Below are 72,089 nucleotides of genomic sequence, written 5' to 3' on the forward strand. Positions count from 1 at the left end.
ACTGATCAGTGCTATTAATACAGTGAAGCACTATCCGGCTTGAACATGACCATATGATCACTGTCCACATGCAGTGTGCCGATTGAAGCAGCAATATTGTATAATTTTTAATGTTAATGATAAAATTGTCTTTCCATAGCAGTCTCACCCATTTGCATATCTACCTTCTGACCATCGTTATCGAGGGGAACCCCCATCAGAAACCTTGAACTGTATAGAAAGAACACCATCATTATAAGGCACCTCTGCCAAACTTTGCATACAACATTATCTGTATTAGAGCTGTGGGATGCCACCCTCTAACAGAATTTTTTTAATCATATTCAATACTTCACATAATTAAAACATTTACTTGTAACCATTAAAATTAGGACCAGACTAGCATTGGTTTCATTTGAAACATTATTTTCGGTTTCTGTTCTCTTATTTGTTTTTTTGTTTTGTTTTGTTTTCCATTTTCCCTTTTTCTCTTTGTTTTTGTTTGGGTGGTAGTTTGCCTGAAACATTCTCTATATATACCAATAAGACTATGCAATCTGTGGATTGTTGAACATTTTCTTTGTTAGCTTCTGGGACATTTTTATTGGTAAGGGTTTTTTTGTTGCTAAAATTTGTTTGTTGCTATTTGTGACATTTTTTATTAAGTAAATTTTGCCTTTATTACATACCTCACCCTCAGTTGGACATACATCAGTTCTAGAGGTGCAATTTTGCAACCCCCTCCTTTTATCTATTATATTGAATGGAGGACACTGGGGTTCCTTCGTCTGCATCTCTGCTGCCTACCTTACACCTATATGAAGTGAGCGTGAGGTTTTTTCTTGTATATGGATTTCAGTTATTTACAATTTTAACTCTGTAGGGTGTAAATTTATAGATTTACTATTTAAGGCAAATTAACTACAGGAATTTGTGATACAGGATATTATCTGCCAATTCATTTAAAATTCAATAATTGTTCACTTGCATTTCAGTGTGAGAAAGTGAACTTAGGACCTGATTCAGCACGGATCACATTTGCAATCACATCTGCGTAATTGCACACAATGCAGCTGCAGAAATATGCTAATGCCTGCCACAGCTCAGCCAGCATAGAGACGCCCACTACTGCTTTCTCACATACGTAATACCTTGCAGTTCTGCATATACATTGGTAACATCAAAGCAAATCGGCCCCTCATGCACAATTATAGCAGCTCTGACCAGTCACAGAAATTGCCTCAAAAAGTCTCATTGTATGCAGCGAGTTCTCGAGCTGTGTAGGCAATCGTAGTGGCTAATTTATGCACACCCATGCAACAGAGTTCAAATGGACAGGCACGCCTGTGTTTCTGCAACCACTCCCCCATCATCACCCCCAAATGCTCACAGCCTGTCACTCACTCTGCAATGGATTCCTATCTGCGTGTGTGATCACAGTGCAATTGTTGGGCTCACGCATTACGGTGCATATGCATGCACAATGACTAACAATCGCTCGATCTGCATAGGTAGTTGCAATTGCGATCATTGATGAATCCTTTATTATTGTCACTCATAATTACATGATACCAGGAATTGTATCTAATAGAAGTGACAGTAGTGCAATATATACTCTCCTCTTTTTAATTTGTTTTGAGGAGTGTACTGCATGGACTATAGCTCATATTGTTATCAGGGAATATAATGCATAGTAGCATCATAAGTTTAACATACCCTCTCCTCTAATGTGTTAATATTAAGGAGTACAAGGCATGGATTAATCTTTACAAACAATTTGATAACACATGGTACCAAAAGTGAATATTAAGTTTATTTAACGAAACATTATGCAGTCAGTACTACATATGTATAGTTATATGTCCAGATTATTCCCTCATCTTAGCTGTGTGTAATAATTACCCTATGATGAGAATATTTTATTACACAAGAATGAAGACACACAAGCAATATATTTTTTTGTTAACAAGCAAGATACAGTCATAATTCTAAGCACATTAGGTAGGTTGTTATTGACACTTTGCACTTTGTGTATAATTTCTCTTTTTGTATACTTTGCCTTTTATTTTCAACTTAACCGAATAACAGTAAAGTTTTAATGTAAATCGCACCCTTACCCTGTAAATATTGTAAATTTAATATGTGTGAGTGCCCAATATAAGAATACCCTTTGGGTTTTTTTTTTTACTACTTTTAATTTGCACCAGTAGCAATATTGTTTTTTGACATTTTGGTCCACATGTAGATTAGAATTAGGGATGTGCACTGAACCCCGTGTTTTAGTTTCGGTTTAGGATCTGTATCATCTTCAAGGTTTTGGATCTGGATTTAGTTTTACAAAACCGCCCTTGTGTGTTTTCGTTTCGGATTTGGATTAGAGATGAGCGGGTTCAGGTCTCAGAGATCCAAACCTACCCGCATTTTGGGCATCCGGGGCGATCCGAGCACAACTCAGGTCTCCCTGCCTGCCCCGGATCCCTGACCCAAGGTAAAACCTTGCAACCCCTCTGTCGAGTCGCGAGTTTTTGTTCTGAGCGGGCTTAATGCTGATTGGCTGAGAGAGCCGTCTATCACGGCTCCCAGCCAATTGGTGTTAAGCCCATTGAAAACAGCACAAAAGAGGAAAAGAAGATTGCACCCGCCATCCCCCGCTGCGTGACACTGCTGGCACCCCCCGCTGCCGACACTGCCGGCACCCCCAATGGCAGCATCCCCCACTTCTGACACCACCGCTGCTGACACTCCTGCACTGCTGCCCAATGTACAGAGGACACCATCAGTGCCCCCGACACTGCCAACACTCCCACACTGAGGACACCACCAGGACCCCTGCACTGCCAACACAGTCAGAAAACTTGCACTGAGGACACCGCTGGCACCCCCGCTCTGCCGACACCACCGGCACCCTGCATTGAGAACAAACCTGCAATGAGGACACCGATGGCACCCCCGCTCTGCCGACACCGACGGTACCATTCACTGAGAACACTGTCAGCACTGCCATCCTTGTACTGAGGACACTGCCAGCAACCCCCGCACTGCCGATACAGTCAGCAAACCTGCAATGAGGACACTGTAATCACCCCCGTACTGCCGACACAGCCAGCAAACCTGCACTAAAGACACTGCTGGCACCCCTGCACTGCCGACACAGCCAGCAAACCTGCACTAAATATACCACTGGCACCCCCGCACTGTCAACACAGCCAGCAAACTTGCACTAAAGATACCACTGGCACCCCCGCACTGCCAACACAGCCAGAAAACCTGCACTAAAGATACCACTAGCACCCCACACTGCCAACACAGCCAGCAAACCTGCACTAAATATACCACTGGCACCCCCGCACTGCCAACTCAGCCAGCCAACTTGCACTAAAGATACCACTGGCACCCCCGCACTGCTGACACAGCCAGAAAACCTGCACTAAAGATACCACTGGCACCCCCGCACTGCCAACACAGCCAGCAAACTTGCACTAAAGATACCACTGGCACCCCCGCACTGCTGACACAGCCAGAAAACCTGCACTAAAGATACCACTGGCACCCCCACACTGCCGACACAGCCAGAAAACCTGCACTAAAGACACTGCTGGCACCCCCACACTGCCGACACAGCCAGCAAACCTGCACTAAGATACCGCTGATGCCCCTGCACTGCCGACACAGCCAGAAAACCTGCACTAAAGACACCGATGGCACCCCCACACTGCTGACATCACCGGTACCTATCACAGAGGACACTGCCATCACCACAGCACTGCCATTCCATGTACTGAGGACACCGTCAGCAACCCCGCTCTGCCGACACTGCTATCACAGAAAGTGCACCATTGGTGTATCCAACCCACACTGTATAACACACTGTATCAATGTTGGAAATTAGAAACGGAACTGCCAAATGTTAGTGCCACCCACTGTGCCACTTAGCTTAGTCAGCCAGCTAGCTGGATGCAACCTTTTGGCCTTACCTAGATGAAGCAAATAATATGAGGTGGTCAAAATTGATTGGAAATTACTGGGAATAACTGTTATTGAGGTTAATTATACTATAAGAACAAAAACAGGCCAATTTTATGTAATTTTAGCTGTTTTTATGATTTTTTAAGAAAAAATCCAGATCCAAAACCAAAACACTTGGGTCGGCGCACATCTCTCTTTTGGATCTGTAGTTTTTCTAAAAAAACACATAAAAACAGCTAAAATTACATCATTTGGGCCTGTTTTTGTTCCTACAGCAGTGGCATATCTATAATGGGTGCAGGGCCCTTCACCCGTATTGTTTCAAACTTTCCTCTCCAAGGTCCCGCACTGGGTGTCAGCACTGTACAAAAACCCATAAAAATGGCCACCGTGGCCATTTTTCCAGTGTTTTGCGCATAAACAGCAGACTCCAGGCACACTCTAGTGCCCAGAGTCTACTAATGCTCTGGTGGCCGGCCAGCCATGCCAGTCGGCTGCCAGCCACCGGGAAGAAAGAGGGGGCACTGGATGGGGAATGGACACGGGCACCCTCCTCTCTAAACACACACCTGTCCAACAGTATTATAAACCTCAATAACATTTATTTGCAGTAATTTCCAGTGTATGGTGACCACATCACAGCTCACAATATTGATTTCATCTAGTTTAGGCCAAAAGATTGCATTGAGATAGCTGGGTTACTAAGCTAAGTGACAGCAGTGGGCGGCACTAACATGTGGCAGATCAGCTTCCAACATGGCACAGAGTGGCACTGCAATGGCAAACAGGATGGCAGTTTAATAAACAATTGGTTATTTATACATATACATTTTTGCGCCTGATTTTGATATTTAGCTATATCAGTGTTCTAGTTTAATAAACTATAAAATTAAAAATGTCAGGCAGCAATGCCCCAAAAAGCACATAATACAAAGAACAGAGGTGCAAGATGGAATTTTCATTGGTCCCTTCCACCCACCTTTATGTTGTATATAGTAAAAAGGACATGCACAGTTTAACAAATCAATAACTTCAGCGACAGGGACTGCCAATTTTGGCTGAAGTGACTGGTTTGTTTGGGCCCCCACAAAACAAGCCACCAATGGGCAACTGACATTGTTGCCAATGATCTCTCTGTGCACAAACTGGCTTTACAGAGGCAAGATGATGTCGCCATCATCATCCGATTCCTCAACCTCATCAGTGTATACATCATCTTCACACAATATTAATTTGTCCTCGCTGGAATCCACCATTACAGCCTTTGTAATTTTGGATGTAATTGACATTAAATGTCTTACTCATTAAATTTGTAGTTCATTTTGATGAACATCAATTTTTCCACATTTTGCGGAAGTAGCCTCCTATCCTGATATCTGACAAGGTTCATGGCTGTGCTGAGTACACATTGGAGTGTGGGCAGCTCAAGTATAGCAAAGACAATTTGTGCAAGGACCTCTAAATTGCCTTTTTTTTCCTGCCAGTAGTGATATGGACCTTCTGACATACCTATTTGGACACTGGACCTAATTCAGCAAGCAACGCAAAGGAGAGAACGCATGCACCCATCCGCTGCAAGAATATGTTAATCAATGCATATGCACGGAGACAGCAGCACAAGGTGAAGATGCCCAGCCCTATATTAAGCCACCCATCTCCCTTTACTCAAAGCTTGATGAGTACACAAGATAGTGTAAACATTGGTAACATCAAGAACCATTGACCACATTTGCATAATAGTGGTTGACCAGACCATGCACAGAATATTGGCAACTTCTTGTGTGCACAGAGTCTCATCATTGCATCCATCATCACACTGGCTTAATTACGGATGCCCCTAAAATGGCATCCCAACGCACAGGCACGCCTGCATTCGCCCGACCACGCCCCATCAAACCCCACAAACAGCACTTCCTGCCAATCAATATCGGAAGGGGTCTGCGTGCATGCTGCATGTAGTCTTCATATGCTTACCCGACCGCACTGTCTAGTTTGCGCACGTGCAGTGTGATGCATACACAAGCGCAGTACAAAAACATCAGCCAAGTGTGTGTGTTCTCTCCTTTGCATTGCTTACTGAATCAAGCCACTATCATTAAAATAGTCCTCAACCATTTTTTGAATGGTGAACATATCAGATGGAGTCGCGTTAGAGGTCTCATTAATTGTAGGCAATTCTTTTAGAACTGACCATATGTCAAAATTTGGTTGAGTTGACTCATCTGCATCACCACTGAGTCTTTTTTGGGAAAGTTTAGTCATTGCTGCATCATGTGCTGCTTGAGCTGACAATTTCCTTACCAACTGCTCTTGACATCTTTTCACATCCGTGTCTGCTGGGAAAAAGTCACGGTATGACGTAAACCTAGGATCCAGCATGGTCCTTAAAATGTATTGATCTGGTTGTAAGATCCTGACAATCCTTGTATTCTCGCAAAGTGAATAAAGGACTTAGGGGGTCATTCAGACCCGGTCATTAGCGCTGACGAGCTCGGACCGGGTCGATGGCCCCCCACAGAGCATGCGCACAACGGCGCCAGCGTGCGCATGCATGAGACCCGCTATGACCGACAGCACCGGTCGTAGCGGGTCTCGATCCAAAGGGGGTGAGCTGTCGATGTTGATTGACAGCTCGCCCCATTTGGAAGCGGGCCGGGAGGGTGGCAGCCCAAATGGGGACATTCCCATGGGAACGCCTACCATTTGGGGGTGGCCCCACTGACATCACTAGTGATGTCAGTGGAGAGCTTCCAGCTCAGACCTAGCCGAAAGCTATCCGGGGCTTACGATAAGGGAGACCCTACCCTAGGGTCTCGCCATAAGCCCCGATGGTCGCGACGGTCTTAACCCACAGCCTTACCACCGCAAAGGAGGACGTCTTGAAAATTGAAGAGGTCCTCTCCTCATTCAGACCGACCACACACTCTGTACGACCGGCTCTGAATGAGGTCCTTAATCTACAAGTCTAACATACTTAGCAGAATCACTTTGGTTCAGATCTTCAAGCTGCTTTTCCAAAAGTCTAATTAGGGGAATTTTATGACTCAAGCTGGCAGTGTCTGAACTCATTTCATAGGTGACTACTTGAAAGGGTTTCAGCACTTTGGACAACATGGAAACTATTTACCACTGAGCTTGAGTAAGGTACATTCCCCCTACTTTTTACTCATAGTTTGTTGTGTAGCTTTGCATGGATTTTTGCTGTTCCTCCATCAACTGAAGCATATAATTGGTGGAGTTCCACTTCGTAACTATCCCCTCTTCAGCTGGTGACAGGTCAAATTCAACATTTATTGCAGGGACTTCAAAATTCTACATGCACCAGAAATTTTGCAGGCCACAGAGAGCATCTCCTGCTGGGCCCTGTCTTTTTTTTTTACATTTTGCACCACCAAGTTGATTGTGTGAGCAAAACCTGGGATGTGTTGGAATTCTCCCTGCTGTAATGCTCTCACAATATGGGTGGTATTGTCAGAAATCACAAATCCCAAGGAGAGTCCAAGCGAGGTAAGCCATTTTTCAATTACTTCCCTGAGTTTTCCTGAGAGATTGTCTGCAGTATGCCTTAGTGAAACCGATGATACAGAGTAGCCTGCCTCTGAATTAGCTGCTTTTTCTTAGATTATGCTGTTGCTGCTGCTGTTGGTGCCACTGAATGCAATAATATACCCACTCAGTGGACTGTTACAGTTATGTAATATTGCATCTGCCCTGTTTCACTTATCCACATATCTGTGGATAAGTGGACAGTGGGTACAAAGGCATTTAGAAGGACACCAATTAAGTTTTTTTTAATATCCCTGTACAGGCTGGGAATTGCTTTTCTAGTGAAGTGGAGCCTAGATGGGACTTGGTAGCAGGGACACGAGACCTCAATTAACTGTCTAAAACTCACTGCACTAATGGTGGATATCGGATGCACATCTAATACCAGCATAGATGTTATGGTGTTAGTGATCCACTGTGCAACTGGCTGACTGCTGTTATACTTGCTCCCCTTTATAAAGGATTGTTGAACAGTCAATTGTTTTTTGAACTAATACTTGTAGTCTTCCTGGGATGAAGATCCACTCTCAGCAGCAGCAGGCACAGCACTCAAGGATTCTTCTGAGGAATCCAGGATAGGGGAGGACTGAGTTAGCCTAATCAAATTGGATGCAGGACTAGTTATGATCATGATTGAGAATATTGTTGATGAAGTTGTTGGTGGTAAAGATGCCAGGTGCCTTGATCTAGCAGAGAGAACGGAGCTAGCTGATGCTGCACTGCTTGTTGTTACTTTTTTATCCAAAGTTTCTGAATTTTGCAAACACTTTTGATGGATGCGCTGTAGATGACGTAGCAAGGATGAGGTTCCTGGATGTTAAGGTCCCTACCTCTACTTACTCTGGCATGACAATGGGTACAGATGGCTTGACAATTGTTTTCCAGATTTGGGTAGAAATTATTCCACACAAAAGAATTTAATTTTTTTGATTTATGCCTAGTCATGACAATGGTCTTTTCCTTATCACTGTTTCCACTGGGACCTGATTAACACACAAACAAAATCCTCATTAACAACATCCTCATCATCATTAACGTCAGTTACACAAATATCCTCCTCATCCTTGCGCAATTCCACAGAAGCATCCTCAATTTCTATTTTAGCATGTTAATTCATGTTGCTCATTCCCACATTTGCAGTGGACACACAAGTGGTGAAAGGAGGCTCCTCTTTGATTACAGTTTTTGAAAGGTCAAGCTCACACATGACACCCGCCAACACACTTAGACTCTCCTCAGGGATTTGTAACATTTCTGAGCACACAGTTGGTTCCTGTGCCTTAACGATTTCCATTTTTTAAATGTCTACAGGGAGAAGGGCTTACATCATCATAAGAGGCAGAACCACCAGTCATAAGTAAAGGCCAAGGCCTTAGCCTTTCCTTGCACTTCATGTAGTGAAAGACATACTGCCAATTTTATGTTTTTCTGTAGCTAACTTTCCCTTTTGTTGTTTTTTTTCTTTACCACTGTAAAATAATGGTTCTTTGATTTTAGATGCCGTGACTTAAGCCCTGTATGCCCTAGGACATCGGCTTTATTAGATGACATAGATGGACTAGTATCATCATGACTGGTGGCACTGGCAGCAGCTCCATCACTAGTATGTGGTTCTTGCTCTCTTCTCAACTGATTGTTCTCCATATCAACAAACATGAACGAAGCACACACATAAAGTTATACCAACTTTAAATATTACATTGTGGTATCAGTGACCTACAGTGTCACATTATTTTATGAATAATACACTGCTTTTTCAAATGTGTCACAATATTTTTATGAATACACTGCGCTACCACTTACAGTGTCACAATTTCTTTATGAATACACCACTCCCACTTACAGTATCACAGTATTTTTTATGAATAATACACTACGCTACCACTTACAATGTCACAATATTTTATATGAATACTCTGCACTACCATGTACAGTGTCACAATAATTTTTATGAATGATACACTGAATTTCTACTTAGTGTCACAATATTTTCATGAATAATACACTGCGCTACCACTTTCAGTGTCACAAATTTTTTTATGAATACACTGTGCTACCACTTACAGTGTCACAATATTTAATATGAATACACTGCGCTATCCCTTAGAGTGCCACAATATTTTTTATGAATAAAACACTGCACTACCACTTACAGTGTCACAATATTTTTTATGAATACACTGCACTACCATGTACAGTGTCACAATACGTGTTGAATATTACACTGCGTTTCCACTTACAGTGTCACAATAATTTTTATGAATACACTTCGCTATACATTACAGTGTCACAATATGTGTTGAATATTACACTGCATTTCAACTTACAGTGTCACAATATTTTTTGTGAATAAAACACTGTGCTACCACTTACAGTGTCACAATATTTTTTATGAATACACTGCGGTAACACTAAAAGTTTCACAATACATGTATGAATATTACACTGCGCTATGACTTATAGTGTCACAATATGTGTATGAATATTACACTGTGGTCTGACCTGCAGTGACATAGTAAAAAATAAATATATAATACAGCACAAAAAAACAACAAACTATATTATTAACTTTTATTTTTTTTACACTGGGCACCCTTGGATGGTTAGAGCACCCCTGGATGGACACAGCAGCCCCTGCCCCTGGATGCACACAGCAACCCCTGGATGGAAACAATAGCCCCTGCCCTTGATGGACACAGCATCCTCTGGATAGACACAGCTGCCACTGCCCCTGGATGGACACAGCAACCCCTGGATGGACACAGCAGCCCCTGACCTGTATGGACACAGGAGCCCTTGGATGGACACAGCAGCCACTGCACCAGGATGGGCACAGCAGCCCCTGTATGGACACAACAGCCCTGGACAGACAACACCCCTGGACAGACACATCACATCTGTTCACTTCACTCTCCACAGCCAGAATGAAATGGCACAGATGACCGGGTACCTTTAAAGTATTCAAAACTCATGAGAATCCGACAGCATGATGATGATGTATTGCCTCATTTTGGGATCCGAGTCAAGAGGGAAAACCTGAGCCAGACTTGGATAATGGCCCGGATCATGAAGTTTGGGTGGGTAGAGTTCTCAGAGAACCGCACCCGCTCATCTCTAATTAGAATGTACTGTAAGTGCATTTGTGGGTAAAAATATTAGTAATTTCATAATGCATATTAGTACTGAAAAGCCTATATATGAAGACTTTGAGTATCTTAGTCTTGCAGCCTCTTACACCTGGAGGTGCCTAATAAGGGATACGTTGAGAACCAAAAGATCTTTTTCAGTGTAGCATGCCTCTGCAGATGTCACATGAGACTTGGGCACATCCTCAGAAAGGTTTTTTAGGAGGTGTATCTTTTTGTAGTTAATGTAGGATGCAGATCACCAAACTAACAATTATAAATATGCAAAATTATGTATTAATAGTGAGCTATGCTTATTATACGAATACATATTTAGGAAGATGGAAAGAGTTCTGCTTTATTTCTCATGGCTTCAGAAAATAATATTTATTTTTGTAATGCTTTAGTCAAAGAAAATTCAGCATGGTGATTTATGTAAAACCATCTGTTATATTTAATATAAATTGAATTTGTTTAAAAGGGCCTTTATATTTATCCAGTTGCATAGATATAAGCAAATCTGGCATGAAATTGAGTTACTATGTGTGAAATTATATTATTAAGTGCATACAAGTTATTTGTTAGAGAATAATATTAAAGAAAGGTGTTAAGAAATACTAAAATTTAACCTGTAAGACAGCGTAACTGTCAGCAGTATATTATATTCGCATAATTTACAGTTCTATTATGTATCAGGTCATATAGATCAATTCCTCTATTACCTTTAGAGCAATATGTCAATTTGAGTGAATATATTAAAATCTGAGCAGAGATGTTTCACAGTTGTGACATAAACAATAGGTGAAGGGCCTTAAGGACTGACAAAATAAAGGAAGTACTGTAAGTGTAATGGTTTATTGTATTCAATGTTTCTATTACATGTCTTGAGCTGTACATTCCACTCAGTCAGTAAAAGGATAGTCATGATTTTGAAAAATATGAATGTTCTAGGGAATGGAGAAAGGTTGGAGACAGGTGGCCAGACTCAAATTGAGCAATTGTTTCTAAAGAGCATAGTTTCAGGTTTTCACCTTTCTCAAAATAATTGTGAAAATGGATAAGCTGTTTATGCCACTCTTAATTATATAATCAATGATCATAATTTTTTGTTACTCCCCTGGCAGTTTATGGCTTCAATCAAGATCAGTAAAACAAAGGGGATAATTTTACTGAGTGTAGATTTGGTGGAAAGTTAAAATAGACAACACAGCACTGACAATTTTAATCTCCAATTCACCAAATAAAATGCAAATCACCAGTGATGTTCAGTAGATAATAAAAACTGCTGTCATTCTAGTGGGTGACCTAAACACAGATTTTGGGCCCCAACATCTTGGGATGCATGAGTCAATGCTAAATAGCTTTGGTCCCATTCTGGTAACACTGAAAAAAAATTACCTCTTGATTAGACAGTGGCAGGTGGGGAGTTTAACTGGGGCGGTACACCTGTAAAACCGTAATGCAGGTGTCCTAAGGCAAGCTCAGGGAGGACAGAAACTTCCCGTGGAGCAGAAGGGCAATTTTGGCCCCCAAGATGTCTGGGACTATTACTTATTTGCATGTCCTACTCACAAAGTGGAGGTGAATTTGTATTTGTTTCTATATTTTTTATTACACAATGACAGACAAGATAGCTGTGAATTCAACTATCTCACCTGTCACAACTACATCTTTTTTGTTTTTTCAGTGAGGTCATCTTTTGCAGTGTGTCACATCCAAAAATGTTGTTTTTGATGTGATGATTTAGTGGTTTATTGGTGATAAATTTTTCAATTTTAAAGTCACCAAAATTTGTGTGTTTAAGAATGTGACAAATCAAACTCCATTGAATTATTATTATTATTATTATTATTATTATTATTATTATTATTATTATTATTATTATTATTATTATTATTATTATTATCCTTTATTTATATGGTGCCACAAGGGTTCTGCAGAGCCTCAAAAGTACATTAACAAATAAGCAAACTCGTAAAACAGTGACTTACAGTACAAGACAATACAGAATAAGAGCATTGTTTGTAAACATTGCTGCAGCAATCATAACACTCAAAAAAACAGTTGGGCATCAGATACCAAGTGTTAAGTTCCCTTGTGAAGAGTTTTGAGTAGATGATCGTATGAGTGAGGGAAGGAAAAGCATATAAGAGGGCCCTGCTCGTGAGAGCTTACATTCTATTCACACCATACTGCCTCCACTAACATTTTTCCCACCTGTATACAGTACCTAGTCAGCCATGTTAGCAACTTGCACTCACACTGCTGTCAATCTTTACTACACAACCCTCTTTCAGGGATATATTTACAAAATGTTGATTTGAATTTATTTTGATCAATTCTACATCTATCTAAACTAAATTGATCTAAATCATTGTTGTGTTTCTGGGGCTAAATCACACATTTACTAACACTTAAAAAAATAATACAAAATTGTATGTTAGTAAATGTGTGATTTAACCTTTTAAACACAACATCAATTTAGATTGATTTCAAATGTATTAAATTTGACCTTTAGTAAATATACCCCCTGGTCTTAATACCTCATGGATTTCTGCAGTGATATACTGACAACATGCTTTGCTAGTTCTGCTCCTTATTATTTCACTACCCTTCTACAGCATAGACAATATGAGGGGCATTTCAAGAAGTTGCATTAAAATAACACTTGTTGCTGCTAAACAATGGAAGCTTCCAAATTTATAAACAGTATCAAAATATGCAGAAAACCATTATCTGATTAGTATAGATGAATATTTAAGCACATGAGTTTTCATATAATCTAACTATATTTTATATTGTAATATTTATCCATATATGACAATACACAAAATGCCTATACTTATTATCACAGTTAGAAATTCTGTGACACTTAACAACAGATGAATAAAGTGAATATACCTCATACTACAATCAAAAGATCTGGGATTTAGTGATAGTCTGGCTAATATAATTATCTAAATTTATTTCTAAACATGTACTGTATACATTCTGAATCACCTCCCACAGACACAAACACACAAATGCCTCTTTTACAAATGGATGTTACTGTAGCTTGCACTGGTCTAACTATGGAGTTCCTCAATATTACATTAAATTTACACCACAATTCAAATTATTTTTTTCTAAGTTTGCAGGTGGCTTGAGGCTACGTTAAATATTGCTTCATTAACAATGTGTATATTGTATGTGTCCCTAACCATTACTAATTCATCAATTTACTTAAGCAGAATCTGTCTAGATATGAAAATAAAAAATATGCATTCCAATGTGAGCTTGTTCTCTTCTTTACTTCATGATTGTTTACTGTTTCATCTGAACTTCTGTCTATCTCCTTTTGCAAGCTGGTTACAGTAACTACTGTCCAAACTATTCCCAGCAGCATCCATTTCAATGTATTGCCTTCATATAAAGTGGAGATGTGTATTTAGGGAGAATTTTTTTTATCTCATTAGAGCTTTAAATTACTCTTGTACATGACCTTGCACCTTATGACTTTAGTTGTATTCCTATTCACACTTAATGCTGTCTTTTTATGCTCTTATTTTCCCGTGTTCATTTGCATTGTTTATGTATCTTGTTTTCCTATTGTGCTGTGAAGTTTGCATTTACCTACTTTAATTTTTTTGGTTTTGACCTTGATTTTCATCTGCTAGTTTTGGCTGCTGTATTTGATCTGGTCTAACTGGCTTCTCTTGGTCTTTTTTGATTGTTATTTACCCATATTATTTAGTGACTACATGTCTTAAGTAACAGAGTAAACAAAAAGAGAAAAGTAGAGTATTTTGTTCCGATGCACTTATATTAAGTTCACATTGAGCATTTATCACATAGTTAAAAGTTATTAATCTATATTATATTGATTAAAATAATATCATGCAGGGTTACCAATAAAGCCAAATATTAAAAATATAGTCAAATAGTTGAAGTAAATATGTGCATAAAGAAAGAGTAAGAAAGTGTATTTAAAATTAATGATTATTGCCACTGGTTAAATGTATGTATTTCTCTTAGGGACTGGATATATAATTTATTGTATTTTCTGTATATATCCTCACAATCTCATATATTTGTTATATCTGGGTTTAACAATCTATATTTATTGCCCTATATTAACAATATCCATTATTGATGAGGTATTCTTCAGCTACTGTGGTATAACAAAATGTATGATAGTATCGTAATTTATCAGATCACGATAAACAAGCAAAGAATTTGTTACATCAGCAACACATTGTATCTTTCTGCTTAGTAGCAGTTTATTGATATTCTCTGTGTATTTTGGGCTAACTAACTTCATATGATTGCCACTTTTATTAAAAGGCATATATCCCTTCACATGTGCTTATGTCCAAACATATAACATCTTGGTTTAGGTATATAGATGATATCCTGATTATTTGGGAAGGAGATACGAACAGGTTACAGTAGTTCACTGGACTACTCAATAACAACACCATGAATCTCAACATGACTACTGAGATGATTCAGAAAATGGTCACATTTTTGGACTTAAGGATAGAAGTGACTGATGATGGAAGGATAATTATGGACATGTTCCAAAAGAATACAGCCACCAACAGTATCCTTCATGCTAAAAGTGGTCACTATCTAGCAACAATCAGAGGAGTACCAAAAGGAGAATTTCTGAGAACTCGCCATGTGCTGAGCTGCAGTAAGTGCCCCCCTCCACAGTGCTGTAAATAGGGTTTTTTGTCTTCTTTTTTTCTAAGGGGTTGTGGCTTCTGTGATTAGGCCATGCCTCCTTCTTTTGGGCCCGGGCCACCTCTCTATGGCCCTGCATCTGCCAAATCTTAGTGTTCTCTCACAATCTAATATATATAAATTTTTTATTTTCTTCTTTAACTCCCAATGAAATGGTTTTAAAAGGCATTTACTTGACTATAATACTAGAAAGAAAGCTCCCATTAACCCTCTTAATAAATAAAAAATACTTGTGCAGATAAAAAAAATATTCCCTGCAAATATTAAAATCATAGCTGTGTCTATTAGTAGCAATATGGAAAAATTATTTGCAGACACTACAGTAGTAGGTGGCAGCAGTATGCAATGGAGGTTAGTCCACATGGCAGATGACTTAAACAGGAAATTGGTTTATTAACCAGATAGAAACTGGAATATATATTGCACAGTTTACTGCAGGTACAGTTTGTAAGGAGTTCCCAGCTGCAGCCAAGAGCTTTATGGTTATGCTGGGCTTTGTGGTGTTCCAGGTATGTATGTACACTGTAAAGCTTATACATAGTGGCAGCAGCGGGGTTTATATATATAAACCTAGCAGTGGTGATATATAGTAGTGTGGATGGAGTCACTGTGGATTTTCCCACACAGAGAAATACTCAATAGCATGTCTGTTTATACAGGATGCTGAGGAAGGAAGACCATGTGGTAAGTCATGCATGCACAGAAGGTACTGTACATGTCAGTGGTCATGAATCTGTGGAGAGCTGATTGGTACTAGTGCCTTGCAACTATCAGACAGTAAACAGAGGCAGTGCAGAGGGTGCCCCTAATATGCCCTCTCCCCTTGCTACAGGTCACACATGCACACAGGAGCCCCAACATACGGTGAAAGGAGCCGGAGTGGGGTGGAGGAATTCCTCAAGTTGTACTCTGACTACATAAGACTCTGATTCATGGCTTTAGTTCTGAGTTCCTGGCTGCCAGTAATATGCTATTGCAAGTCCTGGAGTTCACCCTACTTTCTAGAGTATATTCCTTGTCTTGCTGGCCTTCACAGGTCACTAGTGCAAGGGTCAGCCAGTGGACTTGGTCTGTTCACTGTAGATCAGTTCAGTATCCATGCATATCATAAGTCTGTGGTTCCTACACCATCACTAGTGTACCTATACTCCTGTTATACCCATGCTCAAGAGTTACATTAAGCCTCCCCATTTCATCTGCACCTCTGTTCAGTCTAAGGGTCCCGAGCCAGAATATTATTAGTATTACATTTTATTTATAGGGCGTAACAAGAGGTCTGCACTGACGTACATACAGGAAATGGTACACAGAACATTACATTACAGTACAGTAACCAACTTATAAACAGAGCACAAGTAACAATTAGCAACACAATTATCCATGCACAATACAGCTGGGAAGGTGAAGGCTGTCATAGAAGTGCTAGAGAAAAAGGCTGTGAGACAGTGGGGAGGAGGACCCTGCTCCTAGGAACTTACAATCTAGGGGAGAGTGAAAATGGACAGATGACATGAGGCATGAGTGTGTAGAGGGGGACCTGAGTGCAGAAAGTAGGCAAGGTAAAGATGGCTGAGGCAGGAGGGACAGAAACTTGGTGACAGTTATGTGGTGGAAGGGTATGCTTTGATGAACAGGTGAGTTTTCAGTGCATGTTTTAAGCTGTGCAAGGTCAGGGAGAGCCTAATCGAGTGAGTTAGCTCATTCCAGAGAAGGGGGGCTGCACAAGCAAAATCTTGCATACGAGCATGAGATGAAGTAACCAGGGTGGAGGAGAGGTAACAGTCATTGGAGGACCGGAGTGAGTGGGAGGGAGTATGTAAGGAGATGAGGTATGAGATGTAGGGAGCAGTAGGGTTAGAGAGGGCCTTGTATTTAAAGGTTGAGGCATTTGAATCGGATTCTGTAGGGGAATGTGACCCAGTGCTGGTTTTGGCAGAGGTTATCAGCAGTAGTGGAACAGTGGGAGAGGAAGATAAGTCTAGCTCCAGCATTGAGAACAGACTGGAGGGGAGCAAAATGGCAATGTCAATGTGGGAGGCCAGTAAGGAGAAGGTTGCAGTAGTCAAGCCAAGAAATTATTAGTGAATGAATAATCAGTTTGGTAGCATTCTGGGAGAGGAAATGCCTAATACGAGCTGTAACTGACAGGATTGAGCCAGATATTGAATGTGGGATGTTAAGGAGATGGTGGAGTCAAGGGTGATACCCAAGTAGTGAAGTTGGGGGACAGGGGAGATGATTGTTTTGTCAATAGTGATAGCAAGATTGGTTGAAGTAGAGAATCAATTAGGGGGAAAGATGATGAGTTCGGTTTTGTCCATGTTGAGCTTCAGAGAGCACTCAGACATCCAGGAAGAGATGTTGGAGAGGCAACTGGTTACCTGAGAGAGGACAGAAGGGGAGAGTTCAGTAGAGGAGAGGTATAGTTGTGTGTCATTGGCATAGAGGTGGTTTTGGAGGCCAAAGGAGTTGATGAGTTCTACTAGTTTTGAAGTATACAGGGAGAAGAGCAGTGGGCCCAGGACAGAACCAACAGGAAGGGTGGAAGGGGGGAAGGTGGATCCAGAGGCAGACACAGAAAAGGACCGGTTCGTGAGGTAAGAAGTGAACCAGGCATGAATTGTGTTAGAGATGCCAAAGTTCTGAAGGGTGCAAAGGAGGACAGTATGATCCACTGTGTCGAAGGCTGCAGAGAGGTCCAGGAGGATGAGCAGAGAGAAGTGGCACCTGGATTTGGCTGCAAGCAGGTCATTGGTGACTTTGGCCAGGGCAATTTCAATGGAGTGACGTTGGCGAAAGCCAGATTGGAGAGGATCAAGGATGGAGTTGTCAGAGAGATAGCTGGTGATGCAGCTGTAGACAAGCCGCTCAAGTAGTTTGGAGGCAAAAGGGAGAAGAGAGATGGGGCAGTAATTGGCAGGTGAGGAAGGGTCGTGGTTGGTTTTTTTAAGAATAGATGTGACAAGAGCATGTTTTAATGATGAGGGAAAGATGCCAGTGGAGAGAGATAAGTTGAAGAGGTGAGCAAAGTGGGAGCAGGTGGTGGGAGGTAGCGTAAAAGGCAAGAAGGGAGGGGGTCAAGGGGGCAGGTGGAATGGGAGAGGACAAGATTAAGGAGTGGACCTCATCAGCCATGGTTGGGCTGAAGGAGCACAAGATGGGGTGGCTGGGTGGTGCAGATGGTGGGGGAGGTGGTGTTGCAGCAGGGAGATTGGAGGATATACTGTGATGAATTGCCAAAAATTTTGGAAGAGAAGAAGGAGGCAAAGTCAAATGCAGTGAGGGAGGATGGAAGGGGTGGAGGTGGGGAGTGGAGGAGAGTGTTGAAAGTACCAAAGAGGTGGTGGGGATTAGAGGACTGAGAGGAGATGAGTTACTGAAAGAAGGATTGCTTGGTGAGGTAAAGGGCCGAGCTGTAGGAGGAGAGGACAAATTTGAAGTGAAGGATGTCCACCAGAGAGCAAGATTTCCTCCAGAGGAACTCCACTGTGCGCGAGCATTTTTGGAGAAACTGGGTCAGTTTGGAGTGCAAGGGCTAGGGTTTGGACTATAGAGGGGGACAGAGGAGGAGGGGGCAATGGAGTCAAGTGCAGAAGTGAGGGTGATGTTGTAGAAGGAGGCCATTTGGTTGGGCAGGCCATGGTCGATAGAGGAGAAAGGAGAGTATCAAGTGAGGAAGACAGGACAGCAGGGTCGAGAGTCTCAAGATTGCATCTGGTGATGGTGGCATTGGGTTAGGGGAGGAGTGGAGGACTTGAGAGAGTGAAGAAGAGTAGATGGTGGTCAGAGAGGGGGAAGGGAGAGTTGGAGAAATCAGAGAGAGCACACAGATGGGTGAAGATGAGGTCAAGGGAGTGGCTGAGACAGTGGGTAGCAGCGGAGGTCAATTGAGAGAGTCCAAAGGAGGAGGAAAGGGCAAGAAGATTGGTGGATGCAGGATTTGTGATGTCAATAAGGATGTTAAAGTCACCAAGGATTATAGAGGGGAGGTGAGCAGAGAGGAAGTGGGAAAGCCAGACGGCAAATGTTTCAAGGAATTGCATGGGAAATAAAGATGTTGTGGATAGAGAAAATTTTAAAGAGTGGGACATAAAGATGTCGTGGATAGTGGGCAGTTTATTGCAGATGGATATGGTATTCCAGAGGGCACAGGAAAATGGGAGGGAGGGGACGGGGGATATGTGGATGAAATTGTCTGGGTTATGTGTGAGGGGGTGTGGACTAGAACTAAGGGGAATGTATAAGCCAGTGGAGATGGCTGGTATGGGGCAGGGGGTGTAGAAGAGTAGTGTGTGAAAAGTAGTAAATAATACACTGGTAAGAATTACATTTAGACAGGGCAATCATGTGTATCTAAAGCAAATGACATTGTTTAGGATGTGCAGATGTTTCTCAGAGACAGAAATTTCAATGCAAGAAGCTGCAGCTGAGGAGAAAGGTTTTGCAGTGTCCAAACCAGGGAGATCAGTGTAGAGAGTGCTGGTTATGCAGACTGCATGAGTTAATTTTGATGATTTTGTTGACTCACTATATAGCATGAGTGTAGTCCATGTGTGTTTTTGCTGGCTTGTAGTTTGTTTTCCATTTGGTTTAACGTTGGTATAATGCTAATTTTGATTTTAAATGCTCAATACACTTGAGAAATAAACACTTCAGAAACTAAACACCCTTGCAGCCTAAACGGCCTAGCAGCCTACTCTGAACTGAAAATATAAGGCTACAAACATGTGTGCATCCTGATCTACCCCCAGCCCTAGCAAAAGCAAACAGCTCTCCTCCCTCAGCAGAAGGTGCTAATTAAATCTATGCATAGTGAGGTCAGTATATCACTCTAATTACATTTAATTTATAAAACATAGTACAATTTTAAAACAACTTACAGAAGCTAATACTAATTTACCTATGCAATGTAATTGCTGCTATGCTATAAAAACATAGGTCAGTTGCATCTGATGGAAGAAGTCAGTGATTTAACCTGTGGGATGAAAGATGGTAGTGTCATTTATCAGCTAACAAGAATGCTGGTATCAGTTGCATCTGATGGAAAAAGTCAGTGATCAATTTACCTGTGGGATGAAAGATGGCAGTGTCACTTCTCAGCTAACAACTACAGGATACTCTGACTGTGACAGTCCAGACTGTGAGATATGCGTGAAAGGTAAGCAAACACATTGCAGTTATCATCCTGGGGGAAAGCACCATTTGAATTAGTGCATACAGACACATGTGGACCAATGGAACTAGAATACATGAGTGGGAACTGATACTTCATTACACTAATCGATGATGCTTCGAGGATGACACATTTACTTTATGAGGAACAAAAAGTGTAGTTACAGGCAAGATCATAGAGTACAAGAATCTCAGAGAATCAGATGAGCCTGAGAATAAAAGTAGTTAGATCTGATAACGCTGGATAATATGAAAGTAAAGATCTAGCCATGATTTCATGAGACCATTTCAGCTCAAAGCAAGCACTACATCGTAACATCTCAAAACTTTTGATGCTAGATATGCCTGCAGATAGAAGTGTGTCAGAGACTGGGACCATTGACTCAAGTGATCAACCATTGAACAACAGCTCTATGAGAAAAAATAAAGTAAAACCTCCTAGAATATATAGTGAGGTGTTTGCAAACTTTGCCTGCTGTGAACCTCCAACCTTCCAAAAAGCAAAATGAAGTAGAGACTTACAAGAATGGAAGTCGGTTATAGATAAAGAGCTAACAAGTTAAAACAACAATGACACATGGTAACTTATTAGAGTGCTATATGGACTTTGATGTATGCAAGTGTTGGCACACAACAAGATATATCCCAGACTGTTTGTCATGTAAACCAAATTGCAAACAATCCAGGAAAAGAGAAACTAAAGTACAACAGGCAATCCTACAGTGCATACCAATTTGCTATGGCAGGCACAGCCATCAGCTGAGCAAGTAAAAAACAGCCAACAGTTGCCTTATCTACTACTTGTCATGCTCCAGATTATAAAAATCACTTTCTTACCACTACTTTTGCCTGTCTAGGATAGTACAGGGTCTTATCGCGTTGCTCATCGCTCCTAGCTGGTGCTGAGGTCTGGGTGTGCTGCTCCTGCCCTGTCTTCTCATTGACCTGTTACTGGCTCTCCTCAGCCTCTTGCTCACTTCGTGTCTTCCCAGCAAGATCACACACAAGCTGCATGCCTGAGTTCCCTCCTAAACAACAGGATGGGTGCAGCCATGTTGGACTTCACTCAGAGCACTGTTTCCAGACGAGCTGATCACAGCATCCAATCCCTGGGGATCCTCCCCTATAAACTCCATTTCCAGACAGGCCTCTGTTGCCAGTACAACATTGCTTCTAGCTGAAGTTACAGCTCAGTGCTAAGTTCCCGGGTACTCTGTATCTGAATGGTCAAAGTCCATTAAATCCAGTTCCTATATCTGGTAAACAAGTCTCCTATACCATCTTTCACACCAGTCTAGTTTCTACAACTGAGTCTTGTTTCTACAGTCACCATCAGTTCCAGCCAATACCTCCAACCATCGGTCTCATGCAATGCTTCCAATATTGGACTCATAAAAATTAAGTTGTTCAATTCATCAACATCAGACTCATATTAATTAAGTTCCTCAATTCATCAACATAGGTTCCAACTGATCAAATTAATCAATTCATCAACATCGGACTATTATCCATTAAGTACTTCAATTCATCAATATCGGTCCCAACTGATCAAGTTCATCAATCCTGGGAAGGAATACGTTGTTCGGACAATGTATTGATGCCAGTTGCAGTTTTAAATAGCAGACAGTCCATTCCCACTGGAGCAGATTATCATGTGAGCACTTCTGAGCTGCTTAGGTGCATCAGGTAATTGCAATGGAATCTCCCAGCACAGGCCTGAATACAGCAATGAAAGAGTGTCTGAGCTTGTCAGAAATGCTAAGACCCAGATTTGTGACATGTACATTGTCATACCATAAGTGACTCAGGGCCTGATTCAGACCCGGTCGCAAGCACTGAGTGCTCACAACTGGGTCGATGGTGGCCCAGAGCACATGCGCACAACAGAGCCGGCTCCGTCATGCGCATGCGCAAGACCCGGATAGCGATGGGCAATCTGTTGCTCCGGGTCTCGCACCAAAGGGAGCACCAAAGAGTGACAGCACGCCCCCATTGGTGGGTGGGCTGGGGGGATGGCTGCCCAGATGGAGGCGTTCCCATGAGAATGCATACCATTTGGGGACAGCCCCACTGACATCACAAGTGATGTCAGTGGGAGAGCTTTCGGCTCTGTTTGAGCCAAAAGCTCTCTGGGGCTTGCGGCCACAAGACCCTACCACAAGGGTCTCGTCGCAAGCCCAATGGTCGCGATGGTCATGACCATCGCGACCATCATCCTGGCTGCTCGCATTAGCTGTGGGTGGCAACCCACAGCAATGCGAGCGGCCAGGAGGCCGCTCCATAAAAAGAAAAAAAGACGCCCTGATTCAGAGTGAGCGCTCTGTCAGAGCATCTGGCTATGAATCAGGGCCTCTGTCTTCTATGTCAAAGCTCCTTATCTTCAGTGTCCACGATAGACAGTTGTTGGCACTGGGTTGCTGCAGCAATTACAGTTCTTCTTTGGTTCTACACAACACACTGACCCTCTGTGAATTGGAGTCTGATGATCACATATTCATGTCTTTAGTGACTTGAACCAACTTTTGTGCAGCTAAAGTGCCTTGTGGCTACAGAGTTCATGTACCAACAATATTTGCAGTGACTTTCCCCTACATTCAATACTGACTCATTTCATCTATCATGCTTGTGTGATGTGTTACCACTTAATTCACTCTCTATACTGTACACTCTGATACCTTATGTTCCAACTTGTCGCACAAAATATTTGTGCTTCAGCTTTTCAGGTTTTTCAGTATTTGACAGCAGAACAGAATCCTCAGTATTAGTCTCTACAGGTATGTGCTCTTGAAATTGATGTAGCTTGCCCTGTAAAGTCTCTGTTGATAGCTGGTAGCACAAGACTCCAAATCCACTACTAGGAAATCTATGCAAACTCCGCAATTTCTACTTGGGCGCCTACTGAAGTCAGTTGCTAAGATAAATACAGCTTTGTGCCATATAAAGTACATCTCAAATTTATCCATCTCATTAGACCTTTTTCATCGTAAGACATATGTAAAGCCACTCACATATCATGTGTGGTTGTCATCCCATGAATAATGGAATATACATGCTGTTCTACAGCTGTCTATTGTCCCCATGGCTCTATCCACATCATCTGGGTTTCGATTATAGGTTACTTTCCACAGCTTCTCCATTTTAATTGCATCTACATGGCATATTTTCATGTGGCATAATTCTCAGAAATCACTAATTTGGCAAAGCTCATACTGGCCCCTGCACTGTACATGTTCACCAGTACGAATAAGGAATGTTCTGTAGTCACTCAGATCCTCTTAATTTGTGTTGATGCAGCTGTATTATTGGTATAGTCAATCTTCACACACTGGTGTCTGGGTCCATAACCTATTGGCAAACACTAAGGGTGCTAGGTGGCAGCATTGTGCAATGGAGGTTTGTCCACATGGCAGATGGCTTAACCAGGGAATTAGTTTATTAACCAAGTAAAACAGGAATAGGTAACATAGGCTTAAAAGAAGGCACAGTTTGTAAAGATTTCCTAGGTGCAACCAGGATTTTTAGGGTTATTCTCAGCATTGTGGTGCTCCAGGTATGTACAGTATGCACACTGTGGTGGCAGCGGGGTTTATATATATAGCGGGTAAAATAATTATTGAACACATAAACATTTTTCTCAGTAAATATATTTGTAATGGGGCTATTGTAATGACATCTTCACCAAATGTCAGCAACAACCCATGCAATCCACACATGCAAAGAAATCAAACCACAAATGTCCATAATTAAGTTATGTATAATAATGTGAAATGACACAGGGAAAAAGTATTTAACACAATTACTGAAATTTATTGAATACTACATACAAAAGCCTTTGTTGGTAATGACAGCTTCAAGACACCTCCTGTATGGAGAAACTATTCATATGCATTGCTCAGGTGTGATTTTGGCCCATTCATCCATAAAAAACAGTCACATCTTGAAGGGTCCATGAGTCTCTTCTATGAACTCTGATCTTCAGTTCTTTCCATAGATTTTCAATTGGATTCAAGTCAGGTGTTTGGCTGGGCCATTCTAGCAGCTTTATTTTTTTTCACTGAAACCAAGTGAGAGTCCCTGGCTTTGGGTTCAGGATCATTGTCTTGCTCAAATGTCCACCCTCATTTCATCTTCAGCATCCTGGTAGATGGCAGCAAATTATTAGCAAGAATGTCTCAGTACATTTTTCCATTCATCTTTCCTTCCTTATATGAAGGGGGTGTAGTCGGCATCCCAGCGTGCGGGATGCCGATGGTCCTAATACCGGTGCCAAAAACACAGGCAGTATCCCAACCATCGGCATCCCAAAGGTAAGGGTTAGGCACTAAGGGGAGGGTTAGGGTTAGGCAATGGGGAGGGAGAGTTAGGGTGCGGGGAGGGGGAGGGAGGGTTTAGGCACTAGGGGGGAGGTTAGGCACCGAGAAGGGTGGGTTAGAGTTAGGGTAGGGTTTAGGGTAGGGGTAGGAAAAATACTCACCATTCACTCCTATGGCTGTCCGGATTCTGGCTGACGGGATGCCGCTATTGGTATTCTGTCTAGCGGCATCCCGACAGCTGGGATATCATATCCAACCCATATGAAGTATGTCAGTACCGTATATTGAAAAACAGCTGACACCATGATGTTCCCACCGCTAAACTTCAATGTTTTTATAATATTTTTGGGGTGATGTGTACTGCCATTTCTCCTCCATACATGGTGTGTATTATGGCATCCAAAGAGTTCAAATTTGGTCTCATGTGACCAGACTATATTCTCCCAGTATTTCACAGGCTTGTCCAAATATTGTGCAGCAAACTTTAAATGAGCTTCAACATGCTTTTTCTTCAGCAATGGAATTAATTTGCACTGACAAAGGGCATGATTGCTTTCTAATAACTGATAGATTTTAGCTGGTGTCCCAGCTTTCTATGCCTTTTTGCACCTCCCTTTCTTCATGTGTTCATTACTTTTTTTTCCCTGTCTCATTTCACAGTATTATACATTACTGACGTTGACATATGGTGAAAATTTCATTACAATAGCCCCACTACAAATATATTTACTGAGGAGTAGTGTTGATTTTTTCAATACTTATTTTACCTGCTGTGTATATATATATATAGATATATATATATATATATATATATATAAATATATATATATACCCCGCAGAGGTGATATAGTGTGGATGGGGTCACTGTGGTTTCTCCCACACAGGGAGATACTGAAGGTATGTCTGTATTTACAGGATGCCAAGGAAAGAAGACCACACGGGAAGCTGCACATGTACCAAAAGCACATATTTGAGGTCATGCCTCCATGGATAGCCCCTGGATCCTAGTGCTCAGTTGCTATTTTACAAAAATTAGAGGCAGCATGGAAACCACATCTAATTTAAATAAAATACATATCTAATATACCATATTGTGCAGTATGCTAGCATGTTAGACATTTATTTTAATAACAATTTCTTTTGAAAATGTTATTTTTATTTTGATTTGTTTACATATTTTCCAGGTAAAAACTCCAATTAAATACAGAATCTTAATTAAATAATTTAAACAAGTTAAACCAAATCTTGCATGAAATTGGGTTGCACATTGTAAAATAATTTCAGCATGAAGAAAGACTAATATTAGACAAAGGCATTACATGATGTTGCTAATGAACATAAGAAGGTGTGCTGCCTGACTGAAGTATATCTGCAAGATGACAGCTGGAGAGGTTGACAGGAGGTTATTACGTACACCTAATTTACCAGAACAGTTAATAAGGCAATGGAGAGATCACATCACTTTGCAGTCTGTGGTTTAGTAAGTTTATAATTTTATTCATTAAATTATATCATTAGAACCTCTGGTTAAGCTGCCAGGCCACATGTTGAGAAAAAAAAAATCATATCATTGGATTTAAGCTTGGGATTGCAGATTCACTACAGGTTCTAGCTATGACCTTAAGTTATACCAAACAATAGATATTTAAATAGCAAATTTTTAAGCATCTCAAGTTTCATTCCTCAAATTAAATGTAACTATAGTTCTGTCCTCAAGGTCTATTATTTCTAAATTATTCAGTTATTCTATTATTTACTCTAGTTTAAGCAACTAAACAATCAATGTTTTAAATGGAACATGCGATAGACAGAAATGCAACTGGAAAAAGTAAAAAAATGAGAAATATGTTTATTATGCAAACACAGTGGAAACAAAAACAAATACAGATGCTGGTTTTAAAATAAACAAACAATATTTTTACAATTATTTCAAAAATTACCGTTTTTCCTACAGCTGTTGTATGAAGTAATTCTCAACCCTCAAATTCAGTACAAGAAAAAACAAATATTTACAACAGTGCCTAAAATCAAGGTGAATTTAATAAAACATAGTTAAATACATCAATACATACTATATCTAAATACCATCTGGTGTTCTGTAAATTTAAAACACAATTCAATATAAAATCAACTGAATTTAGTCTTTATCCCCCCCATCAAGCCACTCAATTCCAGGTATAACCTTCTGATGAAGCTGCTGGCAATAATGAAAAGCAGGAAATGCATTAAGGTTGTTACTGATATATGCTTACCAGCTAGTTAAATTTACAGGACTGTGGAGGTCTTGAAAAAGGTCCTGAAGACCGAAACGCGTTGACAACTACTAAGGTGTGAGTAGCTAAAATATTTGGATCCCCTTTTTTTCTTGGACTATTCATCTATTTTTATTCTTGAACATTTATTGTATTATTTAAAACCGTGTTTTTTATGCACTACTTTTTATGTGTTCTTTGGTGCTGCCATTTGTCCTTGTTTGGGACAATATATCTTTGTATTATTAAAACTATTTTGGATGAAATAATACGTTTGCTCTTCAATACATTATGGAGTTATATTATTGAGGATCCATACTACAGGATCAAAAACTGTTGGATAAAGATACCTTTACAGGAGTTCTACCGTATCACCACACATGAGTCAGGGTATGAACCCACACTTTTCATATAAAGATACCTATATATGATTTAACATAAACAATATAGTGTGAGTTTGGGTATGCCATTCAACTGTTTCTTTCCAATTTATTATTGTTACCGTATGTAAACATCTTATCAAAGCATCTGACTAGAAGGATAGAACAAAGATACCTTTTTGTGCCTTCACTTATAATTGGGAGAAGTGAGTTTGGTATACTATCCTTTTATAGAAGATTCCCTGAAAAAAAGATACATTTCATCATATATAACCTCCACATACAAAGTGAGAGGGGTATACCACAACATTTCATCTTATAACAGACACTTTATTTCAAATGATAATCTTCTGTCTGGTGTCCTCAAACATTACTACACATTGGTTTTTCTATTATTTTATGTCTTTCCTTATGTTTCCTAACTCTCCACCTCTCTACAAATCTTCAAATGGGCTCTCAAGACTCACTACTTCAAAGACTTCCAGCTCTCATCCTACCCTGCTGATTAGATGCTTCTTCCTCACTGTCTACCCTATCTGTGTCACCCATGTCTGCCCCCCCCCTATAGAATGTAAGCTCTCATAAGCAGGGCCCCATTCCCTCATGTGCTTTTCCTTCCCTCACTCATACAATCACCTACTCAAACTCTCCACAAGGGCACTTAACACTTGCTAGCTAAAACCCTGCTGCTTTTTTGAGTGTTATGATCACTGCAGCAATGTTTATAAACCATGTTCTTATTCTGTAATTTCTTCTACTGTAAGTCGCTGTTTTACTAGTTTGCTCATTTGTTAATGTACTTTGTGAGGCGCTGCAGAACCCTTGTGGCACCATATAAATAAAGGATAATAATAATAATGTTACAACCAAGCGACTGACGATTCAGAGCTGCATTTTAGAAGATAACAGACTTTAGTGAACTCCACTTATCACAAGCCAACACCGGCTATACTCAAGGGAAGTATTACTGTCATATATTATTTCTTTAGCACCGTAGGTTTTGCCTATTCCAATCCAGTGTTTTATGCTATTGTTTAGAATTGTGGTGATATTTTTGTAGGAATATTGATAGAACAAGTGGCAGCTTGTTGATGCACCCTAAGAGTTATCTCCTCCCTTTCTCACTTTTCGCATTAGTCTTTATCCCCCCAATTAAGCCACTCAATTCCAGGTGTAACCATCTGATGAAGCCACTGGCAATAATGAAAAGCAGGAAACGTATTAAGGTTGTTACTGATACACGCTATATCAACTGATTAAATTTACATGATTGTGGATTTTACTCCCCAAGAGCCAAGTTCTTTATTATTGTTTGCTTAAAAAAGGCATTTTAATGGAGGTGTGGAAATAACAGCAAGACCCAACCACAGGGACGAACATTACACAAATGCCCAGTGTATACTGGAAGATTGTTGCAGGACAGATTAGTGAACCGTGATTAATTATATTTACATGCTAACGCTAATAATAATTCTGTCTGCTCTCCTACAAGATCAGGAAGTGGTTAAAACTTGCTATACCCCTGCATGAAAAGTCAAATCTGACAGCAAAACTCAACTTTATAAGAGTTTAGAACATCTGAGTAACTATAATTTTTAGTATATAGGCAAGAATATGAGTAGTTGTTTTTATTATATATATATATATATATATATATATATGCACTGCATTAGTCTACATTAAACTTGACAAATTCTTGAATTATTTCAATATTTTAAATCCAACATTGCCCAAATTTTCATTACATTAATTTTGGAGTGAGAACATGTATGATTTGTTTTATATTTAAATGGTGTGGCTACATACCTCAGGCTCTACAGATTGTTCAGTGCCATGGATTAAAGCAAATTGTTTATATAGAATTTTGTGCTCACCCTTTCTCTTGCACCCCATTTTTCCATTTGTATGCCAATTCTTGTCACCTTACTCCCCAGATGCTCATAAATCGATATGCTTGAGTGAGGTTCTGTATCTTTAAGCCAATGAGCTAGGACAACTAAACCCAACATTGGCCCTCATTCAGAGCTGTACGCTCTGAGCAGAGCGCACGCTCTGAATGAGGGCCGTCCTCCATAACTATGGAGCGACCTCCTGGACGCTCGTATAGCTGTGGGTCACCACCCTACGCTATACGAGCGTGCAGTTTGATGGCCGCGATGGTCGTGACCATCGCGACCATCGAAACTGCGAGCCAGAGCCTGCGGTTGAGGTTTTCAACCGCAAGGCCCGGAGTGATTTTGGCTCTAACAGAGCCAAAATCACTCCCACTGACATCACTAGTGATGTCAGTGGGCCGGCTTCTGACGGGAGGCGTTCCCTTGGGAATGCCCCCGTCAGGGAGGCATGCCCCCAGCACGCCCACCAAAGAGGGAGTACTGTCAATCAACATCGACAGCACGCCCCCTTTGATCAGACACAACGAGCAAAGGAAAGTCCTTCACTCGTCGCGTCAGGCGCATGCGCACAACGGAGCTCCCTCCATCGTGCGCATGCTCAGTGCAGACCAACGACCCACTTGCGAGCGGACAGCCGCTCGCGAGTGGGTCTGAATCAGGCCCATAGTTTGTTTATAAAGTATGTGTTACGCTAGTGGCAAGTGAAGCAGAGCAATTGTTATTTTTCTGGCCAGATGGGGAGACTTAGCTGCAGTTGGCCAGCTTCACAAATTACTGCAATTCCCTGAATTTAAATGAAACACAGGTTGGAGTATATATATATTAGGGGTGTGCACCGGCCACTTTTCGTGTTTTGTGTTTTGGTTTTGGATCTGGATCTTTCTTTATGTTTTGGATCTGGATTGGTTTTGCCAAAACCACCCTTCCGTGTTTTGGGTTCTGGGTTTTGTGTTTTGGATCTGTATTTTTTTTTAAAAAAGCATAAAAACAGCTAAAATCACAGAATGTGTTGGTTTTTCTGCTCCTATGCTATTATTACCCTCAATAACCTTAATTTCCAGTCTATTCTGAACACCTCACAGCTCACAATAGTGTTTTTATGTCCAAAAGGTTTCACCGAGGTAGCTGGATGACTATGCTAAGCGACACGAGTGGGCGGCACAAAACGTGACCCATCTGGGAGTGATACTGCAGTGGCAGACAGAATGGCAGTTTGAAAAACTAGGCCCCAAACTGTACATAATGCAAAGAAAAAACAGAGGTGCAAGATGGAATTGTCCTTGGGCCCTCCCACCCACTCTTATGTTGTATAAACAGGACATGCACACTTTAACAAAGCAATCATTTCAGCGCCAGGGTCTGCCACACAACTGTGGCTGAAATTATTGGTTCATTTGGGCCCCCACAAAACAAGCTGGCAATTAATCTGTCCCTGCACAAACTGGCTCTATGGAGGCAAGATGTCATTCTCATCCTCCTCATCCACCGATTCCTCTCCCTCTTCAGTGTTGTGTACATCCTCATCCTCACAGAGTATTAACTCGTCCCCACTGGAATCCACCACCACAGGTCCCTCTGTACGTTATGGAGGCTGGTCTCCCTGGAAGAGTTGATAATTCATTTTGATGAACATCATCTTCTCCACATTTTGTGGAAGCAACCTCCTATGCCTTTCGCTGACAAGGTTCCCGGCTGCACTAAACACTCTTTCGGAGTACACACTGGAGGGGGGCAACTCAGGTAAAATAGAGCCAGTTTGTACAGGGGCCTCCAAATTGCCTCTTTTTCCTGCCAGTACAGGTATGGACTGTCTGACATGCCTACTTGGATGCTGTCACCGATGTAATCCTCCACCATTCTGTCAATGGTGACAGTATCATATGTAGTGACAGTAGACATGTCAGAAATTGTTGCCAGGTCCTTCAGTCCAGACCAGATGTACAAACTTGGTCCTGCCTGCCCTGCATCACCACCAGCGGGTTGCTTAGGATAGCTAAGTTTTTTCATGGCAGCCCCAGTTGCGGGAGAAAATGAAGAAGGAGCTGTTGACGTGTCACGTTCCGCTTCAGCTGACAGTGTGTTCACCAGCAGGTCTTTGCACCTCTGCAGGCTTGTGTCGGCCGGAAAGAGAGACACCACATAGGCTTTAAACCTAGGATCGAGCACGGTGGCCAAAATGTAGTGGTCTGATTTCAACAGATTGACCACCCTGGAATCCTGGCAAAGCGAATGAAGGGCTTCATCCACAAGTCCCACATGCCAAGCGGAATCGCTCCATCTTAGCTCTTCCTTCACTTTCTCTAGCTGTTTCTGCAAAAGCCTGATGAGGGGAATGACCTGACTCAAGCTGGCAGTGTCTGAACTGACTTCACGTGTGGCAAGTTCGAAGGGCTGGAGAACCTTACACAACACGGAAATCATTCTCCACTGCGCTTAAGTCAGGTGCATACCCCCTTCTTTGCCTATGTCATAGGTGGATGTATAGGCTTGAATGGCCTTTTGCTGCTCCTCCATCCTCAGAAGCATATAGAGGGTTGAGTTCCACCAAATCACAACCTCTTGCTTCAGGTGATGGCGGGGCAGGTTCAAGAGTGTTTGCTGGTGCTCCAGTCTTTGGAACGCAGTCGCTGAATGGCAAAAGTGGCCTGAAATTTTTCGGGCCACCCAAAGCGTCTCCTGCACGCCCCTGTCGCTTTTCTGAAAATTCTGCACCACCAAGTTTATTGTGTGAGCAAAACATGGGACGTGCTGGAATTTGCCCAGATGTAATACCCGCACAATATTGGTGGCATTGTCAGATATCACAAATCCCCAGGAGAGTCTAAGTGGGGTAAGCCACTGGGTGATGATTTCCCTCAGTTTCTCTAAGTGGTTGTCGGTGGTGTGCCTCTTACTGAAACCAGTGATACACAGCGTAGCCTGCCTTGGAACAAGCTGGTATTTCTGAGATGCTGCTACTGGTAATGCTGCTGCTGTTGCTGCTTAAGGTGATACATCTACCCAGTGGGCTGTCACAGTCATATAGTCCTTAGTCTGCCCTGTTCCATTTGTCCACATGTTCGTGGTTAAGTGGACATTGGGTACAACAGCATTTTTCAGGACACTGAGGACACTTTTTCTGACGTTTCTGTACAGTCTCGGTATCGCCTGCCTAGTGAAGTGGAATCTAGACGGGAATTGGAACCGGGGACACACTACCTCCATCAATTGTCTAAATCCCACTGCACTAATGGCAGATACTGGATGCACGTCTAACACCAACATAGCAGTCAAGGCCTCAGTTATATGTTTTGCTTCAGGATGACTGCTGTCATACTACATCCTCCTCGCTAAGGACTGTTGGAGGGTCAATTGTTTAGTAAAAGTAGTGGTGTTCCTACTTCCTCTCTGGGATGATGAATGACTCCCAGCAGCAGCAACAGCAGCAGCAGCAGCAGTAGGCGTAGCAATGCAGGATCCTGCGGAGGAATCCCGGATAGGAGAGTCAGTCATGCCAGTGACATGGCCTGCAGGACTACTTCCGATCCTGACTAAGGAGGAAATTAACGTGGAGGGAGTTGACGGTGTGGTTTGCAGGCTCTTGGATACAACAAGACAACGGGATTTAGGTGTCCCTGGACTGCTTACGGTCTTAGCCAAAGTTTCTGAACTTGACAGTAACTTATTATGAATGCGCTGCAGGTGCCGTATAAGGGAGGATGTTCCTAGGTGGTTAACGTCCCTACCCCTACTTATTCCACCTTTACATATGGTACATATGGCAAGACAGTTGTTGTCCGGATTTGGATAGAAATATTGCCAGACCAAAGAGGTGGAATGTTTGGTCTCCTGCCCAGGCATGACCGTGATGGGCTTTTTCATCCCACGGACAACAACTGTCTCCCCTGGAGCCTGATTTAAACAAACCACATCACCAACAGAATCCTCCTCGCCAACTTCCTCCTCAGCCCCAGCTACACCAGTATCCTCATCCTGTTGTACATCAACAGTGACATCTTCAATTTGCATATCAGCAAGTGGACTGTGGGTGCTTCTTTCAGCACTTGCAGGGGGCGTGCAAATGGTGGAAAGAGCCACCTCTTCCCGTCCAGTGCTGGGAAGGTCAGGCATCGCAACCGCCACCACACTTGGACACTTCTTGGGGATTTGTGATATCTTCTTAGAACCCACAGTTCTTTGCTGGCTTTTGCAAACTTTAGCTTAACTCGTTTGATTTTTTTAGCGGGAGGAGGGCTTCCATCGTCACGTGAAGCTGAACCACTAGTCATGAACATACTAGTCATACTAGTATGACACACACTAGTCATAGGGAAAGAACTTAGCCGTTCCTTGCTACTCCGTGTCATAAATGGCATATTGGCAAGTTTACGTTTCTCTTCAGATGATTTAAATGTTTTTTTTAAGGTCATTTTCCTGAACTTTGTCATTTGGGATTGTTTGTGGCTTCTACTATGACATTGGGCATCGGCCTTGGCAGACGATGTTGATGGCATGTTATCGTCTATGTCATGACTAGTGGCAGCAGCTTCAGCACTAGGAGGAAGTGGTTCTTGATCTTTCTCTATTTTATTTTTATCAGAGAAAGTTTGGTCCTCCATTTGTTATATCGATTTGATATATACGTGCGGCTAAGGCGCACACAAACACAGAAAATATATTTTTTAATTTTTGCTGGAGAGATTGCACTTTGTGGGTTACACCACCCTTTAAGAAATGAGCCAGCCGGCTCTTTACTTATGGGACACAGGCGCACGCTTGGCGCTGCTCCTTTGTTGATGCACGTTCGGCTACTGCGCACACAATTCACAAACACAGAAAATATTTTTTTATTTGGTTTGGAGTGTACTTTGGGGGTTACAGCACTCTTTAATGGTCAAGCCAGCCGGCCCTTTACTTATGACACAGACGCACGCTTGGCACTACTTTGTTGATGCACGTGCGGCTACTGCGCACACAATTCACAAACACAGAAAATATTTTTTAATTTTGTTTGGAGTGTACTTTGGGGGTTACAGCACCCTTTAACGGTCAAGCCAGCCGGCCCTTTACTTATGACACAGGCGCACGCTTGGCACTACTTTGTTGATGCATGTGCGGCTACTGCGCACACAATTCACAAACAGAAAACATTTTTTAATTTTGTTTGGAGTGTACTTTGGGGGTTACAGCACCCTTTAATGGTCAAGCCAGCCGGCCCTTTACTTATGACACAGGCGCACGCTTGGCACTTCTTTGTTGTTGCACGTGCGGCTACTGCGCACACAATTCACAAACACAGAAAATATTTTTTTATTTGGTTTGGAGTGTACTTTGGGGGTTACAGCACCCTTTAACGGTCAAGCCAGCTGGCCCTTTACTTATGACACAGGCGCACGCTTGGCACTACTTTGTTGATGCACGTGCGGCTACTGCGCACACAATTCACAAACACAGAAAATATTTTTTTATTTGGTTTGGAGTCTACTTTGGGGGTTACAGCACCCTTTAACGGTCAAGCCAGCCGGCCCTTTACTTATGACACAGGCGCACACTTGGCACTACTTTGTTGATGCACGTGCGGCTACTGTGAACACAATTCACAAACACAGAAAATATTTTTTTATTTGGTTTGAAGTTTACTTTGGCGGTTACTGCACCATTTAACAGTCAAGCCAGCTGGCCCTTTAACTATGACACAGGCGCACGCTTGGCACTACTTTGTTGATGCACATGCGGCTACTGCACACACAATTCACAAACACAGAAAAAATATATATTTTTTTGCACTTGGGGGGAGCACCCCTGACGGACAGAGCACCCCCTGGACAACACTACAGCACCCCTTTAGGACTGGGAAACTGCACAGGACTTTGGAGTGGACACAGCCCCTATGGACAACTGACTGCACAACACTGTCCAGCCAGCCCCTATGGACTTTGAAGTAGTGGACACAGCCCCTATTGACAACAGCAGCACAGCACAACACAGCCAGCCCCTATGGACTTTGAAGTAGTGGACACAGCCCCTATGGACAACAACAGCACAGCTCAGCACAGCACAGCACAACACTACTCTGCACTACACTACACTACACAGCCCAGCCAGCCCTAACTCCCACCCACCCTTTTCACTGTCCACAGCCGAGTGAGAATATGGCGCTGACGCGGGTACCTTATATAGGATCCAAAACCCGTGAGACCCGGAAGGCGGGATGATGACGTTTTGCCTCGATTTCAGATCCGAGTCAGGCTGGAAAAGTTGAGCCTGACTTGGATCGGCCTCGGATCGGGGGGGCTCGGGGGGGTTCGGATTTCAGAAATCCGAACCCGCTCGCCCCTAATATATATATATAAATATATATATATATAAATATATATATACAGTGTATATATATATATATATATATTCCATAGACAAAAAGACTTACAGTTTCACATGTCCCATTAATGCTGTTTAGACATGATCTGAAAATTCACAAAATCAATTGATTTTATGCCAATCAAACTTCAAAAAGCAATGAAATTATAGCCATTAAGTCTGAAGCCTTAATGGACGTGTTCCTTGCGCAATACAGATATGATATGCCATCACACCCTGTGGTTAATGGCAGAATCAGCACTCTCAGCACACAATTCTGATAATTAGCAGCTCCACCATTTTGTGAGTGACAGCAATCTCATTCTGTGAGAGTGCTGAATCTGCCGTTAACCACAGGGTGTGATGGTATACCATATCTTTGTTGCGCAAGGAATATGTCCATTAAGGCACCAGCCTTAATGATTGTAATTTCATTGCTTTTTGAAGTTTGAGTGGCAGAAAATCAATAAAAAACAATGATAAATGCTTGTGATCCACTCTACACCTGGCAGCTGATAACCTGCGTGATATTCACCAATCACAAACAAATAGGTACATAAATAAAAGTTGTTTAACAGCGCTCTGGTTAAGGTGCATATGCAATATGTCTAATTTGTCCCATATGAGTGCAAAAAGACGATTCATTAGTCTTATGTTTCAATAGTCACTTTTTTGCAGTTCAATTGTCGCATATGTTCCAATCACGATTCTTCTGCAAAGTTTAAAAATCCTGGTCTCTCCAGTTGGTTCTCACACCATTACCCCTCAATGTCAATAGGCTGTAAAAGACAAAAGTGGGGAAAACATATAGTGTAAAACCATTAACATTTATTTCAAACAAAGTATAATTAAAAAATGGTCACGTACCATCAGGGAGCTTTTCATGAAAGGCACAGTTTTAAGCCTATAGGGGTGTTTTATGCTTCCTCTATTAAGCGATACCGCTCCAGAGTTAAGGATCTGAATGGCAGCAACCCAGGATACAATACCAACACGTTTCAACCAGTATATGGTCTTTTTCAAAGTGTGCAGGCTGGTGAAGCTAACAAGGTCTTAATAGTGAAAATTCCATGTTTTCTACCACTGTATATGCACTTCTATGTCCCGGTATTTATACCTCTTAAAATAATGTCTCCCCATCTGTGTACTTACTAGGAGTGGGGATCATTGTTGCGTGATGCATTCCATTCCATTTTAAAGAATATTTTAATTTGCAGGTGAACTATAGGTCCCAGAATGCCTCCCTGCATGCTGGTACTTGGAAAACCACAAGTACCAGCATGCTGGGCATTAAGGCCCACTTCCACCTGTAGTCCACCTGTAAAAAAAATATTAAAATAACACAAAACACTTTAATATTGTAATATTTTATATTATAGGTCTTCACCTAGGGGACGGTGGCCTTTAAGCTCTTTTACATGGCCGCCACCACCCCAGGGTTTAGGCCTCTGTGCCTGGCGGGCGACAACCCACCAGAGCTTCGGCAACTTCACCTGGCAGGCGCCAACCCGCCAGGGCATCGGCGTCATCGTCTGGCGGATGCCAACCCTCCAGGGCTTTGGCTAATTTGCCTGGCAGATGCCAACCCACCAGGACTTTGGTGCCTGTGCCTAGTGACCGGTAGCGTGTGTTAGGTCTTTTTTGTGGCTGCCTCCCACTAGGACTTCTAGTGTCTTCGCCTGGTGGGTGCAAACCCGTCAGGGCTTCGATGGCTTTGCCTAGTGGGCGGTAGCCCGTGTTAGCTCTTTTTTGTGGTTGCCTCCCACTAGGACTTCTGGTGTCTTCGCCTGGCAGGCACCAACTCGCCAGGGCTTCAGCGTCTTCACCTGGTGGGCACCAACCCACCAGGCCTTTGATGTCTTCACCTAGTTGGTGGCAGCCTGTTTTAGCTCTTTTTCATGGCTGCCTCCCACTAGGACTTCCGGCTTTTTCACCTGGTGGATGCCAACCTACCGGGGCTTTGGCATGTTCGCCTCATGGGCACCAACCTGCCAGGGTTTTGGTGTCTTCATCTAGTGGAAGGCAGCCTGTGTCAGCTCTTTTACTTTGCTGCCGCCCACTAGGACTTCTGCATCTTCACCTGGCGGACACCAGCCCGATAGGGCTTCGGTGTCTTCGACCTGGCGGGCACCAACCCCCCAGGGCTTTGACGTCTTCAACTAGTGGGTGGCAGTCTGTGTGAGCTCTTTTTTGAGGCTGCCTCCCACTAGGACTTCCAACGTCTTTGCCTGGTGGGCGCCAACCCGCCAGGTCTTCGGTGTCTTCGCCTAGTTGGCGGCTGCCTGTGTTAGCTCTTTTTCATGGCTCCCTCCCACTAAAACTTCTGGTGTCTTTGCCTGGCAGGCGCCAACCCACCAGGGCTTCGGCTTCTTCACCTAGTGGGCACCAGCCTGTGTCAGCTCTTTTTCATGGCTGCCGCCAATTATGACTTATGGCGTCTTCAACCTGGCAGGCGCATACTCGACAGGGCTTCGGCGTCTTCGCCTGGTGGGTGCCCACCCACCAGGGCTTCTGGCATCTTCACCTGGGGGGTGGCTGCCACCTCCCCAGTGCTTCTGTGGTCCTCTTCAGGTGCCGCCACCTCCAATGATGTCACGAGTCATGATTGGCTCTCGGCAGCCATCTTTCAAAATTAAACATTGCCGCTGCAAGCCAATCACTGATCACGACATCATCGGCACCAGGCAGCTGCAGGACTGGCATCTGTTCGGGTGTCAGTGGCGGGCCTTGATCTGAGAGGATCCAGACCTTGCCAGCCATTGTGCCATGTACATGAGTTGCGCCCATTTCAAAAATGATTGCCGCAAGCCGTGATTGGCTCATAGCGGCCATCTTTGAATTTCAACAATGGCACTGAGATGCCATTTTTTAAATAGGCGCCGCTGCCGTATTCAGAATAGCTGATGGGAACTGAATCCTCTCGGATCCAGGCCGCCTGCCAATGCCCGCTCCACCACTGGAACCCTCCGCTGCCGCTGGGTATTGCTGACACCTAAGATGATGACCGCACTGCCGACACCCGCAACCCACCACTGACACCGCCGCTGCTGATATCCCCACCACCGCTGATGTCCCCACCGCCGCATCCGTGTCACCACAGCTGCTATTGTTTTTTTTCCAGTGCCACTATTGCTCACAAACGACGCCCATCTTGCTTCACCCAAGTGAAGCCACTATGACTAGACCTGCTGGAGGCTCCTACTGAGGCTGCGGAACAAGTTGAAAAGTCCTATCTCTACAATGGTGCATTCTTGAGGTAATAGTTTAAAAACTGTAACTTTCTAATTTACCTGAACCATAAAAGCACTTACCCTGGCACAATAGTTACCTAATAAAACAAACCCCAAGTCTAAATTCCACCTCTACCCTGAGTTATTTCTTCCCAAACATCCCCCATAAACTATAGCAGAAAAGGGTTCCTAATTAAGAATGTCAGAAAAAACTGACAGTTGGAGATTTAGATTACTCCCAAATCTTAATTTTTTAAGTTTTTGCCCTGAAATTTGGCATGCAGCACCAAGTGACAGTTCTACCCACCGCTACCAAATTTCAACTCGGTACCTCCTACAGCTTTGAGATGTAGCCCCTTAAACACCCTGCCCCCCCCTTCTCTATGGAGAAATCCATTTTTTTAGATGCAGCCTTAATATAAGGGCACGACTGTATATATATATATATATATATATATATAACAAATAGTGGTAAATAGTGCTTAATTAAGTAATCAGCATAAATGCAGAATAGTGTTATTTCAGATAATTAGTGAAGTGAATTACTTCTATATAGAATACTCCCTGGGTCTTCCAGCAGCTGCCACAAAACAGGTCCTATATTTCAAATACAGTAGGAAGTGTTTCTGCTGTAAAAATAAAGGCAAGAGATGCCTCCTAGTGCATTCAATTTAGTACATTCTTCCTAGTAAGAGAAATATATGGAGAACACATGTACCATAAAAATAAACCAAAGGTCTTCCTTGGATATATAGTGCTTATGTTACATAAATATCAGGAACACATCTCAGCTCCACTGGCTTCACATAATTTTCCAGACACAATCCATATAGTGAAAAGGATAATTGAAAAAATATATAGTGTAGTATATTTTATAACATTAATGTATTAAAACTAGGGGTGAGCGGGTTCGGTTTTACTCGGTTTTACTCGGTTCTTTTCGCCACTTTACCGCAATTTCGGCTCGATTTCATTCGCTATCCAAAACACATGTTCGGCGATAGCCAATAAAAAGATCCGAGTAAAACCGAGTAAAACCGAACCCGCTCACCCCTAATTAAAACAAAACAAATTAGGTGTAAATTAAAATATTGCACAGAACATGTTTAGTGCAAACAAAGCATATATGAGCCAAAGGAACATCAGCAGGATAAATGGGTCCCCAAAACAGGAGAACAGCTTCAACACATTTAGTCCATCTATTTCAGCCAGGACTTCATCAGTAGAATATTGTAGCTTTCTACAGAGGCACTATATATACCACTTTCAATTCAGCACTTGGTTATGCAAATGGAAACAAATCAATTTTTTTTATTGCAATCTTCCCAATAACCAATTAAGCGTACCAGAAAGGGCGGTCTTACACCACTGCAAGTGTATACATCATATAACGAAAGGAACAAGGCAATCAAGGCAATCACCGACCGCTGACCTGGACGTCTCCAAGCTGCTCTCCGGGAACTTACTTCCGACCACAATCTCAAATGCCAAACCATGCCCCTACCGGTTTTGTCACTCAAACTTCATCAGGAGCCCTGGCTGGATTCGGGGTTTTTGGGGAAGATGCCGATCCATATCATCTTTGGGATTGTTGCCTTATTCCACTATATAGGAGGAATTCTAAGTGACTATTACGTAAACATTTGTTTGAAACAGAACATTTCTCTTGTCTAAAGGACATTTGGTATTCACTTTATTGAAGCGCACTGATTGTCTTCTTTTGATATATATATATATATATATATATATATATATATTATAAGGGCACAGGGTGAACCTAAAAAACTGCAATTCTCCCATAGAGAATTCCAGAGGGGGGCTTGGTGTTTAAGGGGATACACCTCAAAAGCAATTGGGGCACCATTTTTGAAATTCAAAGATGGTCAGTGTGAGCCAGTCATGGCTTGTGGCATCATTGCCCCTTCCCCCCGGCTAGCTTATATAAAGCCAGCACGAGGCACCATCCAGTCAGTCTGTCGGCCAGGTAGCTGGAGAGAAAACCAGCTAAAGCATGAAGATGCCGCTGAAGCCCTGGTTGGGTGGCAGCTATGCAAAAGAGCTTAAAGGCCACTGCCCTCCAGGTGAAGATGCTGTGGAAGTCCTGAGGGAAGTGGCAGCCATGTAAAAGAGCTTAACCCCAAAGGTGAAGGTTTGGAAAAATAAAATATTAAAACAAACTGTCTTTGTTTATTTTAATATTTCTTTTGCAGGGGGGCTATAGGTACTAGCGGGCCCTTAATGTCCTGCCTGCTGGTACCTGTGGTTCTCCAAGTAAAAGTTTGCAGGGATGCCTGCTGGGACCTGTAGTACTACTGCAAAATACAATTTTCATATGCACCACACTACACAATCAACCTGGCAACCAATGCCCAGTGGTGCTAAGGATAGCCCCAGGCTATCAGCCTGGGCCTGGGGTGCCCTGGAGAGTGGGGACCCATTTATTGGGGGGTGGATCTGGTACATACAGGGAACCTTATGCATTTTTTCCCGTGTATTTCCAGAACCAGGACTGGTTCAGAGATCAGTGCTGGTTGTGCTGAATACGGGGGACCCTTAAGTCATTTGTCCCCCATATTTTGCCAACCAGGTCTGTTTCTGAAAATCCTGGTGCTGGTTTTGCTCAATACGGGGGATCTCTACATCATTTATCCCATGTATTTAGCACAACCAGTACTTGGTCTCCAAAGCCCAGTGCTGGTTGTCCCTTGGGGGGTTGGGCCATGCCATTTTTTTTTTTACACAGTGTTTTTTTTAAACACAGAAGCATTGATCCCATCTGTGCTTTTGTGTTTATTTATACACAGATGCAGGTATCATGGATCTTTCAGATCTGAGCCTGCGTCTGTCTGCTGCTACTTCCCCCGGGTCCTTCTGCCTGCACCACCGCTGCCACTAATGCCCCCAGGTCCTGGCTGCAGCTAACACCTGCTGCCCCCCCATGTTCAAGCTGTAGCTTATGGCTGCTTCCTTCCCCCGAGCCTACCACCTGCACTGACCTGCCATCTTGGTGCACCCAAGTGAAGCCACAGTAAGTACACCTGATGGATGCTCCTACTGAGGCTGTGCATCAAGTTGAAACCTCCTATCTCTATAATGGCAGATTTGTAAGGTAATAGTTTAAAAACTGTAACTTTCTCAATTACCTAAACCCCAAAAGTACCTACTGTTGAACAATAGCTACCTAATAAATCAAACCCCAAATCTAAATTTGCCCCCTACCCTGAGTTATGCCTTCCCACAAATCCCCCATAGAGAACAGCAAAAAAGTGGTCCTAGTTGAGTGTCAGAAAAAACTGACAGTTGGAAATTTAGAATACTCCCAAGTCCTCATGTTTTATGTTTTTGCCCTGAAGTTTGGCATGCAGCTCCGAGCGACAGTTCTACCAGCCCATGCCACTCTGTACCCCATCAACATCACTGTGTTTTCCAAAACAATGCCACTCTGTGTCCCCTGCATCCACACCACTGTTTTCCACATATTTGCATCACTTTGGCTTTTTCCCATCAGTGCTGCTTATTCTTCATTCCCTCTTCATGCCTATATGTCCCCATCTACACCGCTCTGTCTCTTGACCCATCCACTCCATTCTTATCCCAGCTGTGAAGCTCTATCTTCTGCTCAGACCTCAGTTGCATAGACTGCATGTGTGTATTCCAATGAGCACACAATTCTGTGAATTAGCAGCTTCACCATTTTGTGAGTGACAGCAATCTCACTCTGCGAGAGTGCTGAATCTGCAGGTAACCACAGGGTTTGGTGGCATACTATATCTGTTTTGCACAAGGAACACATACATTAAGGTGTCAGCCTTAATGATCATAATTTCATTGCTCTTTTTTAGTTTGAGCCGCACAAATTCAGTAGGTTTTGTGAAATTTCAGAGCATGTCTAAGAAGCCTTAATGGGACATGTGAAACTGTAAGTTTTTTTGTCTATGGAATATATATATATATATATATATATACACATTACATTGTCTACATAGTCTACACTCCATTTGTGAACTAATTTCAAATGTCTTATCCTCACATTTATTAGTCATCAGCATCAGATATGGAAATTGTTAATATACTGTACAGCTTTTCAAAAGCTATGCATAAGACATTGTTGTTTTTACATCATAATGTAGGCCCTTTTCAACATTTGAGCAATCACTGCATTTTCCTCTTGTGAATATAAGTATGCTATAGTACTGTACATGTGATTATACTAATACTTTAAATAGACAGTACAGTATCAACTGTACTTTAGCACTTTGATCTTTTTGGTGGTTGGTATTAGAGAAAATTGCAGTGTTACATTGCATAACTTATTTGTCCCATAATTAAAAAATACCCATCTTAGTACTGGCTTGGGAGGAGAGAGTTAATGATCTGTGAGGGACATCACTAGTCCTTAATTATTGCCAGATGCTCCCATTGATTGAGCCCTTCATTAGTTTGGTTAGAATTAGCAGGTCTGTGCCCAAGATTTATTCATTAAGGTCAGCATAGCATTCATGCACTTCATTGCTCATTGCTTTGATAGTGGAATAGCAAGGGAATTTGGTTAGTTTTGTTTTTCTCAGATTATTTAGATAAACTTTTATTTAATAACTGTACAAATGCTGAAAGTGCTATTATGTAATTTTTAAGTAAAAAGTAAGTAGAATATATTTAATTTAGAAACATGATTTGATGAGATTGAATCATTAAGGTTTAATTGTTTAATACATTTGTAAAGTACTAGAAGTTCAGCTTACATTTTAATCAAACTGTAAATTCAATTAAATAATATTTTTAGAAGGTATTGCCCAAGGTTTTTTATTCACTTTTTCAAGTTGAAACTAACACTGGGGAGATAAGGGTTGAAACAGGAAATAAATAAATAATTAAAAAAGAAACCTGTATGTGCTTATAACATTTTATCTTTCAAGTAAGGGCATTACCTTGGGATGTCATGATAGCTTCACATGTGATCCGTAAGAAATAATTCTCAAGAAATAACAGTACTTTCACTGATCGAAAATACAGTGAAGGTGGGTATACACAATTTCTCTGCCGACCCGCCGTCACGTGGACAGGTAGGATATGTACTTACCGATAGGCCAATTGACGTGTCGGCACTGACATCACAACTGGCTGCTCAGCTGAGATGTTAATCATGGGTGGTACCTGCAGCAAGTGAACGGGATGTTGGCTGACTACCCATACACTTGCTGCAGGGACCACTCATGATTACCATGAGCACCCAGTTGTGATGTCAATCAGCCGACGATTAGCCGATCGCGGCACAAATGTGCCCATGAATCGCAATATGCGCCACACTAATCTATGGCGTGTTCCTGATCGCGGAAGTGCATCTCCATTCAATCCTATGGAGATGCATTTGCGCGTCCCCGATCTCAGGAATGCATTTCCATAGGATTGAATGAAGACGCTATTTCATGTTCCCGATAGCAGGAGGGCATCTCACGCCATGCATAGCGTGATTCACTGCGCTATGAGCAACAATGAAGCTGGGCAGATCTGTACATCATGGACAAAGATAAAACAAACTTAAAAAGTATATCAGCATCTGTGGAAAAGTGACTCGCGCTAACGAAATATAATTCCATTTCTTATCTACTCACTCTAGCGGCAGCAGACTGAAACACTATTTTGCAAATATTAAGACTGTCTGTTTTTATTACAATTAAATATCTAAAAGCCCATATGAATATGTTCCCGTATGAAGTGCACATGGATGTTGCAAAGCAAAGTACTGGGTGAAGCCCAATTCTTGCCAGTTCTGAGGATCTATAACAATCAAGTCTATATCGTTCATATTCTTCCGTGTGTATGCAATGAATGACCAACGATGCGTGCTCCCACTGGACGATAACTATATCTTTGGTCATCCATACATGCAGGCCAACTTGGATGATATAGTCAAGAATTGACTGTACAGAGATGTGGCAGGATGGCTTCATTGAAATATATATTTTAGTGTGTACACCCAATATCATTTCCTGAACTATGGGGAAATCATTCAGCGATATCGTTGGTTATGCAGATTGTCCCATTTGTACCCAGCATTACTTGTAGGATTAAAAAATGCCTACTGCCTTCCACCAATTAAGACTTATTCTCTTTTCGATCATTTATAGAACTCATCATGCAAAATGGAATACTGGGCCTGATTCAGACTCGCTCGCTAGCAAGCGGCTGCTTGTTGCAGACGATGTTCGATAATGTGCACATGCGTGTAGTTAGCAGTACGCGTGCGCAAATTAGTATGAACGATCGGAATCTGCTCGCTCACCCTGCCATGACAGCATAGTTGGAATGAGTAACAGGACAGGCCATTTGTGGGTGGTAACAGGGGCAGGGCAGTAGTAATGGGATAGTGGAGTTGCGGACGCAGGTGTGCCAGAGTGTTTCAATGCCATTTTAGAAGCGTGTATAATTAACAGGCAGCATCATAGTACACATCACCTGGTTGTTTTTTACACTGAACTGCTCGCAGTGCTTGTGGTAGGGTACAGTCAACTGCAAGCGCTGCAATTTGATCCAATGGTTCCCGATATTCTGATGGTTGTATATACTTCCTGGAGATGACGTACGCTAGTGGGCAGCTAAAGACAGGCTGGTGGGCATCTAAAAACTCAAAGTGATCCCTAGCCAAGACATAGTGGGCGTGCCTTATGCCTTGCCATGCAAGCGGCTGCCTTGACTTCACTTAGCTGAATTTCCATACACTGAGAGTGAGTGGCTGCATCTAGCGAGTGGGTCTGAATCAGGCCCACAGTTTTGTGCCTGTACTGCTTTTAGCAGCAGCTATCAGAAGGTCAGGTAATCAGATTTGCAACCAAGGTGATAAGTGTGTTATGTAAAACAAATGCACTTACAACCTTGTACCTTTATAAATGTTTTTTAATGTCTATATTTATGTATTTTCTAATGTCTATGTTTCCTACGTATGTCACATTACTATTAGAGATGTGCGCCGACCCCTGTGTTTTGGTTTTGGATCTGGACCTCCCCTGGTTTTGGATCTGGATTGGTTTTGCCAAAGCCGCACCTCCGTGTTTTGTTTTTGTGTTTTGGTTTTGGATCTGGATTTTTTCTTAAAAAATAAAAAAAACAGCTAAAATCACATTAAATGGGCCTTTTTTTGTTCCTACAGTATTAATAACCTCAATAACATTTATTTCCACTCATTTCCAGTCAATATTGACCATCTCACAGCTCACAAGGGGACCAGGAAGTGTGCTTTTCAAAAATAAATAAACAAAAGACTTAAATAATGCTTTGCAAATCTTCTATAAACTGGCATTTCCCAACCTGTAGAGGGACATAAAAAAAACATAGTTAGCTCAAACTGCCGTTGTTCCCACTGTCCACTTAACCATATGAAATATATTGTGAACAAGCGGAACTGAGCAGCAAATGCAACATTTCTGACCTAAGGTTTAAGTATTATGTTTTGCGGCTGCACCATACCTGCTTGCTGGCATTTTTTTTTCATCCCAGAAGGGGACCAGGAAGCCTGCTTTCCAAAAATAAATTTTCTGTTCTATAATGGAATTTTTCCAACTTGTAAAGGGACATTAAAAAAACAGAGTTAGTTAGTGGCCTTCAAATTGCCATTGTTCCCCTTGTCCACTTATTCTTGGACTAGAGCAACCATGGCAACTGAATTAGTGTCATAACTTGAGGAGGCTGCAAACTGGGTATCATGTTATATGAGTTGGCCATATGGGGTATGTTGCTGTTAAGGGATCAGGCTGGTTATATCAGTGGACACATTAATTATAGTTTTTGTTATTCTGGGTTTCCATCTCCTGAAGGGTGTTTACCAACAGACAGAGACTATCTACCTATCAGCTCAGGCATAGACAGTTCCTGAGGAACAGAGCTCTGTTCTCTGGATGGAAGCCAAAGGTGGGAGCCCCTGTTCCAAGTCCAACATTTGAAGCTCTTATTCTTTTCACATCATTTATCATAGAAGAAAAAAAATGTCATTGGGGACATCTATCTCCTCTTTCTGTACCCTGCTTACCATTTTTGGACAGTAAGTCCAGCATGGATGGTTTTGAAGAAGAAGGCCAAGCAACAGATGGGGATGGTCATTATCAAGACCTGGTCCCCCAAGTGGGTATCGTATTGGTTGGCATGCAGGCAGTGGAATAACAAAGGCCTTCATGTTGTCTGTGCTTACTATTCTGTATTTCAGTTTGCCATTCAGGTAGGAATAAACTAGTGGGCTACAGAACACAGTGACAGAATCACTGGATGTCTTAGTGCATTCAGGCCAAATACGATCCATGAAATCCCAGACAGATTCCAGACAGTTGAATACTTTGCTTGTAATAATATTTGGCTATCTATAACACCCACCTTTGCCAGGAATTACCAGACACTTTGAAGGCTTTGAAGGCTGTAACTTTGAACTACTTTATAGAAAACATGTGAATGCAACCTATCCATACTGCAAAACATGATGGAGAAATCCCTTGAAGTTCAGCACCTAGAGCATCTTTTTTCATGTTCTCTGAGGCCTCTCCAGACTGTGAAGAAAGATTTTCCACACTGTAGACTTCCACACTGTGTGACTTTTTAATGGAGATTTCAATGTTGTCCACTGGCTGAGATCCATCTCATCTGAGGGTTGAGGTTGTGTTTTTCCCATGCAAATGAGACAATTCACATCCATAAGGTGACTCTTATGTTTAGCTGCGGTGTCAGTCTCTATTTTGGCTGAATTAGGCTTTAGTTTTTTACAAATATTATAAATATAGGATTTAGGTTTTTAGAGAATAATACTTTATAAGCTGTTAGGATAACATTTCTGGTATGTTTAAGATTAAAACAAAATAATCTTTTTGTAACCCACTAACTTAAAAAAAAAGTTTTCATTGCAATACTTATGCAGCCCCTTGCCAGACAGCAGCACAGCACCCCAGCGCAGCTATGCCGAAGACAGGTGTGGCTAACACACACATGAAAAAAAATTGTTTATTTATTATTTTGGGCAGCAGCCCCTGGCTGTTAAATTGATCATAAATTATTTAAAAATAATTCATTGGTTGCAGTCCCTGGCTGTTAAATTGATCATAAATTAATTAAAAAAACAATTCATTGGTTGCAGCCCCTGGTTGTTAAATTGATCATAAATGAATTAAAAAACAATTCATTGGTTGCAGCCCCTGGCTGTTAACTTGATCATAAATTAATTAAAAAACAATTCATTGGTTGCAGGCCCTGGCTGTTAAATTGATCATAAATTAATTTTAAAAATCATTGGTTCCTAAACCAACCATAACATTACATTAAAATGTCAGGCAGCAATGCCCCAATCAGCACGTAATGGAATGGAAAAAGGTGCAAGATAGAATAGTCCTTTGGCCCTACCACCCACTCTTATGTTGTATACGCAACAGGACAGTTTAACAAACCAATCATTTCAGCAACAAGGACTGCCAATTGTGGCTGAAATGATTGGTTTGTTTGGACCCCCATAAAACAAGTTGCCAATGTGCTTTGGACATGGAAAAGAAAATAATCCCATACACAAACTGGCTTTACATTACAAGTTGTCATCAACCTCATCCTTGTCCTCCCCATCAGTGTGTACATCCTCTTCTTCACACAATATCAATTCATCCCCACTGGATTCCACCATAGGAGCCTCTGTCATTTTTTGATGTAATTGTTGGTTGAGGTCTTCCTCATGGAATTTGTAATTAATTTTAATGAACATAATCTTTTCCACATTTTGAGGAAGTAACCTCTTACGCCGATCATTGACAAGGTTGCCAGCTACACTGAAAACTGTTTCAGAGTACAAACTGGAGTGTGGGCAACTTAAGTAATGCAAAGCCAGTTTATGTATGGGACTCCAATTGCCTCTTTTTCCTGCCAGTACTGAAAGGGACTGTATGACATGTCCTCCACCATTCTGTGAATGGAGACCGTATCACACATAGTCACGGTAGAAGACATGTCACTAGTAAGCAGTTCTCTCAGGTCTGACCAGATGTAATTTTTTGGTCACTGATCTGCATGACCAGCAGGCATTTTGTAAGGAAAATTTAGTTTTTACCTGGCAGCTGTTGAAACTGAAGGAGGCTGCAGCTGACAATTTTTTGACCAAAAGCTCCTTGCATAGTTTTAGATTTTGGTCTTTTGGAAAAAAACTCAAAAGGTATGATTTAACCTAGGATATTGAATGGTGGCCAAAATATATTTTTCAGATTTCAATAGATTGTCGACTCTTGGATCCTGGTGAAGTGAATCAAGGGCTTGATCCACCAGTCCGACATACTTTGCGCAATCGCTCCGTTTCAGCTCCTCCTTCAGTTTCTCCAGCTGTTTTTGCAAAAGTCTGATGAGGGGAATGACCTGACTCAAACTGACAGTGTCTGAACTAACTTCACGTGTGGCAAGTTCACAGGGTTTGAGAACCTTCCACAACATGGAAATTATTCTCCACTGCGCTTGAGTAAGGTGCATTCCCCCTCCATAGCCTATGTCATAGTCCACTGTATAGGCCTGGATGGCCTTTTGCTGTTCTTCCATCTGCTGAAGGAAATAGAGGGTAGAATTCCACCGAGTTACTACCTCTTGCTTCAGCTGATGGAAGGGCAAATTTAACTGTACCTGCTGGTCATGCAATCTTCGACAAGCGGTCGCCGAATGTCTAAAATGTCCGGATATTTTGTGTGCCACTGAGAGCATCTCCTGCACGCTCCTGTAACTTTTTAAAAAATGTTGCACCACCAAATTAATTGTGTGAGCAGAACATGGAAGTGTTGGAATTCGCCCAGATGTAATGCTCTCACAATATTGGTGGCATTGTCCAAAATCACAACTGCTGTGGAGAGTCCAAGTGGGGTAAGCCATTTAGCAATGATTTCCCTGAGTTTTTCTAAGAGGTTCTCAGCGGTATGCCTCTTAGTGAAACCAGGTATTCAAAGAGTAGCCTGCCTCTGTATCAGCTGTCTTTTGGGATATGTTGCTGCCGCTGTAGCTGTTGTAGGCAAAACACCTACCAAGTGGGCTGTCACAGTCATGTAATCCTTAGTTTGCCCTGTCCAACTTGTCCACATATCAGTGGTCAAGTGTACAGTGGGTACAACGGCATTTCTGAGGACATTAATAAGGTTTTTTTAATGTCCATGTACAGATTTGGAATTGCTCTTCTAGCAAAGTGGAATCTATAAGGGATCTGGTAGCGAGGAGACAGGACCTGAATTAACTTTTGAAAACCCACTGCAGTAATGGTGGATACTGGATGCACATCTAATACCAGCATAGCTGTTATGGCGTCAGTAATCCGCTGTGCAACTGTGTGATTGCTGTCATACTTGTTTGCCCTTGCAAATGATTGTTTAACAGTTTATTGCTTTTTGAAGGATACGCTACAAGTAGTCTTCCTCCTGGTCCCCTTCTGGGGTGAAGATCCACTGACAGCAACAGCAGCAGCAGCAACAGACATAGTCATCAAGGATCCTTCTGAGGAATCACGGTTAGGAGAGAAGTCAATCATGTTTGGAATGTCAACATTGGATGAACAGGAATACTCCCTATGACAAATGAGGATTTGTTTGATGCAGGTGTTGATGTTGGAGATCGAAGGCATTTGGATCTCACATAGAGGGAGCAGGTAGGTGACACTGGACTTGTTACATTTCGACTTTTGGAACTTGCCAATGTACACTTTGATATTTGATGAATGCGCTCCAAGTGATGTAACAAGGAGGAGGTTCCTAGATGGTTTAGGTCCCTCCCTCTACTCACTCTTGCATGGCAACTGGCACATATGGCTTGACAACTGTTGTCCGGATCGGAATGGAAATAATTCCACACATGAGAAGTAGATTTTTTTGTCTTTTGTTCCGGCATGACAACAATGGGCTTTGGTTTTTTCAACCATGGCCAACAGCTGTTGCCTTACTTACAAAAAGGACATCCTCGGCATCAACATCCTCATCACCAACACCAACATCTTCATCATCAACATCCTCATCATCCTTACTGCCTTCATCCACCAAAATATCCTCCTCATCCATATGCAATACCACAGAAGCATCCTCAATGACTATGTGTGCAAGATGTTCACTGCCCTTCCCCACATTTACAGAGGGCACACAAATGTTGGAACTTGGAGGTTCTTCCAGTACACTAGTATTTAGGTCGGGCTCACACATGGCAACCATGGACACACTTGCACTCTCCTCGGGGATTTGTGATTTTGATTTCTCAGGGCACACAGTTGGTTTTTCCAGAGCTGTCTTAAGAACTTTCACATTTTTAATTGGACCACCACCACTACTACTACAAGCAGAAGGGCTATCAGAATCAGCAGTATTCTTCATAAAGTAAGAAGGCCAAGGCCTTATCCTTTCCTTGCCACTTCGTGTAGTGAATGGCATATTGCCAATTTTTTGTTTATCTAAAGTCAAGTATCCTTTCAATTTTTTTTTCATAATTTTAGTAAAACCTGCTTTACTATATCGATGGTGTGACTTAAGCCCTGGGGCATGGGCCTTCCTAGAGGTCGAGGAAGTTGACGGCCTTGCACTGCTGCCTGCAGCTACAACATATGGTTCTTATTTTTGCTCTCCTGTCATGTGACAGCCCTCCATATTTTTTCTGCAGTCTAGAAGCAGTGTCATAATCACCAATAGTGTAGCCAAGGTGCGGTTACAAAAATAACACACGTGCAGTCGTGCGCACTCACAAAAATATTAGAAAAATCGACAAATGATGATTTATATTTTTTGTCAGCTCCAGAAGAACTTGGCCCCAGAGTAACGACTGATCACGACTGGAGTCTGTCAGCACAAGGTTGCAACTTGCGTTGCTGGCTGGATCTTGTCCACTAATGGGGTTAAGCTGAAAACCCACCCACACAAACAAGAAAAAAATATGACACTTTAATTGTATTTTTTTAAGAACGATTGGAGTCTGTCAGCACAAGGTTGCAACTTGCATTACTTTCTGGATCTTGTCCACTACTACGGTTAAGCCGAAAAGCCACCCACACAAACAAGAAAAAAATATGACACTTTAATTGTATTTTTTTTTAATTGAACACGACAGCAGTCGCTGTATCTTGTGCGCTAATGTGGTTAAGCCTAACACCCATGCACACACATAAGAAAAATATATATAAACAGTGACACTTGTAATGTTTTTTCTTTGATTGAACACGACAGCAGTCACTGTATCTTTTGCGCTAACGTGGTTAAGCCTAACACCCACGCACACACAGAAGAAAAAAATATATAAGACAGTGACACCTGTAATGTTTTTTTTTATTGAACACGACTGTACTGTAGTCGCTGGATCTAGTACGCTAATGTGGTTAAGCCTAACACCCACGCACACACAGAAGAAAAAATATATAAGACAGGGACACTTGTATTGTTTTTCCTTTGATTGAACACGACAGCAGTCGTTGTATCTTGTGCGCTAATGTGGTTAAGCCTAACACCCACACACACACAGAAGAAAAAAATATATATTAGACAGGGACACCGGTAATGTTTTTTTTTTATTGAACACGACTGTACTGTAGTCGCTGGATCTAGTGCGCTAATGTGGTTAAGCCTAACACCCACGCACACACAGAAGAAAAAAATATATAAGACAGTGAAACTTATAATGTTTTTTCTTTGATTGATCACGACTGCACTGTAGTCGCTGTATCTTGCGCGCTAATGTGGTTAAGCCTAACACCCACACACACACAGAAGTAAAAAATATATAAGACAGGGACACTTGTATTGTTTTTTTTTTTTAAGATTGACTGGAGTTCTGCAGCACAAGGTTGCAAGTGCAACGTGTGTTGCTGGCTGGGTCTTGTGCGCTACTGTGGTTAAGCCTAACATGCATGCACACACAGAAAAATATAAAAACTTAAAAAGACACTTTTTTTATTTTACTTTTTTTTTGGAGTCCAGAACTTGTACCCAGAGATGGACACAGCACAAGCCCAGGACACAGCACATAGCCCAGGTGGATCACCAGACAGCACCATGACCAGAGACCAGAATGGATCAGCAGACAGCACAATGACAGTGACAGCACCATGACCAGAGACCAGAATGGATCAGCAGACAGCACAATGACAGTGACAGCACTGTGACCAGAGACCAGAATGGATCAGCAGTCACCAGCCCAGGACACAGCAGATAGCACCAGTACTCTCCCAGCCCTACACTACCCACCCTCCCTGTTCACTTTACACAGCCAGAGTGGAAATGGCGTCTGTCGCGTGGTCCCTTATATACTATATTGATCATAGAGACGACAGCTCGCAAACTGCGAGATTTCCATCTATATGGTTTTGCCTCGGTTTCGAGAACTGAGTAAGGCGGGAATCTCCGAGTCTGCTTGGATTCGACTTGGATATGCTAAATTCAGGTGGCCACGGTTCCCTGAGAACCAAACCCGCTCATCTCTAATTACTATATATTTACAGTTACCTTCTGAAATCTTACAAATGGGTTTCTCCCCTTTGGTCCTATGTTATTAAATATGTTAATAAAACTAAGACTTTCTTATAGAGCATAAAATGAAAAGAGTGGAAGGCTCTCTAATGGAACTTATACACAGTGGACACCTGTGTTCCATTCATCTGAAAAGTGATCAACAACATCAAAGTGTACTGTAGGTAAAACATAAATCTAAATAAAAAACTTTGGACTTGTACGTAAAGTGAATATAATAAAAAAATCAGTAACACTTTATTCATTTCTAGTGATGGCTGCCAGGAAGTATAAGTAAAGATAAAGGCCCTCATTCAGAGCCGTACGCTCTGAGCAGAGCGCATGCTCTGAATGAGGGCCGGGCTCCATTTTCATGGAGCGTCCTCCTGGACGCTCGTATAGCTGTGGGTCACCACCCACAGGCTATACGAGCGTGCTTTGTGATGGCCGCGATGGTCGAGACCATCGCGACCATCGAAATTGCGAGCCGGAGCCTGCGGTTGAGGTTTTCAACCGCAAGCTCCGGAGTGATTTTGGCTCTATCAGAGCCAAAATCACTCCCACTGACATCACTAGTGATGTCAGTGGGCCGGCTTCTGACGGGAGGCGTTCCCGTGGGAACGCCCCCGTCAGGGAGGCACGCCCCCGGCACGCCCACCAAAGGGGGCGTGCTGTCAATCAACATTGACAGCACGCCCCCTTTGATCGGACACAACGAGCGAAGGACTTTCCTCCGTCGTGCGCATGCTCAGTGCATAACATCGACCCACTTGCGAGCGGACAGCCGCTCGCGAGTGGGTCTGAATCAGGCCCAATATTCTCCTTCACCAACCTTAGAATCAGCAAGAAGCATCAGTATCTACCCATCTCCTCCAAGCAGAATTTTGCAGCAAAGGTGTCATTAAAAATAATTTGTAGAGAGTGACTGCAGTTGTGCAACTTTGTACATAAACCTTAATGTGTGTGATAAGTTTTTCTGCATTCCATAAAGAAACTTTGTGAAGATTACTGACACTTGTTTCCCTCACCAAGATTAACAATAGACACAGAACTTTTAATCTCCTAGCAAGCCTATTCAATTTTTAAACTAACTGTAAGGTTCACTTACTTTTAACATTATTTAGAGAGTTTGGCAAGGTTCAATTGTTCTCAGCAGAGTATTTTAATTATAAATATGGACTTGCATATTCATAGCTCATTACATTTATTTAAATTGCTAAAATTGCTAAAACAACAGTTTTTTTTAAGGAAAAAGTGAATTATTCATTAAATCGTCCCAGACAGACTTCTTGCAGATGGATGTCTGTAATTGCCATCATTTACTGTTTATAATTACAGTGATTTTTATGTTTTTGTTTCTATGAATATCGAAAGCTAATTTTGATGTTCATTAGGCAGCTATCCACAAAATCCCTTCAGGGCACATTTGATGAGTTTTCCATAGAAGTGAGGTTGCCAAGAGCAGCATTAGCTGAATGAGAATTCATCAGTCCATGAATCAGTTTCACATCATTGGTAGATGCCACTGAATGAATTTACAGAGCTTGTTGTTGTGTAGTGTTTGTTTCTATTTAGAGATAATGAAAGGACATCAATTCATGGAAGAAAGAATCTGTGCTTACTCAGAGCAACATATTGTAACAAAATAAAGCTGGCCATAACAGTCTTAGGCTTTCAAATCCTATTTTAAATTGAAATCTTTGAATTAAGTGAGGACATTGAGATTCATTTCAGTAATGAAATATAAACCATTAAGTTATATTGGCAAATATGTGATAATCACAGAAATTCTCACTAAAGGGGTTATTATTTTATAAGAACCAATTTCCCCACATTGATTATACATTAAACTTACTATGTTGGTGGCGGTGGTTGCCAATGTACCAAAGCAATGTAGTATTGCTGCAGTTTCAGGCCACAATCCCTAAAATACACATTTAAGGCACTAAGAAGTAGTGGTAAAATAATCTAAAATAAGATTGCGCAATCCCTTGGTTTTACTCAATGAAAGCTGCACAAGAATTAGTCATCTTACTAATACTGTATTAGATACAGAAATAGATCAACATAAACAAGTGCTAACAAGTGAATTTCAAACAATTATCTTATAACAAATATGTAGCGGCGTTAGCTTTAATGTGTAGTCTGTTTGTCCATGTTTCTTGTATACATGTAAATAAAAAACAGAAAAGCACACATTAGTGTAATATAGGGGTCTGTGTACTAGTAATTGAGGACCAGCCACGATCATTATGTAACTAACTCTCTGGGGATATTTTAATTTTCAATAAAAATATCCTTGCTACGTATATACAATGGGGAAATCGCAGAGACAGTGTTTGCGGTAATCACTGTCCCCACGCGTTATAACTCTGACATTTAGGAGAAGTCTTCACAGAAGTAACAGACTTCCCCTGGGGAAGCTGACACTGCACATGCGCACAGTGTCAGCCTCCGGTACTGGCCGTGGGCTGCGGGGGAGTGATCGAAATATCTTTCTCCTGCACCGGGAGCCTCCATTGACATTCAATAGATTACACCATCTGAGGATGGTGTAAACTACCAATGCTAAACCCCAAAAAGCTTAGCTTTTTGGAGTTTAATACATAGGGGTCAGTAGTGGCATAACTAGGGTATTTGGAGCCCAGGGCAAGCTTAAAAATGGAACCCTCCCTATGTGTGCACACCAAAAAATTGGCAAGGTCACATGCCGCAAGGGGCGTGGTCACTGAAAAATGACACACACACCTTTCTCGTCACTCTGGGAACATTCCTTTCCATATGCACCTTAATGCAGTGCCCCTTATACAGTGTCCCCTTTGCAGTGCCCCCAGTAGTGGTCCCCCTTATAAGGACCCCAATAGTGCCCCTTACAGGACCCCAGTAGTGCCCCTTATACAGTACCCCAGTAGTGGTTCCCCTTATGCAAGCCCCCATTAGTGCCCTTTATACAGTACCACCATTAGTGGTCACCCTTATGCAGGCCCCCAGTAGTGCCCCTTACACAGTGCCCCCAGGAGTGGTGCCCCTTATGCAGGCCCCCATCAGTGTCTCCAGTAGTGGTCCCCCTTATACAGGCCCCCAATAGTACTCCTTTTACAGTGCCCCTAGAAGTGGACCCCTTATGCAGGCCCCCATTAGTGCCCCTAATACAGTGCCCCCAGTGATTCCCCTTATGCAGATTCACAGTAGTGATCCCACCTATGCAGTGCCCCTTATACAGTGCCCCCTGTAGTGGTCCTTCCTATTCAGTGCCCTCAGTGGTGATACAGTGCCAGTAGTACCCCCTACATAAAACACACAGACAAACACACACAAAACACTGACACTGACTTACTGAATCCCTGCTCATGCCGTGCCTGCCACTGTCTACTCTGCCGTCCTCCCGCTCGACCCCACTTGGTACTATGCAGGAGCTCATGAGTGCAGCTCCAGCCTGGCTCTGGGAGTAGGCACAACAGCCAATGAGAGTCTGTCCGACTCTCACAGACTGCTGAAACACACACATCGCCACAGCGCCAGAGGCGATGTGTGTGTAACTGTGTAGTGCGGACCACACTCACTGTAGTCTGCACTACACTGGCTGACTAGGGCGGGCCTGTACTGTGGCTGGCACCACCGGTCCCACCGCACCCAGGGCATGAGCCCCAGCAGCCCTGCCCTAGTTATGCCACTGGGGGTCAGATCATAGTCCCCATTGACAATAATGTGAACTTCGGTCTGAAGTGCTAATTAGCACTTTGTCTGAGATTTGTATGAAATCTCACACATTGTGCTATTAGTACATAGCAACAATACATAAAATTATGAAGAAACTGCAGTTTCTGCATACTTTTATGTAAAAATCAGCTTGATACATTTGCCCCATAGTCTTAAAAATTCATCAATCATCCTCAGTGAAAATAGATGGAATGATGTGTTTCTTAGCAATGAAGATCCAAATCCAACAGAAAAGAATTACTCCCCTTCAGGTTTGGAAGTCAGACCATGTGTCAACACACAATGATTAAGATACTGTGGTGCAAATACATATAAAGGTTTCTTTAGAATTCCACAACTTAAACATCCCTCTCTCCACAAATATGAACGGGACATAACTGGAAATTAAACTTAGGGCCATGTTCAATTAGCGGTGAAAACGGCTGCTTTTATCGCCATTTGCAAAAATGACAGTTTTTCGCCAAAATAACTGTAACATTTTGCTCAAAAACAGGCGAAAACGGCAACAGGCTAAAAACAACTGGAGAAAAGTTTTCTCCATCCCAGACCAGGAGACCAGGACAAAAAAACTGCTAAAGCCCTATTTGTTGGCTAAAACTTAGAGGATTTCTTTTAGATAAATTACCGGAAAAAAAATTTGTGAAAAGCAACCAAGCAAATTTTGAGCAAAAAAAAAAAATTTGTTGAAAATGGTTTTATCGTATTTGGTCTGATTTTTTTGGGGGGCGGTATGGATGCGCAAGTGTTTTAAACATTGCACGTGAACGCAGCAGGCGTTTTTTTATATTATTTAAAATTGCATTTTAACGACACAAAAATATACTTCCAACCATCATTTCTATAAAAAAATTAGCTTTCTATCGTTTTTCAACTATATATTTAATTTTCGCCCAAAATGTGTGCTGTCTTCTCTCAACAAAGTACGCAACTTACAATTTTTTTCAGATAATTTATCATTAGGGGAGGTGTCCAAAGGGTTCTGTTTATAAAGTATAAATGTGTAAAGATAATCAATAAGTGTTAATATAATAAGGAATATTTAAAATTACATAAATAAATAATAAACAAACAAATAGAAAGGTGATGAAAAAGTATCTATGTGAATTAAGTGGTGATGCCCTTAAACAGGCCCAGCCAGAGCAACTCCGGGGGTCCCACGCCCAAGTTCTCACCCCAAAATAATTAATGATACCTAATAGTAGCACCCAATCTGGGTCATATAATTATAAATTAATGTACTGCATAATAACAGCACATATAAATATATAAGCCGAGAGCTGACTCACCTAGGAGGTACCCCAGAAACCTCCAAAAGGCACTATATGGACCAGCACATATTCACAATGCTGGCTCCCTTCATGCCTCTCAGAACTGCAAATAAAAAGTATAGTGGTCGCTCACATCAGCTTAATGATATTGCACAGGTGCTTGTAAAGGGCAGGATTTACTCTGAACCACAGAAAAAAAAGGTATTCCCTCCAGCACACTGCAACAATATCAGCAAAAATACTTGAATCCTACATGATAATAGAAATTCAGAGGTATTAGTTGCATACATTTGCAAATATATGATTAAGCGCCGGGCCAACATCAAGGTTCCTATATACCGGCATCCCTAACATTCAGGGGTTCACATCTGAGGCGCAGGACACCTCAAAATAATCCAGCAAAGGACCATCCCCAGGGTATCACACGAAAAAAGGAAAAAGGTGATAGTGAAGTGTAAAGTATATTTTACACTTCACTATCACCTTGTTTTCCCTTTTTTCCCCCAGCACCTGTGCCAGCCCCAGCTGCCTATGCAGTTCCTTTTATACAGTGCCCCCAGTAGTGGTCCCCCTATGCAGTGCACCCAGTAGTGGTCCCCCTATGCAGTGCCCCTAGTAGTGCCCCTTATACAGTGCCCCCAGTACTGGTCCCCCTATGCAGTGCCCCAGTAGTAATAATGCCCCCTGTAGTAATGCCCCAGGTAATAAAGCCCCTAAAAGTAATGCCCCCTGTAGTAGTGCCCTCAGTAGTAATGCCCCCAGCAGTGCCCCCAGTAGTAAGGGCCCCTGTAGTGCACCCAGTTGTAATGCTCTTGTAGTGCCCCCACTAGTAATGCTCCCTGCAGTGCCCCAGTAGTAATGCCCCTTGAAGTGCCCTCAGTAATATGGGCCCCTGTAGTATCACCAGTTGTAGTGCTCTCAATAGTGTCCCCAGTAGTAAGGCCCCTGTAGTGCCCCCTGTAGTGCCCCCAGTAGTAAGCCCCCTTCCCACAAGCATGCGCACACACACACTACACAACACTTACCTTAAACTCCGCTTCAGTGCCTGCTTCCATCCATCCCCGGTGCCCGCTCTTCGGAACTATGGGAGTGATGTCATGATGTCACTCCAATAGTGCACTACGGGACCCATAAGCCGGAGCTCAGGAGTGAGCTCCATCCTCCGGCTGCAGCTGGCATTGGGGGGGGAGGGAGAGCAGAGAGAAGGGGCACTGATCAGCAGCGCTCCTTCTCCATGTAGCTCCTCCTCAGCAGTGCCCAGAATGGCTGGGTGACAATGGAGCCAGGTGCCCCCTTCAGGGCTGGCGCCGGCGGCAAATGACTCCATGGTCTCCTGGAGGTCCGCCACTGCAAGCAGGTCTTGTGTGCAGGTCAGCTGGCATGAGTCAGTCAAGTATGATTTCACTATTTTAAAGTGTGCCAAAGTTCTAAGAGCAATGAAACATGGCAATAAAGACTGGTGGTAGCTCAAGACTTTCAAAAGAGCTTCTCAAAGAAAGCAACTGCAGTGTAAAGTTGAAGCAGAATGCATGTGAGTCTAGTTTCATGCCATAGGTGCTCACTCAGAGAGGATCCCAGATGTAAAAATTGTGCTGCAGTTATCTGTCTTTATCATTAGCAGATGAATGCACTGAAAAAATATATACTTCATCCTTCACTAGTAAATATCCAAATTTACGGGAAACATTGAACAGCTGTAGCATGATCTAAAATAACAGCACATCATTCTGTCATTCAGGTGAAGTGCTCTGACACTTTAAGAAAAAATATTGCAAAATGACTGCAGTGGATACTCTAGGAATAGACTATGGAGAGACTGCTAACCATAATGTTCATGTATGTTATAATGCAATGTTATAGTGTTATTTAGGGATGTGCGCCGACCCCCATGTTTTGATTTTTGTCTTGGTTTTGGATCTGTATCTCCTTCAAGGTTTTGGATCTGGATTTGGTTTTGCACACCAACCTCAAGTGTTTTGGTTTTGGTTTTGGCTTTGGTTTTGGATCTGGCTTTTTAAGTAAAAAATAGATAAAAAGTTTTAAAAACAGCTATAATCATGTAATTTTATGCAATCCAAAACCCGAAATTCCGAACCGCAAATAGATCAGTACCGCGACCCGTATTTACCCAGATCTTTGAGATTAGAACCATGACTCGGATTTGTCCAGATTCACAAAATTTGTGTGGATTTGGATTTCTAGAGAATCGAACCGCACATCTTTAGTGTTATTGTTTTAACCCTTTCATAAAAGCTCTGTTGGTAAAATGTGTTAAATAATTTTAAGCACTCTTTCTTCAAATAATTGCTAGGGTGTTAAAATATGCATAATTATAGGCTGAAAGGTAGACCAGTGTGCTTTGTCTCCCTGCTGCTGCCAGTTAACTCTGTGTCATAGGGTAAAAAGTTTATGCTGCAGAATGTTCCCCATACACCAATCATACAAAATGATGCATATACACATGAAGCTGAATAATGATTTCAATTAGTTTCTCATAATCACTATACAAATTCTGCAATGCATCTAGATATAGCAATCTTCAAGGTTGTTCCTTTAAGAGACTAAATACTGTCATTAAACAATTTTGAAAGAAGCTTAGGAGAAGGGAGCCATGTGTTTTCTTGAATTAATGCTTATATTCATAATGGCGCCTTCCTCAGATGAAGTCATACACCCTGCTAGGACAATAGACTGTATATTCATATACAGTAGCAGATGTTTTCCAAGTCTGTCTATATTAATACAATTACAACGCAGTAGCATAGACTTTTCAAAGGCCAACAGGATAATAGATAATGGTAGTATTTATGTGATTAAGCTAAATATTGTCTGCAGAAGATCATGAACCCATGATGAATTGACCACATTGTCAATTTGTTTAGGTAATTGGCAATTTATGGGTTCCTTCAATATAATATTATATTGCATTCATGAGCAGATCATGTACTTTTCGACAAACAGATATTTAGAGACATCCTGTTAATATATAATTTCTATTCAACTACAGCATGAATGAAAGCTTGGAACTACCGATAATCTAATTTAGTAAAGATTGAGGGAGTGATTCAGCATGGATTGCATGGCTGATTTCGCATGCAGCCGGCCGATGTTTGCATTCTGCGCATGTGTATGCATCGCAGTGTGCATGTGCAAACCGGCCGCTGTGATTGGGAAGCAATCACAGTGAGCACGCAGAGTCTTCACAGCGTGATTCACATGAAGTGACCATTTGGGGGTGGAGAGGGGGGTAGTCGAAGGAACGCAGCCGTGCCTGTTACAGGGGCATGCATAATTAAGCCCCTTCAATTGCATTTGCTGGCAGAGGTCTAGATGGCGACAGGAAGTTTGTGTGGTAGGGTCAGGTCAACCACAACTGTGCAAATGGTTCCGAAGTTACTCGATGTTACCAATGTTTTTGCTGACTTGCGGATGCATGTCATGGGAAGTGGGCGGCTTTATATAGTGATGGGCTTTATACAGTGTAGTGCTGTGGTTGCCGTACGATTGCATTCATTAGCATATTTTCGCAGCTTGCGGGTGCATGTGAACGCAGCCGTGTGATACGTGCTGAATCAGGCCCTGAGTACATTAATGCGACCAACATCTTTGTCAGATAGCTCAAACTGTAACAGAGACAAGATGATAGTGGTTATCAATACTTGGCAGTTGCATAAGTATATGAAAAGCAAGCATTTTTTAAACATAAATCTGAGTACAGTATCTTATTTAATGTCCATTGCTTGCTTGTGTTATCACTTCTTTGGTCCAAATAAATTGTATTTTAATTTTATTTCACATCAATGTCACAGCATATCTCCATTGACTGACTTCTAGTTATGTTAGTGTCTAGCACTATACTCTGCCAGTTACCTCTGGGTGCACTCTAATTTGGTAAGTGCTAGTAATACCCCTTTTACACCAGAACAAAAACTTGGGTTTTTGCTGGATCTACCCAGGTCGCAGCTCAGTGTAAAAGGGTCCCTGAAAAATAATCCGGGTCAAGTGATCCAGCAATCCAACCCAGATAGCTACCAGGCTTTGACCCAGGAAGGACCTGGGTAATGGTGCAGTGTAAACGGTGCAACCCCGGTTATCTGACCTTGGTCATGCCTAAAATGAGCTGATTGGTAGTTGTGGAGCAGTCACCTCCCACTTTTTATGACCTCACTAGTTTAGCAGGGCAGACCCAGGTTCAGTGTGTTAATATATAATTTCTATTCAACTACAGCATGAATGAAAGCTTGGAACTACCTATAACTAATTTAGTAAAGATTAAGGGACTGATTCAGCTGATTTTGCACGCAGCTGGCCGATGTTTGCATTCTGCGCATGCGTATGCATGTCTATCTAACACGAATATCTCAGATCAATGGTGCTGTGTGAATGGTGTCTGACCTGGGTTGGAACCATGGAGCTCATTCAGACCTGATCGCAAGTTGCAGCCACTTGCTGGCAAAAAGGGGCCGGATATTTAAATGAAGTGCTTGCACTGCGTCGCGTAAGGATGCCCACTATGTTTTAGCGAGCTACGGCAAAGTGCGCTCGCAAGCATATAAAGACGCCCCCTTGCCACTCGCAACACACGTCATCTCCGGGAAATGTAGGATTAATTGGGACCATCGAAAGCCATCAGAGCTGCTTGCTGCCCTTGAGGTTGCCTTAACCCGCCACAAGCACAGCGATCAGTGCGGACTAAAATACATGCAGGTGACGTGTACAACGACTAATTATGCACGCCCTTTAAACTTCATTTTGGCGGCCTGACACGCCTGCGTCTGCAACACCATTCCCCCTTTTACAAGCACCTTCCCCATATTACCACCCGCAAACGGCACTATCTGTCACTCAAAGTAGTGACCTGATAGTGGCTTACGAGCAACCAAAATCACATCGCAAATACAGGCTTGCGCACGTGCACTGCAAATTATACGCATGCGCAGACATTTGAAAATCGCTCAGAGTGAGCGAGCGCAACTTAGCGACCGAGTCTGAATCAGGTCCTATGTCTGAAAACTAAGGTCAAACCCAGGTATTTGGTGGAAAAGAGATACTTTGGTATTGTGACATGCATTAAATAATTTCAAGCTACTTTGAACTGATGTAGTTTCAGCATCTATTGTTCTATTAATTGGACAAAAAAATACCTCATGACCATGTACAGAGAAACTTCACTTGAATTCTATTCTTTTCACACTTGACATGAAGTTTCAAAACAAAGGTTTCATGATAAGAAATGACCACAACTAATAAGGGGAGTTGTTACCAGAGTATGATATTTATAACTACCACTTTTTACCTGTTCCTCCAAAGCTGAATTTGCAGCAAAACATACTAAAGTGTTTACACAAAAGTGGCACTTTTAAAAGTACAGTAGCAGCCAGAAACATAAGGTACCAATTTTAGATGTCATGCCTTCAGCATTATTTAGTTGTTGTTAGAGATGTGTGGCTCAGATTCTTTGAAATTCGAACACACCCAAATTTCAGACATCCAAGGTGATCCAAGCTGCAGCTCGGATCTCCCTGTCTGCCTCGGATCCCTAAACAAGCCAAAACCTTGAGATCCCGCTGTCAGATCTCGCGGTTTTGGCTCGGGCGCTAAATTTAAAAGTCAAATTTAAATCAATCAGCACTTTCCCATAGACTTCAATGGGGCAAGCAGACGCAAGATGGTGGCCTCCACTACACCAAGGACACCACCACCCACAGTATCGACACTGCCGGTGCAACCCAAAATTACGACATTGCAGCACTACTGATGCTGCCAGCAACCCCGCACTGAGGACACCACCAGCACCCCTGCACTGTCGTCACTGCCAACACTTCCACACTCAGAACACTACCGGCACTCCTGCACTGCCAACCCTGCCAGTTCTCCTGCACTGAGTACACCACATCCCACAAACTGCTGACAACACCAACATCCCCAAACTACCAACACCACCAGCACTCCTGCACTGAGGACACCCAGGGCCAGCACTACCACTAGGCAAACTTAGGCACCTGCCTAAGAGCGCCTGCCACTGCAGGGCACCGCTGGATTATGTGTAGTGTGGACAGCACATAAGTGCAGTCCGCACTACACTACTAGTAACAATCACACAGCCGCAAGCGCCAGCAGCTGTGTGTTTGCTTTAGCAGCCAATGAGAGTCAGACAGAATCTCATCAGCTGCTGCGCCCACTACCGGAGCCGGGCTGGAGCTCACTCATGAGCTCCATTTTCTGGCTCCCTCAGTGGGTGATGGGAGAGACGTGTCTCCCATCATGCAGAGCGGGCCAGCCCGGGAGGACGCCGGACGGAGGAGCAGATGCCGGAGCGGGGTTTAAGGTAAGTGGAGTTTTTTTTGTTTTCCATGTGTGTGCCTGTCTGGCTGGGGGGGCTACTATTACTACTATGGGCACTGCTGGGGAGACTACTGCGGGCACTGCACACTGGTAGGACCACTAATGGGGGCACTGCCTAGAGGTGGATTACTACTAGGGGTACTGCTGGGGGGACTACTACTGGGGGCAATGCTGGGGGGACTGCTACTTTCAGCACTGCTACTGGGGGGGACTGCTACTGGGGGCACTGCTGGGGGCAATGCTACTGGGGGACTACTACTGGGGGCACTGCTGGGGGGGACTGCTACTTTCAGCACTGCTACTGGTGGGACTGCTACTGGGGGCACTGCTAAGTGGACTACTACTGGGGGCACTACATGGGGGATTACTGCTGGGGGCACTACATAGGGGGGAGGAGTACTACTATGGGCACTGCTGGGCACTGCTGGGGGAGACTGCTACTGGGGGCACTGCTGGCGGGACTACTACTGGGGGCACTGCACTGGTGGGACCACTACTGGGGGCACTGCATAGGGAGGGAATACTGCTGGGGCACTGCTGGGGGGCACTACAAGTGTATGATGACCAGGGTTTCTCAGCATGGTTGTTGACGGGTAATACCTGTGAGGTTGCTGTGGCAGGGGGCGTCATGTGGTGGCGCTGGTGTTTGGCGAGGGGCATTGGCTGTGCGTGGTTCTGTGTGGGCACATTGTCACTCTGGGCTGGTGAGGCCTGGCGGTGCTTCCTTTACGCCCTGCATGGGCGCTACCATCTTGCCTCCGGCCAGGTGATTCAGTTGTCCAATCCTGGTGGGTCACATGCTCTCTCCGGCCAGTCACGGTGCGGCACTTGGTATTTAGAGAGGTCCAGAGCCTCCCTTCATTGCCAGTGCAATGTGTTTCTCAGCGATAGCTGAGAGAGTTCCTGTGCTCATTACCTGCCTCCTTGGAAATGCTACCTAACCTGTTTACCTTGCCTGCTCCAACCGCTGGACTTCCCTGCACCCTCCATTTACCTTCCTCCTGCCTGAGTACATGAGTCTGCTGTCACTCTGCACCTTGCCTCCACTTACACTCTGCTGGATTATATCTCCTCTGCGTGCATATAATTTCAGATCACCATAGCTGCATACTGGACTGTTTCCTGCCTGTCACTATCTAGACATTCTCCCATTTGCTTCACTACAGTTCCCAAGTGCACTTCAGTGCTTTGCCTGGACTTTTATTTTTGCCATATTCATGTCTACTAAACCACTTATTAAAAGTACCACATTTTCATTTAAATCTGCATCTATGTCTGCTCCTTTCACCACCCTGGATCCACAACAAAACCAGAACCTCACAGTTTGCACTGGCCCCATGGATCCAGCCATGGAACAGGAGTCTGGAGTGGATTTATTCCGATGTATTGCAGGCTGTTTGGAAAATCTGGAAGCTATGCAGCACCAAATGGCTCAGTTTCTACAGGAGATGTCTAAATGACAAGATAATCTGCAAACCTCGTTATCCACCCCTGGGGTATCGGCAACTACACCTGTTCCTGTGCCTGAAATACAGGGAACAGAGGGCCTGATTCAGAGCCATTCGCTATTTGCGGTCGTTCGTTCAAGAACAAGGGGTGGCTATTCAAATGATCCGTTCGCAAATTGCAGTCTGTTCACACCTCTAAATCTGAACGAGCGAGCAAAACATACGCTCGCTTATTTGTTAAAAACGCCCCCTGGCCGCTCGCACCATACGTCATGTCCGCTATTTATTAGATTAATCGAGTACATCGACCAGCGTATGAACTGCTCGCTATTCTTGTGGTTGGTTTTTGCTACCACAATCTTGCGAGCAGTTCTGGCTATAAAATAACCCAGTGACGTGGTCAATGACGCTGCTGTATTAATTATGCACACCCATAAAACGCCCGTTTTGACCTTTAAGCACGCCTGCGTTCTGATCTCCACTCCCCGTTTTCAAGCACCTTCCCCTGTTACCACCCACATACGCCTCATTCTGTCACTCAAAATAGCAGGCATTCGCTATATTGCGAGCACATGAATTTCGGCCGCACTGACTGGTTCGCGCATGCGTATAACGATCCATACGCATGCGCAGATGTTTGAACATCGCTCGGAACAAGCGTACTGCCGCTAGCGAGTGGCTCTGAATGAGGGCCAGAATATCCCCCCAATTATACCATCCTATGCCAAGCAAATTTGATGGCAACTCTAAGCTCTGTCGTGGGTTCCTGAATCAGTGTGATATGCACTTCACCTTACAGCCTGATAACTTTCCCACTGCAAGCACTAAAGTGGCATACATCGTGTCTCTGTTGTCTGGCCCAGCCCTAATTTGGGCTTCCCCACTCTGGGAGCATTCAGATTCATTGCTAGATAACTATGCAGACTTTGTATCACCATTCAGGAGGATTTTCGATGAACCTGGATGCACTGTATCAGCATCGTCCAGTATCATGGCCCTGAGACAAGGAATCCATCCTGTCAGCCAATATGCAATACAGTTTCAAATTTTGGCATCAGAGCTCAAGTGGAATGAAGAAGCCCTTACCTCAGCCTTTTGGCATGGAGTTTCGGACCGACTAAAGGATTATCTGGTCACCCGTGAGCTTCCCACTAACTTAAACGAGATGATTTCACTCTGCAACAAGATTGACCTATGCTTCAGAGAATGTCAGGCTGAAATGCATAGAACTGACCTGCAAAGATCATCTACTCCTCCCTTGCCTACCCTTCCATCCCCTTCCCCTATGGATGAAGAGCCTATGCAAGTGAACCATACCCGTCTCTCCAAAGAGGAACATCAGAGAAATATACTAAAAAACCTCTGCCTACACTGTGGAGATTCAGGTCACCTGGTGGCCTCCTGCTCCCATAAATTGGGAAATGCCCATTCCTAACTGACCCTGGGGACATCCAGTTAGGAGTTATGAGCCCGTCCCCAAATACTAAAGATTTCATAATGATCTTAGCTATAGATCTCAAGCCTAAACCTGTCTTCGTTACTGTTCTACTAGATTCTGGAGCAGCCGGAAATTTCATGACTTCCAGCTTAGTTGACAAACTACAGATTCCTTGTACATCTCTCAAACATGCTATATCCCTGACCGCTGTAGATGGATGACCTCTAGCTAATGGAGTGGTCACCAAAGAAACTCAACCAGTACTAGTCCATATTGGAGCACTCCATTCCGAGTCTTTAAAGTCCTTTGTGATACCTGAGGCTTCTGAAGAAATCATTTTAGGACTACCCTGGTTATGCCAGCATAATCCCATGTTAGACTGGTGTTCAATGCAAATTCTTTCATGGGGGCTGACTGTCAGAAATCCTGTCTTCCCAAGATATGACCTGTAAGGAAAACAGTTTCATTAATATCTCCAGCAATTCCTAAGGAGTACCAGATGTTTACTGATGTTTTTTCTGAACAACAGGCGAATGTCTTACCTCCTCACAGAGAATGGGATTGTCCAATCGATCTGTTACCTGACAAGATGCCACCTCGTAGTCGCACCCATCCTCTATCCTTGCCTGAGACCAAAGCTATATCCGAATACATCCAGGAGAACCTAGTGAAAGGATTTATTCATCCCTCCACCTCTCCTGCCGGAGCTGGGTTCTGTTTCGTCGGCAAGAAGGACGGTGGCTTAAGACCTTGTATAGACTACCGGGTCCTTAATGATATAATGGTCAAGAATCGATATCCGCTTTCATTGATCACAGAGTTGTTCGACAGGGTTAAGCGGTCCATCATATTCTCAAAATTAGATCTGAGAGGGGCCTATAATCTCATCCGTATTCACGCAGGTAATGAATGGAAGATCGCCTTTAATACCAGAGATGGACATTTTGAATACCTTGTGTTGCCCTTTGGGTTATGCAATGCCCCTGGCTGTCTTTCAGGGCTTTGTTAATGAAATTTTCCGGAACTTGTTATATATCTCAGTTGTTGTCTACTTGGATGATATACTGATTTTTTCATCTTCTTTAGTGGAACATCATAAACATGTAAAGGAAGTATTATCCTGTCTGAGGAAGAACCACCTCTATTGCAAATTGGAGAAATGTGTCTTTAGTGTACCCAGTGTGCCATTCCTTGGTTACATCATCTCTGGCTCCAGTCTAGAAATGGATCCCAAGAAGGTGCAGGCGATTTTGGATTGGTCCCGACCTCAAACCTTGAAAGCCATCCAGAGACTGCTTGGGTTCACCAACTACTATAGATGCTTTGTCAAGGGATTTTCATCATCCCACTACAGCCCTGACCTGTAAAGGTGCTAGTCCTGCCCTATGGTCACCTGAGGCACCTAACGGATCTACTGAGCTCTCAGGGTTACACTACTATCTGGGTTGTAGTAGACTGATTTTCAAAAATGGTCCATTATGTACGTCTAAAGAAACTGCCTACTGCTCATGACTTGGCTCATCTGTTCGTCCAACACATATTCCGTCTCCATGGTCTTCCTACCGAAATAGTTTCTAATCGTGGTGCTCAATTTGTAGCAAGAATTTGGAGAGCCCTATGTTCTGTTCTACAAGTAAAACTAAACTTCTCCACGGCTTATCATCCACAAAGCAATGGATCCACAGAGAGGGTTAATCAAGACCTTGAGACCTTCCTGAGGATTTTTTTGTCATCTTCTCAAGACAATTGGTCTGTATTGCTACCATGGGCTGAATTTGCACATAATGCCTCCTATCATTCTTCTACAAACCAAACTCCATTCCAAGTTGTTTACGGCCTTTATCCTCTGGTTCCTGAATTTCAAAGCCTGTCTGTCCTTGATGTACCAGCCGTGGAGGATACTGTAAGGAGATTTGCATCTATTTGGCCTCAAGTATGTACTGACTTGAAGAAGGCATTTTCTTGCTACAAACTTCAGGCAGGTAAAAAGCGTAGGAAGGTGCCACGCATGCAAGTTGGAGACCAAGTTTGGTTGTCCACCCAGAACCTATGGCTCCTAGTACCATCGATGAAGTTTGCTCCACATTTCATCGGACCCTTCCCCTTCATTGAAATAATCAACCCTATGGCTTATCGCCTTCAGTTGCCCTCTTATCTGAAAGTCCCCAATTCTTTTCATATTTCCCTACTTAAACCCATGGTGCTCAACAAATTCCGCAGAGTTCTCCCTGTTCCCCCTCATATCCAGACTGAGAGAGGAATGAGTTTGAGGTCTCCCATGTCCTGGATTCTCATGTATGCAGAGGGCGATTGCAATACCTGTTGGGCTGGAGGGGTTACGGCCCAGACGAGCGCTGTTGGATCGATGCCCAAGACATCCATACTCCCGCACTCATCAAGAAGTTCCATGCTGTCCATCCTGAGAAGCCTGGTGAGTGTCCTGAGGCCACCAATAAGGGGGGGTACTGTCATGACCAGGGTGGACGATGGGTAATACCTGTGTGGTCGCTGTGGCAGGGGGCATCTGGCGGTGGCACTGGTGTTTGGCAAGGGGCATTGGCTGTGCATGGTTCTCTGCATCTGTGTCTGCTCCTATCACCACCCCAGGTCCACAACAAAACCAGAACCTCACATAGGGGCACAGCTGGAGGAGGGCTGCTACTGGGGGGATACTACTACTGGGTTCACTGCATCAGGGGGACCACTATTGGGGGCACTGCATAGGGAGGGTAACTACTGGGTGCACTATATAAGGGGCACTACATAAGTGGGGGGGTACTACTGGAGAAACACTACATAGGTGGGACCACTACTGGGGTAATTGCATAGGGGGACCACTACTGTCGGCACTACTGGGGCTACTGTATAGGGGGGTCACTACTGGGGGCACTGTATAAGGGACACTAGAGGGTGCACTGTATAAGGGCTTGTGTAGCTATCGATGGTGGGGGTGGGGGGGGCTTAAGGCTGAAGAAATGCCTAGGGTGCCAAGTATTGCCACACAGCCAATACCACTGGTACCCCGGCACAATACTGCTGGGGGGACTACTACTGGGGGCACTGCTGTTGGGGACTGCTACTGGAGGCCATGCTGGGAGGACTACTACTGGGGGCACTACATGGGTGGATTACTGCTGGGGGCACTACATAGGGTGGATGAGTACTTTTAGGGGCACTGCTGGGAGGGACTGCTACTGGGGGCACTTCTGGGAGTACTAATACTGGGGGCACTGCTCTGGTGGGACCACTATTGGGGGACAGCATAGGGAGGGATTACTGCTGGGGCACTGCTGGAGAGGGGACTACTACTAGGGACACTGCTGGGGGAGGGCTGCTACTGGGGGGATTACTACTGGGGGCACTGCTGGGGGTAGACTACTACTGGAAGCACTGCATCAGGGAGACCACTACTGGGGGCACTGCATAGGGAGGGTTACTACTGTTGGCACTATATAAGGGGTACTGCATAGGTGGGGGACTACTACTGGGGACACTGCATAAGGGGGGTCACTACTGGGGGCACTGTATAAGAGGCACTACTGAGGGCACTGTATAAGGTGCACTATATAAGGGGCTCTATATTGGGGCACTGCATAGGTGGAACCACTACTAGGGGTACTGCATAGGGGGTCCACTACTGGGGTCACTGTATAAGGGGCACTACAGGGGGCAATATATAAGGGCTTGTGTAGCTATCAAGGGTGGGGGTGGGGGGGCGTAAGGCTGATGAAATGCCTACAGTGCCGAGAAACCTTGCTCTGGCCCTGAGGACACCACCGACACCACTACCACCCCGCACGGCCGACAACACTGGTACCCCAGCACAGCTATCACCGCTGGCACCCCGTACTAAGGACAATGCCATCACTCTCTGTCACAGTAAGTGCACCTTTGGTGTATTCAACCTGCACTGTATCCAACCCGCACTGTATTTGACCTGCACTGTAACCCACACTGTATCTGACCCATGCTGTATCTGACCCACACTGTATCCGACCCACACTGTATCCATCCCACATTGTATCCCATGCTGTATCCGATGCATGATGTATCTGACCAAGACTATATCCAACCCAAACTGTATCCCGCACTGTATTCAACCTGCAATGTATCCAACCCACACTGTATCCCGCACTGTATGAGACCCGAACTGTGGAACAAAAAAAAGCCCTAATTATGTGATTTTAGCTTTTTTTGTACATTTTGTAAAATAATCCAAAACCAAAACCAGTCATAGCGTTTTGGCAAAACCAAAACCAGACAACAAATTAGAACCAAAACCAAATGGCCCAGAGCATATCTCTAGTTGTTATATGCATTCATTCCAGTGATCATCCTAGTGGTCAGCCTGGTAACAGAGAGGTTTGGAGTTTATAGGCTTCCATAGTAAGCTTTCCAATTCATCCTGGGTAGGGGATAGTGGAAGTCTCCATTTTATATTTTCTCAATGGTCCTGCAAACAGGTGTTACAAATGTGTCCTTACACATCGTT

Source organism: Taudactylus pleione, unplaced genomic scaffold (assembly GCF_031769625.1).
Source record: "Taudactylus pleione unplaced genomic scaffold, aTauple2 ptg000223l, whole genome shotgun sequence".
Taxonomy (NCBI): Eukaryota; Metazoa; Chordata; class Amphibia; order Anura; family Myobatrachidae; genus Taudactylus; species Taudactylus pleione.